This window comes from Zea mays, chromosome 7 (genome assembly GCF_902167145.1).
Source record: "Zea mays cultivar B73 chromosome 7, Zm-B73-REFERENCE-NAM-5.0, whole genome shotgun sequence".
Taxonomy (NCBI): domain Eukaryota; kingdom Viridiplantae; phylum Streptophyta; class Magnoliopsida; order Poales; family Poaceae; genus Zea; species Zea mays.
Window position 1 is genome coordinate 13,717,026 of NC_050102.1, and position 70,228 is coordinate 13,787,253.

General features: G+C 45.7%; 4 protein-coding genes across 9 annotated transcripts; 2 read left to right on the forward strand and 2 right to left on the reverse strand.

Annotated features, from left to right (window-relative positions):
* Positions 1-5,076: 5,076 nt before the first annotated feature.
* On the forward strand, positions 5,077-6,748 carry LOC103632064 (uncharacterized). The gene is made up of 2 exons (XM_008653920.3): positions 5,077-5,379; positions 5,457-6,748. Exons 1-2 carry the CDS (start codon positions 5,138-5,140, stop codon positions 6,520-6,522), a joined length of 1,308 nt encoding a protein of 435 aa, XP_008652142.1. The 5' UTR covers positions 5,077-5,137; the 3' UTR covers positions 6,523-6,748.
* Positions 6,749-6,786: 38 nt separating this feature from the next.
* LOC103632065 (uncharacterized) lies at positions 6,787-10,472 on the reverse strand. The gene is made up of 3 exons (XM_008653921.4): positions 10,014-10,472; positions 7,571-8,288; positions 6,787-7,473 (listed from the first exon to the last, which is right to left on the reverse strand). Exons 1-3 carry the CDS (start codon positions 10,394-10,396, stop codon positions 7,024-7,026), a joined length of 1,551 nt encoding a protein of 516 aa, XP_008652143.1. The 5' UTR covers positions 10,397-10,472; the 3' UTR covers positions 6,787-7,023.
* A 103-nt stretch (positions 10,473-10,575) lies between these two features.
* Positions 10,576-19,670, forward strand: LOC100273608 (uncharacterized). 4 transcript variants are annotated; one of them, XM_035960418.1, is made up of 16 exons: positions 10,576-10,888; positions 11,951-12,318; positions 12,643-12,744; positions 13,488-13,535; positions 13,690-13,760; positions 14,088-14,206; positions 14,314-14,409; positions 14,507-14,616; positions 14,737-14,817; positions 15,247-15,347; positions 16,980-17,088; positions 17,546-17,651; positions 17,717-17,802; positions 17,956-18,081; positions 19,016-19,109; positions 19,205-19,655. In XM_035960418.1, the coding sequence occupies exons 1-15, from the start codon at positions 10,819-10,821 to the stop codon at positions 19,100-19,102; spliced, it is 1,680 nt and encodes a 559-aa protein (XP_035816311.1). In that variant the 5' UTR covers positions 10,576-10,818; the 3' UTR covers positions 19,103-19,109; positions 19,205-19,655. The 4 variants fall into 4 exon arrangements, with proteins under 4 accessions (XP_035816311.1, XP_035816312.1, XP_008651099.1 ...); XM_035960419.1 differs by having other exon boundaries at positions 10,602-10,888; positions 19,202-19,655; XM_008652877.4 differs by having other exon boundaries at positions 10,613-10,888; positions 11,942-12,318; positions 19,202-19,655.
* A 765-nt stretch (positions 19,671-20,435) lies between these two features.
* LOC100285313 (uncharacterized) lies at positions 20,436-23,829 on the reverse strand. 3 transcript variants are annotated; one of them, XM_035960626.1, is made up of 3 exons: positions 23,604-23,829; positions 23,342-23,477; positions 20,436-22,583 (listed from the first exon to the last, which is right to left on the reverse strand). In XM_035960626.1, the coding sequence occupies exon 3, from the start codon at positions 21,414-21,416 to the stop codon at positions 20,736-20,738; it is 681 nt and encodes a 226-aa protein (XP_035816519.1). In that variant the 5' UTR covers positions 21,417-22,583; positions 23,342-23,477; positions 23,604-23,829; the 3' UTR covers positions 20,436-20,735. The 3 variants fall into 3 exon arrangements, with proteins under 3 accessions (XP_035816519.1, XP_023156304.1, NP_001151678.1); XM_023300536.2 differs by having other exon boundaries at positions 20,436-22,580; positions 23,604-23,738; NM_001158206.1 differs by having other exon boundaries at positions 20,445-21,506; positions 23,604-23,682.
* Positions 23,830-70,228: the final 46,399 nt, after the last annotated feature.

Sequence of the window (70,228 nt, forward strand, 5' to 3'; positions counted from 1 at the left end):
CAGATCGTCCCAGTCGGAGATCTGCGCAGGAGGCAGATGCTCCAGCCAGGCTCGGGCGGCTTCGGAGAGGAAAAGGGGTAGATTACGGATGATGAGGTTGTCATCATCCGCCCCTCCCAACTAGCATGCCAGTCGGTAGTCTGCGAGCCACAGCTCCGGCCTCGTCTCCCCTGAGTACTTGGTGATAGTAGTCGGGGCTCGGAAACGGGCAGGGAACGGCGCTCGTCGTATGGCCCGGCTGAAGACTCACGGACCGGGTGGTTCGGGCGAAGGATTGTGATCCTCCTCGCTGTTGCAGCGTCCCCCACGCCCGGGATGGTAGCCTCGGCGCACCTTCTCATCAAGGCGGGCTCGATGGTCGAGACAATGGTGCTCGTTGTCGAGGCGTTCCCAGACGGCGGGCGCCTCGTCCCGTGTATGCTCGGGATGGACCGAGGCTTCCCGAATGCGTCGGGAGGACACTGCGTGATGCTCCGAGGGGTCAGCTCGCCTGCGGGAGGCGGAGCTCTCGGCTCGTCGAACCGCAGCGCCTTCTAGGAGATTCTTGAGTTCGCCCTGGATACGCTGTCCCTCGGTGGTGGATGGCTCTGGCATGGCTCGAAGCAGCATCGCCGCTGCAGCTAGGTCCTGGCCGGACCCGCTGATGGCCGGGGGCAGCACTGCCCTGGCATTGTCGACGATGCGGCACCGGATGTCTTGGGCCCAATGACAGGCTTCTCCGACGAGTGATCGGCCTGCCCACTCTTGATCGATGTTCTGTCGGAGCTGTACAAGCCGGCCTGCTTCCCCGTTGACCCGGGCCTGCATCTCACGGATTTGCTCGAGCTGTATGTCCTGACCCCCCGTAGGGACTAGGACGACAGCTAGCTCCCGCAGGATGTCAACGCGAGATGCGGGCCCAGGGGGATCGTCAACCTCTGGCATACCGAGGTGGTTGCCTTCGTTGTGATCTCCCAGATCGACGTGGAAACATTCGCGACTTGGGCCGTAACCCTCCTCATCAAGGTCATGGCTACCGTCAGAACAACCGGAGAGGCAGTGGTCACATGCGGACATGAAGCCCCGCATGGCACCAGGGTCATTGAGGGTAGAGAAATCCCAACCGGAGTCAGGGTCGTCCTCTTCCTCAGAACCCGCCGGTCCAAAGGTTGAGACGGCTATCAGTCGGTCCCAGGTCAACCACATGTGGTACCCCAGAAGGTTTGGATACGCCTTTACGAAGGCGCTCACCATAGCGGGGTCGCTAGGTGGATCAAAGCTGAACCGAAAAGGTACGGGGTGGAAAACGGACGGTACCTCTTGGTTGTTGGACGATGGTGAAGTCGCGTTGGGGGCGGAGCACACCGTCATCTCAGGTACGAGGGCAACGCCCAGCAGGTCCTTTGCGAGGGTGCTGGCGTCATCAGTCTGCTTGGGGCTGACACATCGCGGGGAAGTGACACTCGTCGTCGCCACAGGTGCGAGGACAATGTTCGTCATGTCCCCCGGGGGAGTGCCGGCATCGTCGACTCGCTCTGGTGCGACAGCCGACAAGGTGCCACCTCCTGCGTGGCCATGGTTGCCTCGTCTCCGCCTCCTCCGACGGGGAGGGTGGCGGGGACGACCGGAGTGCTCCTCTTCTGCCGTGGGGAGATGCTGTCGTAGAGCTCACCGCCGCCAGGCGAGTCGGAGACCATCGTTGTCGTCACGCCACGGGGGGAGGAGTACCATGTCCTAGCTGCCGTCGAGGGACATGAACTCGAGACTCCCGAAGCGGAGCACCGTTCCGGGCTGGAGAGGTTGCTGAAGACTCCCCATCTGGAACTCAACGGGAAGGTGTTCGTTAACACGCAGCAGGCCCCTACCTGGCGCGCCAACTGTCGGCGTTTCGACCCCGGGGGGTCCCTGGACCGACGAGTGAATTGTCGCTGTGTGTCCCTGCCCAGATGGGTTAGCGCGGGATGGAACACAAGATGTGGGACAAGCCTTGTATTATCCTGCACCAGGGGTGCCACTCGCAGTAGGGGTTACAAGCGCGTCGCGTGAGGGAGAGAGAGAGAGGGACACAGAGCTCGTCCACCGCTTCCCTCGCGCGAACCCCCCTCAGGGTGGCCTTGGACCTCCCTTTTATAGAGGCAAGGAGAGAGTCCAGGCGTACAACGGGGGCGTAGCTATGCGCTAACGTGTCCGGCAGTGGAGTGCCTAAGCCCTGTGTAAATGCCAACGTGGTCGTTGGGGGAGAGCTTGGGCCCTGTACATGTGATGGCGTGGCCGCCGGAGGAGCGCCTGAGTCCTGTAGGAGCACAGCTGGCAGCGCGGCGAGGATCCTGCTGACGTCTCCTTGCTGTCGTAAGGGGCTGAGAGCCACCGGCGTCATGGCGCATGCGGGGCACCATCATTACCCGTCGCCGGGGTAAGCCAGATGGGACGCCGGTCTTGTTCCTTGTAGCCTGAGCAGGCTAGGAATAGGGAAATGATGCATCCCCTATTAGCGCGGTCAGTCCGAGCCTAGGGTCGGTCGAGGCGGAGACTTCTCTTGAGGCCGAGGCCGGGGTCGGGCGAGGACGCGATTCCTCCCGAGATCGGGGTCGAGGCCGAGTTTGGGGGTCGGGCGAGGCGGAGACCTCCTCCCGAGGCCGGAGCCTGAGGTCGGGCGAGGCGGAGGCCTCCTCCTGAGGCTGGAGCGTGAGGTCGGGCGAGGCGGAGCTTCCTGTTGCGCCCGAGGCTTGAACTTGGTGGTTGATCATGACTTGTTGTCAGTCGTTGCCGGGGTGGCTGACACGACAGTCGGAGCGGAGCGAGCGGCGTTGTTTTCCTATCATTCGGACAGTAAAGAAGAGGGGCGAAGTGACTGCGGTCACTTCGGCCTGGCCGACTGAGGCGCGTGTGTCAGGATACGGCGTCAGGCATCCCCTGCATTTAATGCGCCTGTGAAGCGGTCGGTTGGTGAGACGGTATGGCCAAGGTTGCTTCACAACGAAGCCTGCCCGAGCCGGGCCACGGGAGAGCTGAGGGGGCGCCCGCTGTCTGAGGAGGCCCTCGGGCGAGGCGTGAACTTGTCTGTGACTACTGTTCCAACCCGAGGCTAGGCTCGGGTGAGATCGCGTCCCTCGGGTAGACGAAGTCTTGGCTTGAACCGCACCCATCAGTTGGTCTGAGGGTGTTTACCAGCCATGATTAGGAGCGTTGGGGTACCCCTAATTATGGTACCCGACAGGAATAAAAAGACACTCATGCCCCTAATGCGGAAAGAATGTGGTTGGAGGGTATGGGTGGAAAATGGTGTTCCCTAGCCCACGTTTAGCTCGTTTTAGCATCCTTTGAGCAGCTTATGAGATAATAGGTGCTAAATTTTATCACACCATTATTAGCTTTTCTGTTTAGATCACCAAATGGCTAAAATTAGCTAAAAAAAGTTGCTAAAGTTTATCTCGTTAGATTAAAACAGGGCCTAATACGCGTGGGCTCAGTTGGTGTGAACATGCCGAATAGCACATGGGCATACATTTGTTTAGGGTAGTATAATCATTATATATAGTAATTAATGCTTTTTAGTCAAGTTTAGTCATTCAAACTAAGGGGGTGTTTGGTTTCTAGAGACTAATTTTTAGTCCCTACATTTTATTCCACTTTAGTTACAAAATTATCAAATATAGAAACTAAAACTCTATTTTAGTTTCTATATTTGTCAATTTATATACTAAAATGGAATAAAATGAAGGGACTAAATATTAGTCCCTACAAACCAAACACCCCCTAAATGGAGTATTTTAGTAACTATACTTTAGTCAGCTGACTAAAGAAACTAAAGAGGACCTCAAATTCTCTATCGGGCCAAAAGTTGCATCCCATGGCCGCCCAACGTGCAGGCCCGATTAGTCCAGGTCATATTTCGATCGCGTTGGGTCGATTTATTTGGCCCTTCAACTAGAGGTGGCAATGTCAATGGCTATTCGAAACCCGAATATCCGATGGGTTTTACCCAATATAAAGACGAGCATTGGATAGTTTTTTTACCCGCGGGTATGCTAATGAGTGAGAATCTCTACCCGTCGGGTAGATGGGTACAAGATATGGGTGAGCACCTATACCCGTATATCCATGGTTAAAATATACTCGCATGATATCACCATTTATCATATAATTAAAGCTATCTTACGTAATAGAAAATACTTCTTCGTTTATTGTTGGTTTACCTACCAAATTATGTAATATGGTTTGTTGTATTTTAAGTTAAACTATTTTTTATGTGTTTGTTTGATATTTTTAGATATTAACGTTTTAGAGCAACTTCAAGAGACTAGCTAAATGACTCACCAAGCTAAATTTTAGCTACTCAATTGTAAATTAAATCTCCAACAGACTAGTTATTTTACTCGCAAGCTATCTGACTCTGTAAATTGGTTCTCTCACTAGCTAAATTTGGCTAGCCACCTGACTAGCCAAACTAGATAGATAGTCTGTTGGACTGAGATGTTATATATAGAGTGTAATCTTTATGAAAACGTAAATAGATAGTTAAATAGAGAGTAAAAAATGAAAAGTCTTGGAGATGCTCTTAGACTTTTTAATACGATAGGTAAAATCACCCGTACGGGTACTACTCGCGACCCCCGGACGATCGCGACCTTAGACTGTCTTCAGCGGTTCCCCCTAAATTTGTCCCCCTATATCCCACTCACGTGCCACGTCAGCAATCTCTCTCCCCCTATATATCCACGCTCTACAGCGGTTCCCCCTATAACAATCCTCTATACCCCACCACACCAATATTATATATTTTCCTCATCAACTAACTCAACTACCATGAAATCTTTAAATTGTTATTATTTATTATTTGCTTAGTACACGGGCGAATTTTGGTCGACATGTAATTAGCGAACTTAATAATTACTATTCATACGTTAGTATAAATACGGTACGATTTTATGTTTTTAAGAAATACAAATTTTCATTCTTCTAGTACACGACACGACTGGCTTGCACGACACGACTGGCTTGTACCGGAAGCCACGACCGTCTGGCTTCCTTCACACACCTAGGGCACCTATAAATAAGGTACCCTGGGCACATGCTCCATTCATCTACACACTCACCTCTTCTATATCATCCGCCATTCCTTAACAAGTCCGTAGTACGACTCGTAGTTTAGGTCGTCATGGAGTCACTGAAAAGCCTTGTGTTCTCCTCGTCATCCGACGATTCCGACGATGAGATCGATACCTTCTTGCTAGCCCAACATGTTGAGCACCTTGTAGTAGGAGACACGAGCACGCGGCGTAGGCGCTCCTCATTGCCTCGCCGAGTTATCCATAGGAACCACGCTGCTGGAGAAAATCTCATCAAACATCACTACTTCGGACCTAATCCTGTGTATCCATCACATGTCTTTCGCCGAAGGTAAATTTCGTAAGTTATGATTTTACTTTCATTTCTACGTTTGTTTTGTTAATTTTTTGCTTTATTATCGTGTACAGGTTTCGGATGCATCGTCCTTTGTTCCTACGTATCCTTCGTGCCGTTCAGCGAGAAGACGAATACTTCACTATTCGTTGTGATGCAACCGGTTTAGCAGGGCTTGGTCCATTGCAAAAGGTTTGTGCTGCATTGCGTATCCTTGCGTATGGGTTACCAACCGATGCGGTAGATGAGTACATACAGATTGGACAGACTACCGCTAGGGACTGCCTTATCCGTTTTTGTCGCGCAATCATCTCTTGCTTTAGCGAACGATACCTTCGTATCCCTAACCACGACGACATTGCTCGCATACTACGTGTAAACGCCGACAGGGGGTTTCCGGGTATGCTAGGCTCTATCGATTGTATGCATTGGGAATGGCGCAACTGTCCTACTGCATGGCGCGGACAGTTTTGTGGGCGCAATTCGAGACCAACAATGATACTAGAGGCAGTCGCTGGGTACGATTTGTGGATTTGGCATGCCTTCTTTGGAATGCCTGGTACCAACAATGATCTGAACGTGCTTCATCGGTCACCTGTGTTTGATCCGTTACGTAATGGGACGATGCCACCAGTGCACTTCACTATTAATGGGACCACTTACAATTTCGGATACTACTTAGCAGATGGCATATATCCAAATTGGCCTACCTTTGTAAAAGCTATTCGCCACGCATTTGAGGAAAAAAAGGTTCACTTTACAACCAAGCAAGAGAGTTGTCGAAAAGACATTGAGCGAGCATTTGGAGTTTTGCAGGCAAGGTGGGCTGTTCTACGTGGACCCGCTTATGGTTGGGATCGTAATCACCTTGCAGACATGATGACTGCTTGCATTATTATGCACAACATGATTGTCGAGGACGAAGGAGATGGTGCAGCAAATGTGGACTTCATTGGCCCCTCTGGGCCACCAGAGCCGTGTAACAATACTCCTGAGGTCCGCAACGAGTGGCTTCACAATCATATCCGCTCAGAGTTACCAAACGATCCCGACCAGGACATCACATGTCAGGCAACTTACTTGTCTTTACAGCACAACCTCATAGAACACCTGTGGGCTCGTCGAGGCTCCATGGGTTGATGCCTTGTTTCCAAAGGATGTGCTACACCAATGTTGTTCACTTTCAATTATGAAGTCAACGTTGTGTACCAGGACTAGATGTCGTAGGTGGTATGTATGAACCTGGTAGAGAAGTGATAGTTCCTTCTAAGTGTAATGCCTCTGGTACAAATAAGTTGCATAAGTTTCCAAACTAGAAGTCATGTATCAGAATCCTTATTATGAATATCAATTATGTGAAAATAAACAATGTTCAAAAAACAAGCTGATGAACTCAAACAACTAAGGAATTGTTCAACCACTCTAAAATAGACATGTCCAAACTCATAGGAGCACGGTAAGCCGATACAAAGGTGACAAACACCTTATGAAACACAGTACTAGTCGTCACACAGGATTGTTGATGAAATATTCGATTAAAGCTTTTCTCCTTGCGATGTAAACAGCTCGCAATTCATCAGGTAACGCATCCATGTCCATAGCATAAAGTTTGTTGAGCTCTTCGTCTTTTTTATTCCAATCTTACATCATCAATTTTTTTTCCTGTACTAGTATTTCCTTGGATTGAACCTCCAACTTCTTCAGTTCAACTTCCTTCATGAACTCAATGTTCTGCTGCTTTAGGTCTGATTTTTCTGCACTTTGCTTGAACCTTGCTACTTGCATGTCATGGATTTTTGAAAGATAGTCAGTAGACTGAGATGAAGTGGACATTGACTTCTTCCTTGAAGCTTTCGCGGAGTCACGTCCTAATGGTCTCTTCCCTCTTGAACCACCTTCATCATATTCAACTTCATTAACAGAGCCTGTCGGTGTAAGACTACGGCCAGGCTCCGTCCCCGCAGTGCCTCTCCAGGGGCTTCCATGAACCATGGCATCCCATTTCGGTTCGTTTTTAAGTCGCGTCCAGCAATGCATGAAATGAAATGGCTTTTTCTGTGACGTTGCATAAAGAGTTGCAGCTTTCGATGTCTACACAAGATGTACATGCAGACATCAGTGAACGTAGAACAGTACGATTACAGAAACCTTCTCATACAAAATTTACTCAAAATGAATATCAGTGTACCTTGTCGTTATCTGTGAGGCCACTCTGGTTTTCCCTTAAGACTCTAGCATAGAATCCAGCAAATTTTCCTGTTTCTGCTCTTATTTTGTCCCACCTGCTGCTCAGAGCCCTATTCAACCTTAAAGGAAACTCACCTCTAAGTTCATTGTACCTTTTCTCAATTCTAGCCCACAAACCCTCCTTCCTCTGCCCTGTGCTAATAACTGGGTCACTACTAATCTCTAGCCAAGTTTTGCAAAGCAACAGGTCTTCATCAGGTTTGAAGTTCTGTTCCTTTGTCCTCCTATAAGTCCCAGGTGTATCAGAAGGTTTGGTAGGGCTGTTCACTTCCTGGACACTGTGTTCTGCTTCGGATTCCAAATTTATAGGGTCAGTCTGGATTGGAACATGGGTCGAAACCTGTGGACATGGAATGGGTGGTACAAACGTTGGTTGACCGAAGGATGTTTGTGTTGTAGGACCCCCTTGATTGGTCATACCAAAATATGGGTTCCATGGAGTACGAAAGGTATATGGAGATGGGTCATTCTGTCCCTGGGACCAGTTAGGATTGGTCATATGGGATGTAGGATTAGTAAACATATTAGGCTGTGTTGGGTCAAAACCTTGGGCCTGCCACATTTGAGGATCCCACAAGGGTGGGGGGAACATTTGGTTACCTGAATTGGGGCAGGCAGCAGGTGGTCGAAAAGGTGTGTTTGAGTTGTTCTCAGCCATTCTGGAATGAAATACATAAATACATTAAGTTGGACAACAGATAACAAACTTGGAGTACAAAATAGAAAATGAGCATAAGGATGCACACATTCGCATAAATTCATATAAAAGGGAGTACCATACGACATAAGGTTCTTACAAAAGGAACATTAGCTTGAAGCAGAACTACATCGGTTACGCATGCATCAAAGACAGAACACAGAAGTTCATAATTTATTTGGATGCATTTCTAGCACTACGACAAAGGTCGAGTTACCACAATTACAGGTTCCAAATGCTATACCTAGTGGACCTGTCAGAGTCGTAGGAGTCATTGTCACTGGCCTCATACAATTCTGGTGAGGAAGGGGGGGTGAAAGTAATTTGTCTAGGCACTGGCTGCACAGGCTCCGCAAGGTTAATTTGTTCCTCCATCCTCTCCTTTTCTGGGTCAGACCTTGCTTTGCTCTCTAATGCGTCCTGCTCCAGCAGGTCTACCTCCTTTCGAATTGCAAGTAGAGCATTCAGTAGGTAATGCTCGTCACCCAAATGACGGAATGCCTCTTCTAGAAAGCTTCTAATATTGAAAGCACCAGATTCCACAGAGGATGCAAGATTGACGACCAAGTGTTGCAACACTTTGGCATCATGGGTGCTCATCTTGATTCGTATCCTCAAACAGGACCTCCTTGGCTAGACAAGGTGCATACATGAAAAAATTAGGTTGCTGTCTTGTTCCTAAGTGGTCAAATTAAATTGTTAATGCCAGTTACGAAACATCAGTGGGTAGCAATAGAAAAAACTAATATTTCAATGTACTCAACTAATCTGCTGATGGCTGTTAGCAAACTAATGTTGCTTGAAATGTTATGCACTGGTAAAGTATTTGTACACATGTATCGTAGCTATGGGACGTATGTGGGTTGCATCTAATAAACCTAAACTTGCACAAAAAACATGAAAGCACAGACAGAACTCATGGAGACAGACTTATGCAATTGATAAAAAACTATGTACTATAGCGAAAAAGAATTTAGAACCTTAATTAGTTGAAGAGGACGTCAAACAATCAAATAATTTAATCAAGCTGCATAATAAGTAAAGGTTTCGTTAGTTGCATACAATGGTTGGTCATGTAATGAAAGACAAATAGAAATGAAAGGGTCACTGAGTCCAATTCGTAGACACACGAACTACGTCGAATTGAAAGTACTCGATATGGAACGAACAAGGTGTTTTGTTTGGGTCTTTAAACGCTAACGCTACCGAGTTCGTCGAATACCAACATAAACATGCAATTCTGTCCCACCAAAATTCATCAAACAACATACAATCGACAACTATCTTAAAGGAATTGAAATTGCACAAATGGGTGGGTACAAAGTCTTAAGTAAACCATGACGACGAAAACAATAATGACACTATAGTCTAAATATTGTTTCCTATGATGCGTAGTATAAATTTGTTAGTTAATTAGCACGGATCATTTACCAATACGTGATTCAGGTAAGGTTGCGATCTATGTGTACATAAACAATATGAAACTTGGTTGATGTGCATAAACAAAAGGCGAATCGGATGTCGGCCTTAACCACAACCCTAACTAGTTAAAGTAGGCGATGAACACATCAATCGTAGCGCACAAAGAAGTACAGTACATGTAAACCCTAATGGTAATCCAAGGTACGGTTTTAATGGAACTCGGATGAATCCGAGGTGTAGACCTTGGAGATCGGACGGAGCGTACCTTGGACCGTGAAGCTCGAACGACGCAGATCGGCTGAGCGTAGATCTATCGGAGAATGGATGACCTCCCTTCGACCTCGACCCCGCAGCTGACGTCCCGGCGGAAAGAGACGAGCGGCGCCGCCGTCTTCGCACGGATCGGCCGGGTCGCCGGTCCGGGAAGGATGAAGGCGGATTCGCGTGGACGAACCCGAGTTCTTGTCGCCGGCCGAACGCAGACAAACGATTCGGGGGCGACGGCGGATCGACGCGTACCTTGTCCGGCGGCGGTTGATTCGCCCGCGGATCGCCTCGACCTCCTTCGTCGGAGTCTTCCGAGCGCGCGCGCTTGTGTGCCAAGGAAGCCGAAGGGGGGACGGTCTCCGCCGTAGCGTTCCCATCCATTTAGCGGGAGAGAGAAGAAATCAGGAGGGGAGAGGAGGAGGAAGAGGAAGGCGGTGTAGGGGATAGAGGGCCACTGTAGCCCCTATCCTTGCTACAGTAATAGGGGAGGGGGACGCAAGCGTCCCCCGTTGAACACAGTCTTATCTAGGTGTACACGTTGTCATCCTCTATATGCAACTAATACACGCACGGTTGCACAAGGACAAGGCACGTGATCCCCTCGCCGATAACTCTGCCACGTCATACCATCAACTGCTGCGTCTCAGTACTCAGTAGTCAGAAAGACGCAAGCCGGCAAAGTTCATCTGCGGCTGCTTACTGTTCCCAAGCAGTTGGCATTGGCAATCCGCCAGACGCAAGCGTCCCCCTCCGCTCCTCTCAACCGGCACGGCGCCAGGTCCGCGGCGAAATCGGTGGACGGCATGCCGCGGCGCGAGGCGGCGAGGCTTCTCCGCCGCCTGGGCCCGATCGCTGTCCAGTCGCCGAAGCGAGGTGAATTGCTGATTTAGTGTTGAGGCTTGGTGCGCCCTGTTCCTTATTGGTGGAGGTGCTCGTGCCCGTGCCCGATCGGGTGGCTGCTGTGGCCTGTGGGCTCTAGGTTTTGTCCCCGAGCCGCCGTAGAGCGGGATTATGGTGTTCGGGTCTAGGATCACTTCAGTCTTCAGTGCTGGTGATCTGGCATAGTTCTGGTGCAACCGCGCGCTCGTTCTTCGTTGGTTCTAGCTTGAGTCCTGATCCTAGACTATAGTCAATGGTGATTTTTATCTGTTGGTGTTGGAGCACCAAGCTAAGCTGCAGATGCTTCATCACACTGGGCTCTGTTAATTATTACTAAGTTCCCAGAATAGTAAGACATATGTTGCAGCTGTTTGATTGGTGTAGCCTGTGCTGCCACGGTGGTTAGTGATTCGGCTAGCGATGTAGCATCAGAATGCAGCTTTGAATAGAAATTGGTTTTATTTTATCATTTGGGGAAAATTTACGCAGCGGAGTATCCCTAGATTTATTGAAGAGCTGGTAGTGCATGATGTAGGCCAATCTTTGATGTAGTTACTAAATTGTATTTGCATAAGTGCTTGTTTGGTTGGTTTATGAGATGAAGAATATGCCATGTTCACAAAATACTTTGGATTAGTTCAATAACCCAATAAATGTGCCATCAGCCATGTTGTCCGTGTAGTAGTACCCAGTGTTTTTAAGGCGTCGCCTAGGCGTCCAGGCGCTCGTATAATTCTAGGCGGCTTGCTCGCCTTGCCCGCCTAGGCGTTAAGGCGGTGGTCCAACTCCTCACCCCGTCTTACCGCCTTAAGAACACTGGTAGTACCAATCTTTAGGGCTTGGGCATTATTAGAAGTAAAGAATGACATCTCTTTCTCTTTCAGTGAGGATAGCGATAGCTTTAATAGTACATAATCAACGATTAAATTTTAGTGAGAATTTTAGCATATATAATCTTTACTGATCGAATACAGACACGTAACTAGATATCTTTGATGATCCCAGTAAAATTTGAGAAGTTTTGATTAAAATCTGATGATAAATTAGGCTTTTCAGGCATGCCTCATAATCAATATGAATCCACAAACCACGCTGTGAATTCTTATAGAAGATTCCACTGGATTCCCAGTGTACAGCACCCTCTGTGTGGACCTACAAGTAGTGGGGGAATATATGAAGGTCAACGCAGTGCTAACAAGGCTTGTGAAGTTCAGAAGCGCACATTTGGTTCTGCTGCAACACAGTTTCAGAGGAATCCAGCCTATTCAGTGCTGAACTCTGATGACATTGCTTACTTCAAGAGCATCTTGGGAGAAAATGGTGTAGTTCAGGATGAAGACAGAGTTGCAGTTGCAAATGTAGATTGGATGGGTAAATACAGAGGTGCAAGTCAGCTAGTACTTTTACCAAAAACTACTACTGAGGTATTTCATTAGCAATCTAGTGGAAGCTTAATTTCCTGAACATCATGTAGCTGCAATTCCATTTCCTGAAAGTCATGTACGGCTTCACAATGTAGGTACCATTATTTTAAAGAATAATTTACTGGTGTTGTTCAGTCTTTATATTGTACTTCTGCAAATACAAGGGTGTTGCAAAATCCATGCAAATGACATGCATGCTGATTCTTTCAGTAGCCCACACTTTTTCATGAAGATTTTTTAATAATTTATTTTTTTAGTCTTGCTACTCCTATCCACACACAAGAAAAAAGTGTGCACATTCTTTATTCAATGCTCTCTTTACAGGTATCTAAGATTCTTTCATATTGCAACACCAAACGATTGGCTGTGGTTCCACAAGGTGGCAACACAGGTCTTGTAGGTGGAAGTGTGCCTGTTTTCGATGAGGTAATTGTACTCCTATATCTTTTTAATCTCTGTGTCAGGAATGAAATGGTGGAATAGTACTTATTGTTTGCTAGGATTCGACCTATTGCTTATGCAAGTCATAAAAACATTTCTGTTCTATTAATTAGAAAAGGCTGAGCCATTTCATACGAAAAGGTGGGCTATATGTTTACATGGACTAGACCTGATTAATTGTGAATTATTGGAAAGATCACATAGACCTTGTAACTTGTTCATTTTCCACGTCATGCTTCTTTAGTAAATTTTACCTTTTTAAATAATATATGGCTCATATTTCCTATTATTATGCTTATCGATGTACTAAATTAATTTGTGTGTAGTGGTTCTGCAGCGAAAGGGCCTAGTGTTATGGTTAAGGCTTCCGAGTAGCACCTCCAGGTCCCGGGTTCAATCCCCTCGGGGGTGAATTTCGGGCTTGGTTAAAAAAATCCCCTTGTTGAGCCCCGCCTGCTCCTGAGTTACGTCCTGCGCGCCACCCTCCGGCTGGGCCGTTGCAGAGTGGGCGGTGATGGCCCGCTAGTGATGGGGGGCTAGGGTTCGAAGATTTTCTCGGGCGGGACCATGTTTTCAGTCTCTTCTTATATAATACCGGGAGGATGGTCTTTCCCTCCCCGGCCGAGTTTTTTTTTTTTGGGGGGGGTAGTGGTTCTGCATTTTCAGTTGTCAGCTGTTCCTAATGTTGAGCTGTAAGATCACTGATCAGTGTTTTACCTTGTATGCAGGTGATTGTTGGCCTTGCAGGCATGAATAAAATTATTTCCTTTGATAACGTAAGCTCTATTTCTTTTACATGGTTTCAGTAACTTGCATTTTGTTATGTGTGTTAGTTGCTTCTTCAAATGCATCCAAGGGCTATGGTAAATCCTTGAATAGTTTCACATAGAAGGTGCCGACTTCTAAGTGTGCTTGTTATAATGTTGTTAGGTAAATGGAATTCTTACTTGTGAAGCTGGTTGTGTGTTGGAGAATTTAAGTACCTTCGTGGAAAATGAAGGGTAAAGTTATCCTTAGCAGTTTGGTTCTGATATCAATTCCATAATCTTTTAGATATGCTATTATGCTATTATGCTTTATGACAGTGTGTTAGGGATTGAGTCATAAATCTATAAAGGTCACATACTCGTTTATTCTTGCTTGTGATGTCACTGATGATTTTGACAAGTTCCAGTACATTTACATTCGTTTTCTTACAGTTGTGAGATTGTTTTTTGCTACTCAATAGGCCAATATAAATTTTGTAAATTCATATGGTGGATGCCTACTGAAAACCATATATTTGATTTCCATGCCAGAGGCCTAGTTGACCTTGATTTGCTTCTCAGGTTTATTATGCCACTTGACTTGGGAGCGAAAGGTAGTTGCCACATCGGTGGAAACATTTCAACTAATGCTGGCGGCCTGCGTTTTATACGCTATGGTTCACTTCATGGAAATGTTCTTGGTACGTAGCAGTGTTGATCATATAGCTTTAATTTAACACAAATAATGCATGGATTTGAATTCTCATGGTGTCAGTTATTTCCCTTTTATATGTTTCCTCCCATGCAGGTCTTGAAGTTGTCCTGGCTGATGGGACTATCCTTGATATGCTTACTACTTTAAGGAAAGACAATACTGGGTATGATCTGAAGCACTTATTTATAGGTATGTACTGACCGTGCTAACTATTCCGTTACCACTGTGCAAGAACTGTTATTTTCACGGCACCAAACAGTTAGTAAATGCACAACTCATTGTTCAGGAAGTGAAGGCTCGCTAGGAGTAGTCACCAAAATATCAGTACTTACACCTGCAAAGCTATCTTCAACCAATGTTGCATTTCTTTCCTGCAATGATTACACAAGCTGCCAGGTTCTTTTTCTTGGGCACTCTCTCTCTCTCTCTCAATAAAAAATTTCCAGCCATTTTTTATGAAATTCATGTATAAAATCTTCAAGATAGTGATTACTGCTTACTGATTGTGCTTCCCAGAAATTACTACTGGCAGCTAGGAGGAGCTTGGGTGAGATCTTGTCTGCATTTGAATTCATGGATCATCACTGTATTGATCTGGTACTTGCATAAGAAATTCTGTTTGAAATAATTTTCACATTCTAGAGAGAATTAAGACACAAAATTGTTACTTGAGTTGATTAGGTGCTCTGAGTAGCGCTCCTCAGATCATGAGTTCGACTCCCTATGGTAACAAATTTCAGACTGAGTTAAAAAAATCCCCTCGGCTCTCTCATGATGTCTAAGTTCCGGTTGTGGTCACGGTCGCAGTCATTCTCACAAGGACTATGGTGCCGCTGTGTATGGGTGGAACAGGGGTTCAGGGGTTTTCTCGACTTGTGTGAGAAGAGCTTCTTAATACAATACCTGGTGGATTTGCTCAATAAGCCCTTAAAACAAACTTGACTAAGGGGTTCCTTATCCAAAGTTAATGGAATATTTCTTTTTTACTGTTAGATTGGTTTTTGATAGATTGCTTTTGTTTTGGAGGCTATGCAACATTTGGAAGGAGTTCAAAATCCTTTACCTGCATCACCGTACAAATTTTACGTTCTAGTTGAAACAACAGGAAGTGATGAATCATCTGACAAGTAAGTTACTATAGAAACAGAATATTGACAATGTATAGGGCAATTATTACTATTTATTTCCATTCTGATTTATCTATCCCTATTGTCAATTCTATCTTAGAGAGAATGTAGTAGTTATTTTACTTGGTTGTTTTATTCATGAGTCATTAGATAATAACAAAATTTCTGCTTGCATAAAGCTTTCATATTTGCAGGTTGTACCACTTTTCTCTATTTGAAACTAATTTGGTGCTAAATAGCAACTGAAAGAAATTGCTTTCCTTTATAGGATATGAGCTAGCTGATGATTTCTTTAGCATGTTCTGGTTTGGCCTATAGTTGAGTTGGTTAGATGGCTCCAGTAGCACTCCTCAGGTCATAGGTTCGACTTCCAGTGGGAGCGAGTTTCAGGCTGGGTTAAAAAAGGCCACTCGCTGGTTCCCTTGGTTGTGTACATACAAGAAAGACTGGCCTATAAGGGGGTTGATCCTCGTGTAGGGGCTAGGAAGCTCAAAACGCGGGTAAAGATCTGAACTGTAGGGGGCGAACCCTCATGATGCAAGGGGGGCCAACGTTCATGACATTTCTCGGTCGGGCTCAGTTTGAGCTTTTTAATATAATACCGTGGGAGCGATCTTTCCCCACCGATCCAGCTTTTTTTAGCGTACCAAGTACTATGACTTGACAATTTACATTGTTATTATATTATTATATTCACAAATACTTGAGAGGGTGCAGTATACAAGGGTGATTCAGGGGCGGGCCCATAGTAATTCATGGGTATTCAAATGAATACCCAAGAATTTTGTCAAAAAATAAGTATATATACTATACTATGTAATACATATGTATACTTAAAAATAAAAAATACAATAGTATTCAACTAAAACGGAAAATAGCCATGGACGTTTGGTGGGTTGGTGGCCCAACTGTATCCGGTGACCCAACAACCTACGCCTGCACGTCATCCTCCCATGCACGCCACACACCTGCACCCATCGTCCAGTTGCCCTAGCGCCACATGCCCACACATAGTTCAACCGAGAGCCGACCATGTATCGCCCATCCATGCCCAACGACCACCCGTCTCGGCATCACCCGACGCCCCGCCCGCCTAGTGGCTGCTCACCACCCGCCGCTCTCCATACGGCTCCGCAGGCCCATGGTGCCGCCCGTCACGGTGTCACTCGACGCCTACCTGTGGCCCGGTGCCGGTGTCGCCTGCCCCACCGCATGTTGCCCTCGCTTGGTTGTCTCTTGCCACTAGTATTTGAACAATTTTATTTTATGATCAATTATATGCTCAACTAATAACATATTACGGTGATATATATATATATATATATTTCATACAGTTAAATTTTTTTACTCGTCAATTTTGAATACCTATTCTTCAAATTCTGGGCCTGCCACTGGGGTGATTCCCTGTGATAAGCGGCTTAAGCCACATTCTTGTACATAAGCTGTCTTTTCTGCTTAATTGAAAAGCAGAACTCCTGCCAGTTTCTTTCAAAAAATGGCAATTACTTTGCGGAAGATCAAATATCATGCTAACTTGCATTTACTGATACTAGCCTTCGTGTTCATCTGCATATCTTGTCCTTATTTTTTTCTAGTTTCTCTTCTCTCTTGCTTATGGCTTTCTTATTGTAGGACAAAACTGGAAGCTTTTTTGTTGCGTTCAATGGAAGATGGTTTAGTAGCTGATGGAGTTATCGCACAGGATATCAGCCAAGCATCAAACTTTTGGAGGATCCGTGAGGTTGTCATCCTACAATCAATACTGTCTTTCATACCTTAATGATGACAGATGAATGTTATGACTGCTGAAACTTGACAACTATCAGTATCAAATTGTTCATGTGGTTAGTGATAGCTATGTAATGGCAGCGAAAGGGTCTCTAGCTAAGTTGGTTAGGTGGTCTGAGTAACACTCCTTAGATCCTGAGTATGGGCTACGATGCCACTGCGTATTGGTGGGGCTGGAGTTTGAGGGTTTTCTCGACCTACGTAAGGTCATCTTCTTAATATAGTACTCAGGGGTTGTCTTAGACGTATGGCTTGTTGACATTTAAAATAGATGCTCATCGTTTTCCAAACGACATCCTTCAAAACTAGAGATTCAAACGCGAACTACTTGCAATTTCACAAAATGACGAATAGTGTAAAGATGGGTCTTAAGGTTCTGATCCTGTTTTTACTTGTTATTGTTGTTGCAGGGTATATCAGAAGCATCCGTCAAAGTTGGAGCTGTGTACAAATATGACTTGTCCATAACTGTAGAGAAGCTCTATGATATTGTTGAAGAAATGCGCTGCCGTCTTGGTAATTGTCAGATTGGATCTGTCGATAATCTACAGCTTAATTAACTCAATATGTTGGTTCTCTAGGTGATAATGCAGAGGTATTGGGCTATGGCCACCTTGGAGATGGGAATCTGCATTTGAACATTGTATCAAGCAAATATGACGACAATGTATGTCTTTTGCATCAATTTGGATATAACTTTGAAGCAGATTGTTTACTTATGTTATGCTTCATTTTCTTGAGGTAGTCCGACTTCCTAAAAAAGGTATCCTGAGGTAGTTTACTGATAAGCTTATTATTTGTTTATCCAATGGAATTCTAGATTCTCGCACAAATTGAACCATTCGTCTATGAGTGGACATCAGCACAAAGAGGAAGCATCAGCGCAGAGCATGGTTTGGGGCTAATGAAAGCTGAGAAGATTCACTACAGTAAATCACCTGAAGCAGTGAGTGTTTCCATACTGCCCTGCCAACACTTGGAAGTATGTTGTACATAATGATTAAGAAAATGACCAATCATCCTGAGTTGTAGACTTGTTTTCTTTTGCATTTGAGCTGTCTGTTTCCTTAGCAAGCCTTAGTAGACAGGTCACATATGAAAAAGATTGAATATACCAAGACTTGCATACACCACCTTTTATGCATTGTTTTGAAATGACACAAAACAAGAACGATGCACTTTCATGAGATGCTTAGGTTATTTGGTAAAATCTAGAAGCTGAACCCTTCATTCTTAGATTGGCCTAGTTATCCTTTCACATTTTCAGGTCTGTTTTACCTGAATCGTTAGCCTAACATGCAAGGGAAAATATTCAGTGCAAACCAGATCTTTGTTAGAATCGTAAGCCCCCACTAGAAGAACATACTTAGGACTTATCAAAAAAATCAAAACCATGCACATCTAGAGTGTCTATAGATGTACATTGTCACAAAATAGGGATCCGAACACTATCTAGAAAAATTCATACGAAAATAACAAACCTCACGTGCATATGTGGTACTTAAAAAGACGATTTCCCAGAAATCGTCTTAGTGCATATGCACTTGGAAATTGTTATTTTGTATGAATTTTCACAAAAAAGAGTTTGAACCCTGAAATTTGGGGACAACGAACATCTATAGGTGCCTTATGGGTCTGCATGGTTTTAACTTTTTTTTTTTTAGAAATCCTAAGTATGTTCTTCTAGGAGGTTTTCACGATTCCGCCGAAGATGTGGTTTTGCATTGGACTTTGCAATGTGGTAATGCGAAATTGTGTTTCAAGAACAACGTAGATGTTTGTATCGTTTGGTCAACATTTCTAGTAGCAATCTGCAACTCCAGTTATGCAGGATCTTTCAGGTTGCCTTGCCCAAATAATGTTCTAATTTTTTTTATTAGGTACAACTAATGGCCTCCATCAAGAAGTTGCTGGACCCCAAGTCGATCCTTAATCCCTACAAGGTTCTGCCGCAGTCTGTACTGTAGCTAAAAGGTACTCTGTTATCCTGTAGCTCAAAGGAGTTATTTCCAAACTATTATAACTTCTAATCGGCTTATGTCAAATCACATTTCTCCTGTCATCAGCAGGTTAGGACCCTGTAAGTAAAGGAGTTTGTTAGGGCTGCTTGATGCTTGAATGGACTGTGAGCGGAGGCAACCGAATAATTGAGGCGAACATGCTTATCGGCGTTCCCAATGTAATGATTCAGTTGGTGGCGTCGTCAAACCACATCGGATGTCATCTGGAGAAAGAGTCATTTTACTTTGTCATTCAAACTTTCAGGATTAGCATTGAAATTCATAATTTGAATGCTAACAATTCAGGATACCATCTGCTAGCATATAAGATGTCCAGTCTAGAGGATAAACTGCAGCATATGAACCTTGCTCATTAGGCCGACATCTGCTAGCGCCAATTGGCAAGCACTGAAACTTGATGTTGCGCTGTAGGTACGGTTGGTGTGGGAACAAATGAACGGATAAATTCAGGGGGGAAATCGGTACTTTAGGGCTAGTTTGCCCCATTTTTATAAGAAAATTTCATTTTCTCAAGAAAAAATAAATTAGTTTTCCTTGAGAAAATAAAAATCCATAGAGAAAATGGGTTTGCCAAACTAGCTACAGAGAAATTCGTTACTTTCCTCAGTAGCTAGTTAGGCGTTTATTGCACTTTGTGCGTGACAAAACCAACAAAAGAGCGTATTTTACTTGCACTTCAATATTGAACTTCAATACTGTAACTTCTGGTCGTAGGGTACCATCGCTTGTTTGCTGAACACATATCTCTCTCTCGTGTCCAAAACATCCTCAACGAATAACCAGCTGAACCCAATTGAGTTTAACTGTGAAGATGACGCTATAATCTTCAACGAATAACCCTTCAACGAAAATTTAAAATAAAATGGAACAGGCAACAGAAATTTTTCCAGGGCAACTCGCAACTACATTGGATCCAGCATGAATTTGAGAACTTTTCACCACGAGCAGCAGCTGCAAGCCAGAAAACAAAGCAAACAAGCCGATACATCACATCTGCGGATCTGCCCTAGACATTGCTAGCAAACTTGAGTAGACCAAATGCATGTCTGCTGCAGGAAAATATCACAACAAACCATCACCTGCCTGCATAAATCAGAATCACGCCTTTCCGATTTTATATAGGCAAACCCAATAGCAACAACATCTGAACAGATTGGACACTGCCTGGCAAATAAATAAATATCAGAGCAGACTTTCATTTTCCGCAGATCTGCACATTGCCGCACATCACATCTCAGTATTGATGCCATGTTCAACTACGGTGCAAAACGTGGCACAGTTTTCTCGGTAAGCATAACAGAAGTCCAATTCAAAGACCACATACTGGAATTAGTTCATTATTTAGTGCAAACTCCAAAGTAGTTACACAAACATGACGAATCAACCAGGAGCACACTGCCTAAAGATTACGGTACCAGCATATTAATAACCCATGGACTGAACCATTGTCTTCATAGACTAATAAAACAAACTGCAACTGCTGGATAACACGGAATTGAAGGATCAAGCTGGCAAATGTAAATACTAGTGCATAGCTGAAATACACAGATATCTCTGTTCTGCCTCAGGGGAACATTCTTCAGTAACGATCATCATAAGCACGAGCTGCTCCTCCCCTGCTGGGACGATCGTATGGAGCAGGCCTATCTCGGTAACTCCCACCAAAGCGAGCAGGCCCACCGCCGCCGCCGCCACGTGAACCACCTCTGCCATAGCCACCAGTGCCCCTCGGTTCATCACGGTAGTAACCTCCATTGGACCTCCCTCCATCTCTCTCATAGCTCCTTTCTCTGGCAAAGCCGCTGGACGCATATCGATCTGCACCACTGTACCTGTCACCAGAATAGCGTTCTGCTGCCGGTGCATAGCGATCGCGCCCGGAACCATAATAAGTATCCCTGCTGTCCACATAGCGCCCACCATCATATCGATCATCATCATAGCGAGCAAAACGATCTGATCCTCCAAAGCGATCACCACGTCCACCAGTGCCACCACCATACCTTGAACCGGGAGAATACCTTCCAGTTCTACCACTTCCATCTGAATAAGGGCATTCACGAGCCCAATGTCCAGGACGGCCACATTTGAAACAATCATCACTGGCTGCTGGAACTACATCAGCTCCACTACGATATCCACCTCTACCACCGGACGAGTAACCACCACCACCACCACCACCATATCCATAGCCATCAGAGTTCCTAGGTTCAGCTTTGTTCACAGAAATATTGCGGCCATCCAGTTCTCCGTTATGCATTCCCCGAATGGCAGCATCCACAGCCCGAGGTTCTGAAAATGTGACAAATCCAAATCCCCTAGAGCGGCCTGTCTCCCTTTCCACTACAACCTATACATACAGTGAAAATGAACCAATGGGAAGACAGAAACTATATATAATAGTGAGCAACCAAAAATTCTATCAGTAGGAACAACATGCAAATTAGGGTATCAAATCAAACAGCTAATAAACATTGTGCAAAACGAGTGAAATCATCCCAACTGTACAAGAGTTTGGTCAATCCTTAATTCCTTATGCCACAACTCAAATTTGAATGCAAATCAAAATCTGCTTGACCATTCACTGGTTAAGAACATTAATGATTACTACAGCCAAAGGTCAGAAGTCAAAACTGAAGAATCAAGCACGTGATCACAGACGACAATGATGAGTCTGAACAGTTCCAGGTGAGGGCCACGTGCTGCAAGAACCAGTATCCAATCCAGAGAACTGAACTGAGACCAGTTACTTTTGGGCAATTGTATGGGCACAAAACTAGAGGTGAACTATACCATGACCAGGTAGATTTTAGTTACCCTGCCATATCCTTCAGTACCAGAAAAATATAATCCGGAAGTCTAAATGCATTTTTTAATCCTGGCTTTCCTTTGGCGCAAAGAACTAAGCATTTCCCATGGAAATGCACAATGGAGTGATGGACACTGGGAATAATGCTCTTTGAAGCAAGTGTAGGCAAAGATGAGCATACAACATTCTTCAGCATCACCATTGCTGCCTCGCTACTGAAAGGACAAATGGTTTCTCTGCCTTTCTTATCAAACTGATCCAGAATGACACAACCAAATTTTGCCACAAGTTCAGTCCAGTGCTGGCAACCATGTTTACTTGACTGGAGTTCATTAACCATGCCGGTGATGATTCTTTTGTGTTCTAAAGCTGGAAGCAGTTATCTTAAGTGCTAACAAGGCAAAAACAGGTATCTGGTTCTGTCCACAAAACAGATCACACCTAGCAAAACTGAATCTAACAGTGTATATGCCTCCAATTGATCTTTACTGAACCCATCATCGCAAAAAATGCTAACCAGTGAGCTCAAATGATTAGTGAATTTCTTTTCCTGCAACTTTGCTAACTTCCTAACATGCAGAAATTGAACTGACTGCAGTCTCTGTGAATCAGCAGCTGCTATTAGAATGAAATTGTAAGACTAAAGGGGGAAAAAGAAGCCATAACATACACAAATAAGAAACATCACTTGTTCCAGTTTATGATATATAATTTTTTTAGCTATAGCTGCGGTTATAAAAAAACCAACTTAAAACCATGAGGTTTTTCATAATAACAATAACTTTACTGAAGTCATGAGACACATTTCAGTTACCTATAACTAGGAATGGTGGAAACTGGAAACATAATCAAAATGGTGATAACATGCAACTGGTAAAAATTCAATGAAACTCTATAGTTCCTGGTAACCAAATTAAACATACCCAAGTTACAACAGTTAACAAACAGTTTAATCTTTAATCATCTGTTTCCCCCAGATCGAGCAGAAAATGTTTTTCAAGTGCAGTCTTTCTGTATCACAAAGAAAATTGATTCATTTGCTAAGGTATATGTAAAAACTATATTTGCAGCTAACTATCATTTATTTCTGCGCCTACTGCATCAGACTATCATGCAAGCAGATAGGACAAAAAAAACTATCCATATTTTATGAATCCCTTTGTTTGGAAGGAGCACATCCGTCAAACCACACCAAAACAGGGACCCCAACTAAGGCCTTGTTTGGATGCCCATGTATCCACCTCAATACATGTGCGTGGGGATTGAGGTGAACATGGACATCCAAACAAGCCCCAAACTCATAACGTTGCTAACACAAACTAACCCCAATTCCCTCAAATTACAAGCATCACGGCAGGCCAGAGCTGTCGCTGTACCTGAGCCTCGATGACCTTGCCGTACTGACCGAAGGTGCGCTCGAGCGTGCGCTCCGTGGTGTTCCACGACAGCCCGCCGACGAAGATCCGCCCCACTTTTTCCTCCGCCATCTAGGACCAAATCAACCAGAACTACCTGCACGGCAAAGCGGCGGGAAGATCCCATCAGGAAAACCGAAATTCCGCAGCGATCCGCGCAGCGCAACAGCGCGAATCGCGTCCCGACAAGACCGGACGGGAAGGGATGGCGACTCAGGCTCACCTCCGCGAGACAGGCTGCTCAGATCGAGGCGCTAGGCGGCTAGGGTTTAGAGGAGAATGGAACGATGCCAGCAGACGATGGAATGGTAAGGTATCTGGAGCGTCCTATATATCTCGGGAACTAGCACGTGCCGTCGGATTGGGATTTTTTTCTTTTTTATTTTTACCCTTTTATTAGTTCTCGTTTTCTAGTATTCGCTTGATTAGTCTCTTTTTCAGGAGCCTCTAAATCGAATCTCTAAGCATAAGATACGACTATAAGGGCTAGTTTGGCAGTCCATTTCCACACAGGGAATTTACCTTTTTCCCTGTGCCAGTGGCCCACGCGAGAATCTACCACGGGGTATGGCTCCGACATGTTTGGGAGTTAGCTCTGTGGGGGGATCGACCCGGTCTTAGCGTAGCTTCCGCGTGGAAACGCGCCCGACCTCCGAACGTCGGGCACCTATCCCCGACTCATGTCCTCTCTCGTGCGGTCGCCGGCGCTCTGAAGGAATGTCAGGGATCACAAGATATGGAGCCAGACAGCACCACCAGAGGAACGAAGATGACATGCCCAGACTTCAGCGGCAGCGACACAAGAATGATAGCGTCGGTAGTGGGAAGTTTCTAGAAGAGAGCATGAAGGGGTGAGGATTGGGGAAGAAGACTTGGAAACGAGGAAGCAGGGAGAAAGTAACATCGGTAGTGGGAAGTTTCTAGAAGAGAGCAGGAAGGGGTGAGGATTGGGGAAGAAGACTTGGAAACGAGGAAACAGGGAGAAATACGAGGCTGAGAACTAGTGTTTATGTTCTATGTTCTTGCATAACGTCCTCAGTTACAGAGTCACACATATAACCTTCCATATAGGCCCAGCCCTGCTAGTGTATTACACAGCCCATCAAGGCCCACTCCAATGCACATTCTTGTGTCACTGCCGCTGAAGCCTGGGCATGTCATCTTCGTTCCTCTGGTGGTGTTGTCTGGCTCCATATCTTGTGATCCCTGACATTCCTTCAGTCTGCTACTGCTAACATTCCCATGTCCTTTAAATGTCGTTTGTCCCCAAGCTGGCGGATAAGGAAACCAAAGTTTCAAAGCGTAAAGCAATCATCTCTCAGAATCCCTTCTGTTACGTGAATTCTGCAGCGAAACTTCATACTCGTCAAGCAAAACAAATGGTGGCATGAGAGCTTGATGAAATTTCTGCTAGTATTTTCACTAAGACAAATTCTGCACTCATGTAAGCTTTTCAAAAATATTTCATGAGGCCTGCTCTCATTGTAAATTTGCATCAGAGGAATATTATGATCAGCTAGAAGCCTTCTTGCAATAGCACGTTCATTTCCAACATCTAAAGTTGTCTCCGGGACTATTATTATGTTGTCATTCAATGAAATGCAAGCACATGAAGAGCTATTCAGCCTATCCAGCCATCTATACACTACATCTTGCCCTGGTAGCTCAGTCCATGTCTCATCAAATATGGTATAGAGGTGTGAAACTCTAGGTTCATCCAACCACTTGGCTGAGATAGTAAAATAAGGAGCACTTGTACTAGGATGTAAACATGACAGCAAACATATGTTAGCTTGCCCAATTAACTTGATCCAGGCACAATATCTATAGTTGGAATACATATCGCTGGCATAAGTGGCAAGGCAAAGTATCCTGCCGAATGCACCGTCTTGCAGTTGCATAGACTGAACCATCCTGCTCCCATCATCTTCATTGACAACAACTTGAAACCATAGTCCTTCCTCAAAGGGAAATGTACCCTTGGGACATTTCTATAAGATTTTGGTGATTAAGTGCTCCACACAAATGCTTTGAGTAATATTTGTGCCAAAGACTTAAGAAGTGCAAATCAAGAGTAAAGGTATGTTTCTAAGACTTAGTATATTGTTTTGGAGACTAATGTATTGTGTCTAAGTGCTAGAAACAGGAAAAGACCAATTTGGAAAAGACTTGGCTGAGCAGCCAAGACTCTGCGCAGTCTGGGTGCACCAGACTGTCCGATGGTGCACCGGACTGTCCGGTGCGCCAGGCTGGCTCTAGCGAACTGGCTGCTCTCGGGTTTCGTCGGCGGCGTACGACTATAAATCACCGGACTGTCCGGTGGTGCACCGGACTGTCCGGTGAGCCAACAGTCGGCCGGGCTAACGGTCGGCCGTGTAATCCGCGCGCGACGCGTGGCAGAGCCAACGGTCAGAAGGGGGCACCGGACTGTCCGGTGTGCACCGGACAGTGTCCGGTGCGCCAATGACTCTGGATCTTCAACGGTCAGCTGCGCCAAAACAGGAAAGAAATCTGCACTGGACTGTCCGGTGCGCCAGGCGTCAGAAGGCAAGAATTGCCTTCCTGGAATGCTCTCAACGGCTCCTAGCTGCCTTGGGGCTATAAAAGGGTCCCCTAGGCGCATGGAGGAGTACACCAAGCATTCTCTAAGCATTCCTAAGCACCAAGACTCCAATTCCGCGCATTCGATTCCTTGTGATAGCAACTAGAGCTCCATTTGAGTAGAGAACTCTTTGGGTTGTGTTGTGAGCTTGAGTTGTAACTTGTGTGCGTGTTTATGCTCTGATTTTGTGTCTTGTGTGCGTTGCTCATCCCAGCCTTACTTCCGTGCTTCTTTGTGAACATCAAATTGTAAGGGCGAGAGGCTCCAAGTTGTGGAGATTCCTCGCAAGCGGGATATAGTGAAACAAAGCAAAACACCATGGTATTCAAGTGGGTCTTTGGACCGCTTGAGAGGGGTTGATTGCAACCCTCGTCCGTTGGGATGCCACAACATGGAGTAGGCAAGTGTTGGACTTGGCCGAACCACGGGATAAACCACTGTGTCTATCTGTGTTGATCTTCTTGTGGTTATCGTGTCTTGCAAGAACTCCTCTCTAGCCACTTGGCTTTATTGTGCTAACTCCTAATCAAGTTTTGTGGCATTAAGTTTCAAGTTTTTATAGGATCACCTATTCACCCCCCCTCTAGGTGCTCTCAATTGGTATCAGAGCCAGGTTCTCTTCAAGAAAGGGACTAATCGTCCGAAGAGATGGATCCTAAGGGAAAGGGGATGGTGGTCAACGACAAGGAGAAGGAGACCATCTTCAACGAGCCGAGGGACGACAAAGCAAATGACTCCGGCTCGAGTCAAAAGAAGAAGGAAGGGAAGAAGAAGAGGCGGATCAAGAAGATCGTCTACTACGACGACAGCGACGAGTCCTCTTCTTCCCAAAAGGACGACGACGACTACGAGAAAAAGAAAACGGTCAATTCAAACTTTTCTTTTGATTATTCTTGTATTCCGCAAAGTACAAATGCTCATTTACTCTCCATTCCACTTGGTAAACTGAAAGTCGCCTAGAGGGGGGGGGTGAATAGGGTGAAACTGAAATTTGCAAAGTTAATCACAACTACAAGCCAGGTTAGCGTTAGAAATATAATTGAGTCCGCGAGAGAGGGTGCAAAACAAATCGCAAGCAAATAAAGAGTGTGACACGCGGATTTGTTTTACCGAGGTTCGGTTCTCGCAAACCTACTCCCCGTTGAGGTGGTCACAAAGACCGGGTCTCTTTCAACCCTTTCCCTCTCTCAAACGGTCCCTCGGACTGAGTGAGCTTTTCTTCTCAATCACTTGGAACACAAAGTTCCCACAAGGACCACCACAAGATTGGTGTCTCTTGCCTCAATTACAAGTGAGTTTGATCGCAAGAAAGAATGAGAAAGAAAGCAATCCAAGCGCAAGAGCTCAAAAGAACACAACAAATCACTCTCACTTATCACTAAAGCTTTTGTGGAATTGGGGGAGGATTTGATCACTTGAGTGTGTCTTGTATTGAATGCCTAGCTCTTGTAAGTAGTTGGAAGGTGGAAAACTTGGATAACTTGAATGTGGGGTGGTTGGGGGTATTTATAACCCCAACCACCAAACTAGCCGTTTGGTGGAGGCTGTCTGTCGCATGGTGCACCGGACAGTCCGGTGCACACCGGACAGTGTCCGGTGCGCCAGCCACGTCACCAGGCCGTTGGGTTCCTAAAAGGGAATTAGGCTTACACCTACTTTCCTAATTAATTTTGGTGGTGCGATCCTTTTGCTTTGGGCTAATACTTTCTCCCCCTTTGGCATGAATCGCCAAAAACGGAGTCATTAGAGCCCTTAGAAATACTCTCTCCCCCTTTGGTCATAAATAAATGTGTGAAGATTATACCAAAGACGAAGTCCTTTTCTCCCTCAAAGATGGAGAGTTGCTCGAAGTGATGGCGAAGGATGAGTTACGGAGTGGAAGCCTTTGTCTTCGCCGAAGACTCCAATTCCCTTTCAATGCACCTATGACTTGGTTTGAAGTAGACTTGAAAACACATTAGTCATAGCATATGAAAGAGACATGATCAAAGGTATATAAAGGAGCTATGTGTGCAAATCAACAAAAGAAGTTCCTAGAATCAAGAATATTTAGCTCATGCCTAAGTTTGTTAAAAGTTTGTTCATCAAGAGGCTTGGTAAAGATATCGGCTAATTGATCTTTAGTATTAATGTATGAAATCTTGATATCTCCCTTTTGTTGGTGATCCCTTAAAAAGTGATACCGAATGGCTATGTGCTTAGTGCGGCTATGCTCAACGGGATTATCCGCCATGCGGATTGCACTCTCATTATCACATAGAAGAGGAACTTTGGTTAATTTGTAACCATAGTCCCTAAGGGTTTGCCTCATCTAAAGTAGTTGCGCGCAACAATGGCCTGCGGCAATGTACTCGGCTTCGGCGGTTGAAAGAGCTACGGAATTTTGCTTCTTTGAAGCCCAAGACACCAAGGATCTTCCCAAGAACTGGCAAGTCCCCGATGTGCTCTTTCTATTAATTTTACAACCCGCCCAATCGGCATCCGAATAACCAATTAAATCAAATGTGGATCCCCTAGGATACCAAAGCCCAAACTTAGGAGTATAAACTAAATATCTCAAGATTCGTTTTACGGCCTTAAGGTGAGCTTCCTTAGGGTCGGCTTGGAATCCTGCACACATGCATACGGAAAGCATAATATCCGGTCGAGATGCACATAAATAGAGTAAAGAGCCTATCATCGACCGGTATACCTTTTGATCCACGGACTTACCTTCCGTGTCGAGGTCGAGATGCCCATTGGTTCCCATGGGTGTCTTGATGGGTTTGACATCCTTCATCCCAAACTTGTTTAGAATATCTTGAGTATACTTCGTTTGGCTTAAGAAAGTGCCCTCTTGGAGTTGCTTCACTTGAAATCCTAAGAAATACTTCAACTCCCCCATCATAGACATCTCGAATTTCTGTGTCATGATCCTACTAAATTCTTCACATGTAGACTCGTTAGTAGACCCAAATATAATATCATCAACATAAATTTGGCATACGAACAAGTCATTTTCAAGAGTTTTAGTAAAGAGTGTAGGATCGGCCTTTCCGACTTTGAATCCATTAGTGATAAGGAAATCCCTAAGGCATTCATACCATGCTCGTGGGGCTTGCTTAAGCCCATAAAGCGCCTTAGAGAGTTTATACACATGGTTAGGGTACTCACTATCTTCAAAGCCGGGAGGTTGCTCAACATAGACCTCTTCCTTGATTGGTCCATTGAGGAAGGCACTCTTCACGTCCATTTGGTAAAGCTTGAAGTCATGGTAAGTAGCATAGGCTAATAATATTCGAATTGACTCAAGCCTAGCTACGGGTGCATAGGTGATAGTCGCCTAGAGGGGGGTGAATAGGGCGAAACTGAAATTTACAAATATAAACACAACTACAAGCCGGGTTAGCGTTAGAAATATAAACGAGTCCGCGAGAGAGGGTGCAAAACAAATCGCAAGCAAATAAAGAGTGTGACACGCGGATTTGTTTTACCGAGGTTCGGTTCTCGCAAACCTACTCCCCGTTGAGGAGGCCACAAAGGCCGGGTCTCTTTCAACCCTTCCCTCTCTCAAACGGTCCCTCGGACCGAGTGAGTTTCTCTTCTCAAATCAAAGCCGGGAACAAAATTTCCCCGCAAGGGCCACCACACAATTGGTGCCTCTTGCCTTGATTACAATGGAGTTTTGATCACAAGAACAAGTGAGAAAGAAAAGAAGCAATCCAAGCGCAAGAGCTCAAAAGAACACGGCAAATCTCTCTCGCTAATCACTAAGGCCTTGAGTGGAATTGGAGAGGATTTGATCTCTTTGTATGTGTCTAGAATTGAATGCCTAGCTCTTGTAAGTGGTTGAGAAGTGGAAAACTTGGATGCCATGAATGGTGGGGTGGTTGGGGTATTTATAGCCCCAACCACCAACTTGACCGTTGGTGGAGGTTGTCTGTTCGATGGCGCACCGGACAGTCCGGTGCACACCGGACATGTCCGGTGCCCCAGCCACGTCACCAATGCCGTTGGATTCTGATCGTTGGAGCTTCTGACTTCTGGGCCCGCCTGGATGTCCGGTGCACACCGGACATGTCCTGTTCATTGTCCGGTGCGCCAGTATGGGCGCGCCTGACTTCTGCGCGCGCAGCGCGCGCATTTAATGCGTCGCAGGTAGCCGTTGGCGTCGATATAGCCGTTGCTCCGCTGTTACACCGGACAGTCTGGTGCACACCGGACAGTCCGGTGAATTATAGTGAAGCAGCTCAAGTGAATTCCCGAGGCTGGCGAGTTCCTGAGGCTGCTCTTCCTTGGAGCACCGGACATGTCCGGTGTACACCGGATAGTCCGGTGAATTATAGCGCGAGTGCCTCTGGAAATTCCCGAAGGTGATAAGTTTGAGTCGGAGTCCTCTGGTGCACCGGACACTGTCCGGTGGTGCACCGGACACTATCCGGTGGTGCACCGGACACAGTCCGGTGTACACCGGACAGTCCGGTGCCCCAGACCAGAGGTGCCTTCGGTTGTCTCTTTGCTCCTTTGTTGAATCCAAAACTTGATCTTTTTATTGGCTGAGTGTGAACCTTTTACACCTGTATAATCTATACACTTGGGCAAACTAGTTAGTCCAATTATTTGTGTTGGGCAATTCAACCACCAAAATTAATTATGGACTAGGTGTAAGCCTAATTCCCTTTCAATCTCCCCCTTTTTGGTGATTGATGCCAACACAAACCAAAGCAAGTATAGAAATGCATAATTGAACTAGTTTGCATAATGTAAGTGCAAAGGTTGCTTGGAATTGAGCCAATGTAAATACTTACAAGATATGCATGGATTGTTTCTTTCTTATTTAATATTTTGGACCACGCTTGCACCATAGGTTTTGTTTTTGCAAATTCTTTTGTAAATCTTTTTCAAAGTTCTTTTGCAAATAGTCAAAGGTAAATGAATAGGATTTTGTAAAGCCTTTTCATGGATGAAATTTTCTCCCCCTTTTTCAAATGCTCTTCCTTTGACTAAACAAAAAACTCCCCCTAAATGAGATCCACCTCTTAGTGTTCAAGAGGGTTTTGATATATCCTTTTTGAAACACTACTTTCTCCCCCTTTTGAACACAATAGGATACCAATTGTTAATATTCTTAGAAACACGAAGTTTTTGAAATTGGTGGTGGTGCGGTCCTTTTGCTTTGGGCTCATACTTTCTCCCCCTTTGGCATGAATCGCCAAAAGCGGAATCATTAGAGCCCTCGAAGTTACATTCTCCCTCTTTGGTCAAAACAAATGAGTGAAGATTATACCAAAGATGGAGTCCTTTTGCTTGGTGCTCATGCTTTCTCCCCCAAGAACGGAGAGTTGCTTGGAGCGACGGCGAAGGATGAGTTACGTAGTGGAAGCCTTTGTCTTCGCCGAAGACTCCAATTCCCTTTCAATACACCTATGACTTGGTTTGAAATAGACTTGAAAACACATTAGTCATAGCATATGAAAGAGACATGAACAAAGGTATATAAATGAGCTATGAGTGCAAGTTAACAAAAGAAATTCCTAGAATCAAGAATATTTAGCTCATGCCTAAGTTTGTTAAAAGTTTGTTCATCAAGAGGCTTGGTAAAGATATCGGCTAATTGATCTTTAGTGTTAATGTAAGAAATCTCGATATCTCCCTTTTGTTGGTGATCCCTAAGAAAATGATACCGAATGGCTATGTGCTTAGTGCGGCTATGCTCGACGGGATTATCGGCCATTTTGATTGCACTCTCATTATCACATAGCAAAGGGACTTTGGTTAATTTGTAACCGTAGTCCCGCAGGGTTTGCCTCATCCAAAGCAATTGCGCGCAACAATGACCTGCGGCAATGTACTCGGCTTCGGCGGTGGAAAGAGCGACCGAATTTTGCTTCTTTGAAGCCCAAGACACCAAGGATCTTCCCAAGAACTGGCAAGTCCCCGATGTGCTCTTCCTATTGATTTTACACCCTGCCCAATCGGCATCCGAATAACCAATCAAATCAAATGTGGATCCCCTAGGATACCAAAGCCCAAACTTAGGAGTATAAGCCAAATATCTCAAGATTCGTTTTACGGTCGTAAGGTGAGCTTCCTTAGGGTCGGCTTGGAATCTTGCACACATGCATACGGAAAGCATAATATCCGGTCGAGATGCACATAAATAGAGTAAAGAACCTATCATCGACCGGTATACCTTTTGATCCACGGACTTACCTCCCGTGTCGAGGTCGAGATGCCCATTAGTTCCCATGGGTGTCTTGATGGGTTTGGCATCCTTCATTCCAAACTTGCTTAGAATATCTTGAGTGTACTTCGTTTGGCTTAGGAAGGTGCCTTCTTGGAGTTGCTTCACTTGAAATCCTAAGAAATACTTCAACTCCCCCATCATAGACATCTCGAACTTTTGTGTCATGATCCTACTAAACTCTTCACATGTAGATTCGTTAGTAGACCCAAATATAATATCATCAACATAAATTTGGCATACAAACAAATCATTCTCAAGTGTTTTGGTAAAGAGCGTAGTATCGGCCTTTCCGACTTTGAAGCCATTAGCAATAAGAAAATCTCTAAGGCATTCATACCATGCTCTTGGGGCTTGCTTGAGCCCATAAAGCGCCTTAGAGAGCTTATAGACATGGTTAGGATACTCACTGTCTTCAAAGCCAGGAGGTTGCTCAACATAGACCTCTTCCTTGATCGGTCCATTGAGGAAGGCACTCTTCACGTCAATTTGATAAAGCTTGAAGCCATGGTAAGTAGCATAGGCTAATAATATACGAATTGACTCAAGCCTAGCTACGGGTGCATAGGTTTCACCGAAATCCAAACCTTCGACTTGGGAGTATCCCTTGGCCACAAGTCGAGCTTTGTTCCTTGTCACCACACCATGCTCGTCTTGCTTGTTGCGGAAGATCCATTTGGTTCCTACAACATTTTGGTTAGGACGTGGAACTAAATACCATACCTCATTCCTAGTGAAGTTGTTGAGCTCCTCTTGCATCGCCACCACCCAATCCGAATCTTGTAGTGCTTCCTCTACCCTGTGTGGCTCAATAGAGGAAACAAACGAGTAATGTTCACAAAAATGTGCAACACGAGATCTAGTGGTTACCCCCTTATGAATGTCGCCGAGGATGGTGTCGACGGGGTGATCTCGTTGGATTGCTTGGTGGACTCTTGGGTGTGGCGGCCTTGGTTCTTGCTCATCCTCCTTTTCTTGATTATTTGCATCTCCCCCTTGATCATTGCCGTCGTCTTGAGGTGGCTCATTTGCTTGATCTTCTACTTCATCAACTTGAGCTTCATCCTTATTTTGAGTCGGTGGAGATGCTTGTGTGGAGGAGGATGGTTGATCTTGTGTATTTGGAGGCTATTCGGATTCCTTAGGACACACATCCCCAATGGACATGTTCCTTAGCGCGATGCATGGATGCTCTTCATCACCTATCTCATCAAGATCAACTTGCTCTACTTGAGAGCCGTTAGTTTCATCAAACACAACGTCACATGAGACTTCAACTAGTCCAGTGGACTTGTTAAAGACCCTATATGCCCTTGTGTTTGAGTCATAACCAAGTAAAAAGCCTTCTACAGTCTTAGGAGCAAATTTAGATTTTCTACTTCTTTTAACAAGAATAAAGCATTTGCTACCAAAGACTCTAAAATATGAAATGTTGGGCTTTTTACCAGTTAGGAGTTCATAGGATGTCTTCTTGAGGATTCGGTGTAGATATAACCGGTTGATGGCGTAGCAGGCGGTGTTGACTGCCTCGGCCCAAAACCGATCCGAAGTCTTGTACTCATCAAGCATGGTCCTTGCCATGTCCAATAGAGTTCGATTCTTCCTCTCCACTACACCATTTTGTTGAGGTGTGTAGGGAGAAGAGAACTCATGCTTGATGCCCTCCTCCTCAAGGAAGCCTTTGATTTGAGAGTTCTTGAACTTCGTCCCGTTGTCGCTTCTTATTTTCTTGATCCTTAAGCCGAACTCATTTTGAGCCCGTCTCAAGAATCCCTTTAAGGTCTCTTGGGTTTGAGATTTTTCCTGTAAAAAGAATACCCAAGTGAAGCGAGAATAATCATCCACAATAACTAGACAATACTTACTCCCGCCTGATAGTCGCCTAGAGGGGGGGTGAATAGGGCGAAACTGAAATTTACAAATATAAACACAACTACAAGCCGGGTTAGCGTTAGAAAAATAAACGAGTCCGCGAGAGAGGGCGCAAAACAAATCGCAAGCAAATGAAGAGTGTGACACGCGGATTTGTTTTACCGAGGTCCGGTTCTCCCAGACCAGAGGGCCTTCGGTTGCCTCTTTGCTCCTTTGTTGAATCCATAACTTGATCTTTTTATTGACTGAGTGTGAACCTTTTACACCTGTGTAATCTATACACTTGGGCAAACTAGTTAGTCCAATTATTTGTGTTGGGCAATTCAACCACCAAAATTAATTAGGGACTAGGTGTAAGCCTAATTCCCTTTCAATCTCCCCCTTTTTGGTGATTGATGCCAACACAAACCAAAGCAAATATAGAAGTGCATAATTGAACTAGTTTGCATAATGTAAGTGTAAAGATTGCTTGGAATTTAGCCAATATAAATACTTACAAGATATGCATGGATTGATTCTTTCTTATTTAATATTTTGGACCACGCTTGCACCACATGTTTTGTTTTTGCAAACTTATTTTGTAAATCCTTTTCAAAGTTCTTTTGCAAATAGTCAAAGGTAAATGAATAAGATTTGGCAAAGCATTTTTCAAGATTTGAAATTTTCTCCCCCTGTTTCAAATGCTTCTCCTTTGACTAAACAAAACTCCCCCTAAATGAGATCCTCCTCTTAGTGTTCAAGAGGGTTTTGATATATCATTTTTTGAAATACTACTTTCTCCCCCTTTTGAACACAATAGGATACCGAATGATAAAATTCTTTGAAAACACGAAGTTTTTGAAATTGGTGGTGGTGCGGTCCTTTTGCTTTGGGCTCTTACTCTCTCCCCCTTTGGCATGAATCGCCAAAAACGGAATCATTAGAGCCCTCGAGGTGCTTTCTTCCCCTTTGGTCATAAATAAATGAGGTAAGATTATACCAAAGACGAAGTCCTTGTGCTTTGTGCTCATGCTTTCTCCCCCAAGAATGGAGAGAGGCTTGGAGTGACGGCGAAGGATGAGTTACGGAGTGGAAGCCTTTTGTCTTTGCCGAAGACTCCAATTCCCTTTCAATATACCTATGACTTGGTTTGAGATAGACTTGAAAACACATTAGTCATAGCACATGGAAGAGATATGATCAAAGGTATATAAATGAGCTATGTGTGCAATCTAGCAAAAGAAATTGCGGGAATCAAGAATATTGAGCTCATGCCTAAGTTTGGTAAAAGTTTGTTCATCAAGAGGCTTGGTAAAGATATCGGCTAATTGATCTTTAGTGTTAATGTAAGAAATCTCGATATCTCCCTTTTGTTGGTGATCCCTAAGAAAATGATACCGAATGGCTATGTGCTTAGTGCGGCTATGCTCGACGGGATTGTCGGCCATTTTGATTGCACTCTCATTATCACATAGCAAAGGGACTTTAGTTAATTTGTAACCGTAGTCCCGCAGGGTTTGCCTCATCCAAAGCAATTGCGCGCAACAATGGCCTGCGACAATGTACTCGGCTTCGGCGGTTGAAAGAGCGACCGAATTTTGCTTCTTTGAAGCCCAAGACACCAAGGATCTTCCCAAGAACTGACAAGTCCCCGATGTGCTCTTTCTATTGATTTTGCACCCCGCCCAATTGGCATCCGAATAACCAATCAAATCAAATGTGGATCCCCGAGGGTACCAAAGCCCAAACTTAGGAGTATAAGCCAAATATCTCAAGATTCGTTTTACGGCCGTAAGGTGGGATTCCTTAGGGTCGGATTGGAATCTTGCACACATGCAAACGAAAAGCATAATGTCCGGTCGAGATGCACATAGATAGAGTAATGAACCAATCATCGACCGGTATACCTTTTGATCCACGGACTTACCTCCCGTGTCGAGGTCGAGATGCCCATTAGTTCCCATGGGTGTCTTGATGGGTTTGGCATCCTTCATCCCAAACTTGTTTAGAATATCTTGAGTGTACTTCGTTTGGCTTAGGAAGGTGCCCTCTTGGAGTTGCTTGACTTGGAATCCTAGAAAATACTTCAACTCCCCCATCATAGACATCTCGAACTTTTGTGTCATGATCCTACTAAATTCTTCACATGTAGACTCGTTAGTAGACCCAAATATAATATCATCAACATAAATTTGGCATACAAACAAGTCATTTTCAAGAGTTTTAGTGAATAGGGTAGGATCGGCCTTTCCGACTTTGAAGCCATTGGCAATAAGGAAATCCCTAAGGCATTCATACCATGCTCTTGGGGCTTGCTTGAGCCCATAAAGCGCCTTAGAGAGCTTATAGACATGGTTAGGGTACTCACTGTCTTCAAAGCCGGGAGGTTGCTCAACATAGACCTCTTCCTTGATCGGTCCATTGAGGAAGGCACTTTTCACGTCCATTTGATAAAGCTTAAAGCCATGGTAAGTAGCATAGGCTAATAATATGCGAATTGACTCAAGCCTAGCCACAGGTGCATAGGTTTCACCGAAATCCAAACCTTCGACTTGAGAGTATCCTTTGGCCACAAGTCAAGCTTTGTTCCTTGTCACCACACCATGCTCATCTTGCTTGTTGCGGAAGACCCATTTGGTTCCTACAACATTTTGATTAGGACGTGGAACTAAATGCCATACCTCATTCCTAGTGAAGTTGTTGAGCTCCTCTTGCATCGCCACCACCCAATCCGAATCTTGAAGTGCTTCCTCTACCTTGTGTGGCTCAATAGAGGAAACAAACGAGTAATGCTCACAAAAATGTGCAACACGAGATCTAGTAGTTACCCCCTTATGAATGTCGCCGAGGATGGTGTCGACGGGGTGATCTCGTTGGATTGCTTGGTGGACTCTTGGGTGTGGCGGTCTTTGCTCTTCATCCTCCTTGTCTTGATCATTTGCATCTCCCCCTTGATCTATGCCGTCATCTTGAGGTGGCTCATTTGATTGATCTTCTTCTTCATCAACTTGAGCCTCTTCCTCATTTTGAGTTGGTGGAGATGCTTGCATGGAGGAGGACGGTTGATCTTGTGCATTTGGAGGCTCTTCGGATTCCTTAGGACACACATCCCCAATGGACATGTTCCTTAGCGCGATGCACGGAGCCTCTTCAATACCTATCTCATCAAGATCAACTTGCTCTACTTGAGAGCCGTTAGTCTCATCAAACACAACGTCACATGAGACTTCAACTAGTCCAGTGGACTTGTTAAAGACCCTATATGCCCTTGTGTTTGAGTCATAACCAAGTAAAAAGCCTTCTACAGTTTTAGGAGCAAATTTAGGTTTTCTACCTCTTTTAACAAGAATAAAGCATTTGCTACCAAAAATTCTAAAATATGAAATGTTGGGCTTTTTACCGGTTAGGAGTTCATATGATGTCTTCTTGAGGATTCGGTGTAGATATAACCGGTTGATGGCGTAGCAAGCGGTGTTGACCGCCTCGGCCCAGAACCGATCCGATGTCTTGTACTCATCAAGCATGGTTCTTGCCATGTCTAATAGAGTTCGATTCTTCCTCTCCACCACACCATTTTGTTGAGGGGTGTAGGGAGAAGAGAACTCATGCTTGATGCCCTCCTCCTCAAGGAAGCCTTCAATTTGAGAGTTCTTGAACTCCGTCCCGTTGTCGCTTCTAATTTTCTTGATCCTTAAGTCGAAACAATATTGAGCTTGTCTCAAGAATCCCTTTAAGGTCTCTTGGGTTTGAGATTTTTCCTGTAAAAAGAATACACAAGTGAAGCGAGAATAATCATCCACAATAACTAGACAGTACTTACTCCCGCCGATGCTTATGTAAGCGATCGGGCCGAATAGATCCATGTGTAGGAGCTCTAGTGGCCTGTCGGTCGTCATTATGTTCTTGTGTGGATGATGAGCTCCAACTTGCTTTCCTGCCTGGCATGCGCTACAAATCCTGTCTTTCTCAAAATGAACATTGGTTAGTCCTAAAATGTGTTCTCCCTTTAGAAGCTTATGAAGATTCTTCATTCCAACATGTGCTAGTCGGCGATGCCAGAGCCAACCCATGTTAGTCTTAGCAATTAAGCATGTGTCGAGTTCAGCTCTATCAAAATCTACTAAGTATAGCTGACCCTCTAACACACCCTTAAATGCTATTGAATCATCACTTCTTCTAAAGACAGTGACACTTACATCAGTGAAAAGACAGTTGTAACCCATTTTGCATAATTGAGATACAGAAAGCAAATTGTAATCTAATGAATCTACAAGAAAAACATTGGAAATAGAGTGGTCAGGAGATATAGCAATTTTACCAAGACCTTTGACCAAACCTTGATTTCCATCCCCGAATGTGATAGCTCGTTGGGGATCTTGGTTTTTCTCATATGAGGAGAACATCTTCTTCTCCCCTGTCATGTGGTTTGTGCACCCGCTGTCGAGTATCCAACTTGAGCCCCCGGATGCATAAACCTACAACACAAGTTTAGTTCTTGACTTTAGGTACCCAAATGGTTTTGGGTCCTTTGGCATTAGACACAAGAACTTTGGGTACCCAAACACAAGTCTTTGACCCCTTGTGCTTGCCCCCAACATATTTGGCAACTACTTTGCCGGATTTGTTAGTCAAAACATAAGAAGCATCAAAAGTTTTAAATGAGAGACTATGTTCATTTGATGCATTAGGAATTTTCTTCTTAGGCAACTTAGCACAGATTGGTTGCCTAGAGCTAGATGTCTCACTCTTATACATAAAAGCATGATTAGAACCAGAGTGAGACTTCCTAGAATGAGTTTTCCTAATTTTGTCCTCGGGATAACCGGCAGGGTATAAAATGTAACCCTCGTTATCCTGAGGCATAGGAGCCTTGCCCTTAACAAAGTTGGACAATCTTTTAGGAGGGGCACTAAGTTTGACATTGTCTCCCCTTTGGAAGCCAATGCCATCCTTGATACCAGGGCGTCTCCCATTATAGAGCATACTTCTAGCAAATTTAAATTTTTCATTCTCTAAGTTATGCTCGGAAATTTTAGCATCTAATTTTGCTATATGATCATTTTGTTGCTTAATTAAAGTCATGTGATCATGAATAGCATTAACATCAATATCTCTACATCTAGTGCAAATAGAAGTGTGCTCAACAATAGACGTAGAGGGTTTGCAAGATTTTAATTCTACAATCTTAGCTTGTAACATGTCATTCTTGGTTCTAAGGTCGGAAATAGTAACATTGCAAACATCAAAATCTTTAGCCTTAGCAATCAAATTTTCATTTTCTACTTTAAGGCTAGCAAGAGAAATGTTTAATTCTTCAATCCTAGCAAGCAAATCATCATTATTATCTCTAGGATTGGAAATTGAAATATTACAGATATGTGAATCAACCTTAGCATTTAAACTAGCATTTTCATTTCTAAGGTTGTCAATCATCTCACGGCAAGTGCTTAGCTCACTAGATAGTTTTTGACATTTTTCTACTTCTAGAGCATAAGCATTTTTAACCTTAACATGTTTCTTGTTTTCTTTAATTAGAAAATCCTCTTGGGAATCCAAAAGGTCATCCTTTTCATGAATAGCACTAATCAATTCATTTAATTTTTCTTTTTGCTCCATGTTAAGATTGGCAAAGAGAATACACAAATTATCCTCCTCATCACTAGCATTATCATCACTAGAAGACTCATATTTAGTGGAAGAGTTAGATTTAACCTTTTTCCGTTTGCCGTCCTTTGCCATGAGGCACTTGTGGCCGACGTTGGGGAAGAGGAGTCCCTTGGTGACGGCGATGTTGGCGGCGTCCTCGTCGTCGGAGGAGTCGCTTGAGCTTTCGTCGGAGTCCCACTCCCGACAAACATGGGCATCACCGCCCTTCTTCTTGTAGTACCTCTTCTTCTCCTTTCTTCTCCCCTTCTTGTCGTCGCCCCTGTCACTATCACTTGATAATGGACATTTAGCTATAAAGTGACCGGGCTTACCACACTTGTAGCAAACCTTTTTGGAGCGGGACTTGTAGTCTTTCCCTCTCCTTTGCTTGAGGATTTGGCGGAAGCTCTTGATGACGAGCGCCATTTCCTCATTGTCGAGCTTGGAGGCGTCTATTGGTTGTCGACTTGGTGTAGACTCCTCCTTCTTTTCCTCCGTCGCCTTGAATGCGACGGGTTGAGCTTCGGATGTGGAGGGATCATCAAGCTCGTTGATCTTCCTCGAGCCTTCGATCATGCACTCAAAACTTACAAAATTCCCGATAACTTCCTCGGGGGTCATTTTAGTATATCTAGGATTACCACGAATTAATTGAACCTGAGTGGGGTTAAGGAAAATGAGAGATCTTAGAATAACCTTAACCACTTCGTGGTCGTCCCACTTCTTGCTCCCGAGGTTGCGCACTTGGTTCACCAAGGTCTTGAGCCGGTTGTACATGTTTTGTGGCTCCTCCCCTTTGCGAAGCCGGAACCGACCGAGCTCCCCCTCGATCGTTTCCCGCTTGGTGATCTTTGTGAGCTCATCTCCCTCGTGCGCGGTTTTGAGCACATCCCAAACCTCCTTGGCACTCTTCAACCCTTGAACTTTGTTATACTCCTCTCTACTTAAAGACGCGAGGAGTATTGTTGTTGCTTGAGAGTTGAAGTGCTCGATTTGGGCCACCTCATCCTCATCATAGTCTTTATCCCCTACGGATGGTACATGTGCACCAAACTCAACAACATCCCATATACTTTTGTGGAGTGAGGTTAGATGAAATCGCATTAAATCACTCCACCTAGCATAATCTTCACCATCAAAAGTTGGTGGTTTGCCTAATGGGACGGAAAGTAAAGGTGCATGTTTAGAAATGCGAGGGTAGTGTAGGGGGATCTTACTATACTTCTTGCGCTCTTGGCGCTTGGAAGTAACGGATGCCGCGTCGGAGCCGGAGGTGGATGTTGATGAAGTGTCGGTCTCGTAATAGACCACTATCCTCATCCTCTTTTTCTTGTCCCCACTTCGACGCGTCTTGTGAGAAGAGGATTTCTCCTTCTTCTCCTTTTGGTCTGAAGAAGACTTCTTCTCCTTCCCTTTGTTGGAGGAGCTCTTCTTCTTTTCCTTCCTCTTGGTGCGGGACTCTTCCGATGAAGTGCTCCCGTGGCTTGTAGTGGGCTTTTCGCCGGTCTCCATCTCCTTCTTGGCGTGATCTCCCAACATCACTTCGAGCGGTTAGGCTCCAATGAAGTACCGGGCTCCGATACCAATTGATAGTCGCCTAGAGGGGGGGTGAATAGGGCGAAACTGAAATTTACAAATATAAACACAACTACAAGCCGGGTTAGCGTTAGAAATATAAACGAGTCCGCGAGAGAGGGCGCAAAACAAATCGCAAGCAAATGAAGAGTGTGACACGCGGATTTGTTTTACCGAGGTTCGGTTCTTGCAAACCTACTCCCCGTTGAGGAGGCCACAAAGGCCGGGTCTCTTTCAACCCTTCCCTCTCTCAAACGGTCCCTCGGACCGAGTGAGCTTCTCTTCTCAAATCAAAGCCGGGAACAAAACTTCTCCGCAAGGGCCACCACACAATTGGTGCCTCTTGCCTTGTTTACAATTGAGTGTTGATCACAAGAGCCAGTGAGAAAGAAAAGAAGCAATCCAAGCGCAAGAGCTCAAAAGAACACGTCAAATCTTTCTCGCTAATCACTAAAGCCTTTTGTGGAATTGGAGAGGATTTGATCTCTTTGGTGTGTCTAGAATTGAATGCCTAGCTCTTGTAAGTGGTTGAGAAGTGGAAAACTTGGATGTAATGAATGGTGGGGTGGTTGGGGTATTTATAGCCCCAACCACCAAACTTGACCGTTGGTGGAGCTGTCTGTTCGATGGCGCACCAGACAGTCCGGTGCACACCGGACATGTCCGGTGCCCCAGCCACGTCACCAGTTCCGTTGGATTCCGACCGTTGGAGCTTCTGACTTGTGGGCCCGCCTGGATGTCCGGTGCACACCGGACATGTACTGTTTACTGTCCGGTGTGCCAGTATGGGCACGCCTGACTTCTGCGCGCGCTGCGCGCGCATTTAATGCACCGCAGGTAGCCGTTGGCGCGGAGATAGCCGTTGCTCCGGAGTTGCACCGGACAGTCGGGTGCAAACCGGACATGTCCGGTGAATTATAGCGGACTAGCCGTTGGAGATTCCCGAAGCTGGCGAGTTCCTGAGGCCGCTTCTCCTTGGCGCACCGGACACTGTCCGGTGAATTATAGCGCGAGTGCCTCTGGAAATTCCCGAAGGTGGCAAGTTCGAGTTGGAGTCCTCTGGTGCACCGGACATTGTCCGGTGGTGCACCGGACACTGTCCGGTGTACACCGGACAGTCCGGTGCTCCCAGACCAGAGGGCCTTCGGTTGCTTCTTTGCTCCTTTGTTGAATCCATAACTTGATCTTTTTATTGATTGAGTGTGAACCTTTTACACCTGTGTAATCTATACACTTGGGCAAACTAGTTAGTCCAATTATTTGTGTTGGGCAATTCAACCACCAAAATTAATTAGGGACTAGGTGTAAGCCTAATTCCCTTTCACCGCCGATGCTTATGTGAGCAATCAGGCCGAATAGATCCATGTGGAGTAGCTCAAGCGGTCTGTCGGTCGTCATGATGTTCTTGTGTGGATGATGGGCTCCAACTTGCTTTCCTGCCTGGCATGCACTACAAATCCTGTCTTTCTCAAAATGAACATTAGTTAGTCCTAAAATGTGCTCTCCCTTTAGAAGCTTATGAAGATTCTTCATCCCAACATGGGCTAGTCGGCGGTGCCAGAGCCAACCCATGTTAGTCTTAGCAATTAAGCATGTGTCGAGTTCAGCTCTATCAAAATCTACTAAGTATAGCTGACCCTTTAACACACCCTTAAATGCTATTGAATCATCACTTCTTCTAAAGACAGTGACACCTATATCAATGAAAAGACAGTCGTAGCCTATTTTGCATAATTGAGATACAGAAAGCAGATTGTAATCTAATGAATCTACAAGAAAAACATTGGAAATAGAATGGTCAGGAGATATAGCAATTTTACCAAGACCTTTGACCAAACCTTGATTTCCATCCCCGAATGTGATAGCTCGTTGGGGATCTTGGTTTTTCTCGTAGGAGGAGAACATCTTCTTCTCCCCTGTCATGTGGTTTGTGCATCCGCTGTCGAGTATCCAACTTGAGCCCCCGGATGCATAAACCTAAAAACAATTTTAGTTCTTGACTTTAGGTACCCAAACAGTTTTGGGTCCTTTGGCATTAGAAACAAGAACTTTGGGTACCCAAACACAAGTCTTGGAGCCCTTGTGTTTGCCCCCAACAAACTTGGCAACGACCTTGCCGGATTTGTTAGTCAAAACATAAGATGCATCAAAAGTTTTAAATGAAATGTTATGCTCATTTGATGCATTAGGAGTTTTCCTTTTAGGCAACTTAGCACGGGTTGGTTGCCTAGAGCTAGATGCCTCACCCTTATACATAAAAGCATGGTTAGGGCCAGAGTGAGACTTCCTAGAATGAATTCTCCTAATTTTGTTCTCAGGATAACCGGCAGGGTATAAAATGTAACCCTCGTTATCCTGAGGCATGGGAGCCTTACCCTTAACAAAATTGGACAATCTTTTAGGAGGAGCACTAAGTTTGACATGGTCTCCCCTTTGGTAGCCAATGTCATCCTTAATGCCAGGGTGTCTCCCATTATAGAGCATACTTCTAGCAAATTTAAACTTTTCATTTTCTAAGTTATGCTCGGCAATTTTTGCATCTAATATTGCTATATGATCATTTTGTTGTTTAATTAAAGTCATGTGATCATGAATAGCATTAATATCAACATCTCTACATCTAGTACAAATGGAAACATGCTCAACACTAGATGTAGAGGGTTTTCATGAATTAAGTTCAACGATCTTAGCACGCAAGATATCATTATTATCTCTAAGATCGGAAATTGTAACATTGCAAACATCTAGTTCTTTAGCCTTAGCAATTAAATTTTCATTTTCTACTCTAAGGCTAGCAAGAGAAATGTTCAATTCTTCAATCTTAGTAAGCAAATCATCATTATCATTTCTAGGATTGGGAATTGAAACATTACAAACATGTGAATCAACCTTAGCATTTAAACTAGCATTTTCATTTCTAAGGTTGGTAATAGTGTCATGGCAAGTACTTAGCTCACTAGATAATTTCTCACATTTTTCTACCTCTAGAGCATAAGCATTTTTAACCTTAACATGCTTTTTATTTTCCTTGATTAGGAAGTCCTCTTGGGAGTCCAAGAGGTCATACTTTTCATGGATGGCACTAATTAGCTCATTTAGTTTTTCCTTTTGTTCCATGTTAAGGTTGGCAAAAAGAACGTGCAAATTATCCTCCTCATTGCTAGCATCATCCTCATCACTAGAGGTTTCATATTTAGTGGAGGATCTTGATTTTACCTTCTTCCTTTTGCCGTCCTTTGCCATGAGGCACTTGTGGCCGACGTTGGGGAAGAGGAGTCCCTTGGTGATGGCGATGTTGGCGGCGTCCTCGTCGTCGGAGGAGTCGGTGGAGCTTTCGTCGGAATCCCACTCGCGGCACACGTGGGCATCGCCGCCCCTTTTCTTGTGGTACCTCTTCTTTTCTCTCCTCTTGCCCTTCTTGTCGTTATCCCTGTCACTGTCACTTGATAATGGACATTTAGCAATGAAGTGACCGGGCTTACCACACTTGTAGCAAACCTTCTTGGAGTGGGACTTGTAGTCTTTCCCTCTCCTTTGCTTGAGGATTTGGCGGAAGCTCTTGATGACAAGCGCCATTTCCTCATTGTCGAGCTTGGAGGCGTCGATTGGTTGTCTACTTGGTGTAGACTCCTCCTTCTTTTCCTCCGTCGCCTTGAATGCGACGGGTTGAGCTTCGGATGTGGAGGGATCATCAAGCTCGTTGATCTTCCTTGAGCCTTCGATCATGCACTCAAAACTTACAAAATTCCCGATTACTTCCTCGGGGGTCATTAGTGTATATCTTGGGTTGCCACAGATTAATTGAACTTGAGTAGGGTTAAGGAAAATAAGAGATCTTAGAATAACCTTAACCACCCCGTGGTCATCCCATTTTTTACTCCCGAGGTTGCGCACTTGATTCACCAAGGTCTTGAGCCGGTTGTACATATTTTTTGGCTCCTCCCCTTTGCGAAGCCGGAATCGACCGAGCTCCCCCTCGATCGTCTCCCGCTTGGTGATCTTTGTAAGCTCATCGCCTTCGTGTGCGGTTTTGAGTACATCCCAAACCTCCTTGGCGCTCTTCAACCCTTGCACTTTGTTATACTCCTCTCTACTTAGAGAAGCGAGGAGTATTGTTGTTGCTTGAGAGTTGAAGTGCTCGATTTGGGCCACCTCATCCTCATCATAGTCTTCATCCCCTACGGATGGTACCTGTGCACCAAACTCAACAACATCCCATATACTTTTGTGGAGTGAGGTTAGATGAAATCGCATTAAATCACTCCACCTAGCATAATCTTCACCATCAAAAGTTGGTGGTTTGCCTAATGGGACGGAAAGTAAAGGTGTATGTTTAGAAATGCGAGGGTAGCGTAGGGGAATCTTACTATACTTCTTGCGCTCTTGGCGCTTAGAAGTGACGGATGCCGCGTCGGAGCCGGAGGTGGATGGCGATGAAGAATCGGTCTCGTAGTAGACCACTTTCCTCATCCTCTTTTTCTTGTCCCCACTCCGACGCGTCTTGTGAGAAGAGGATTTCTCCTTCTTCTCCTTTTGGTGTGAAGAAGACTTCTTCTCCTTCCCTTTGGAGGAGTTCTTCTTCTCCTTTCTCTTGGTGTGGGACTCTTCCGATGAAGTGCTCCCATGGCTTGTAGTGGGCTTTTCACCGGTCTCCATCTCCTTCTTGGCGTGATCTCCCGACATCACTTCGAGCGGTTAGGCTCTAATGAAGCACCGGGCTCTGATACCAATTGATAGTCGCCTAGAGGGGGGGGGGGTGAATAGGGTGAAACTGAAATTTACAAATATAAACACAACTACAAGCCGGGTTAGCGTTAGAAATATAAACGAGTCCGCGAGAGAGGGTGCAAAACAAATCGCAAGCAAATAAAGAGTGTGACACGCGGATTTGTTTTACCGAGGTTCGGTTCTCGCAAACCTACTCCCCGTTGAGGAGGCCACAAAGGCCAGGTCTCTTTCAACCCTTCCCTCTCTCAAACGGTCCCTTGGACCGAGTGAGTTTCTCTTCTCAAATCAAAGCCGGGAACAAAATTTCCCCGCAAGGGCCACCACACAATTGGTGCCTCTTGCCTTGATTACAATGGAGTTTTGATCACAAGAACAAGTAAGAAAGAAAAGAAGCAATCCAAGTGCAAGAGCTCAAAAGAACACGACAAATCTCTCTCGCTAATCACTAAGGCCTTGAGTGGAATTGGAGAGGATTTGATCTCTTTGTATGTGTCTAGAATTGAATGCCTAGCTCTTGTAAGTGGTTGAGAAGTGGAAAACTTGGATGCCATGAATGGTGGGGTGGTTGGGGTATTTATAGCCCCAACCACCAACTTGACCGTTGGTGGAGGCTGTCTGTTCGATGGCGCACCGGACAGTTGGAGCTATAAATACCCGCCTGGATGTCCGGTGCACACCGGATATGTCCTGTTCATTGTCCGGTGCGCCAGTATGGGCGCGCCTGACTTCTGCGCGCGCAGCGCGCGCATTTAATGCGTCGCAGGTAGCCGTTGGCGCCGATATAGCCGTTGCTCCGCTGTTACACCGGACAGTCCGGTGAATTATAGCGAAGCAGCTCAAGTGAATTCCCGAGGCTGGCGAGTTCCTGAGGCCGCTCTTCCTTGGAGCACCGGACATGTCCGGTGTACACCGGACAGTCCGGTGAATTATAGCGCGAGTGCCTCTGGAAATTCCCGAAGGTGACAAGTTTGAGTCGGAGTCCTCTGGTGCACCGGACATTGTCCGGTGGTGCACCGGACACTGTCCGGTGTACACCGGACAGTCCGGTGCCCCAGACCAGAGGTGCCTTCAGTTGTCTCTTTGCTCCTTTGTTGAATCCAAAACTTGATCTTTTTATTGGCTGAGTGTGAACCTTTTACACCTGTATAATCTATACACTTGGGCAAACTAGTTAGTCCAATTATTTGTGTTGGGCAATTCAACCACCAAAATTAATTATGGACTAGGTGTAAGCCTAATTCCCTTTCAATAGGTTTCACCGAAATCCAAACCTTCAACTTGGGAATATCCCTTGGCCACAAGTCGAGCTTTGTTCCTTGTCACCACACCATGCTCATCTTGCTTGTTGCGGAAGACCCACTTGGTTCCTACAACATTTTGATTAGGACGTGGAACTAAATGCCATACCTCATTCCTAGTGAAGTTGTTAAGCTCCTCTTGCATCGCCACCACCCAATCCGAATCTTGAAGTGCTTCCTCTACCCTGTGTGGCTCAATAGAGGAAACAAAAGAGTAATGCTCACAAAAATGTGCAACACGAGATCTAGTGGTTACCCCCTTATGAATGTCGCCGAGGATGGTGTCGACGGGGTGATCTCGTTGGATTTCTTGGTGGACTCTTGGGTGTGGCGGCCTTTGTTCTTCATCCTCCTTGTCTTGATCATTTGCATCTCCCCCTTGATCATTGCCGTCATCTTGAGGTGGCTCATTTGATTGATCTTCTCCTTCATCAACTTGAGTCTCATCCTCATTTTGAGTTGGTGGGGATGCTTGCGTGGAGGAGGATGGTTGATCTTGTGCATTTGGAGGCTCTTCGGATTCCTTAGGACACACATCCCTAATGGACATGTTCCTTAGCGCGATGCACGGAGCCTCTTCAATACCTATCTCATCAAGATCAACTTGCTCTACTTGAGAGCCGTTAGTCTCATCAAACACAACGTCACAAGAAACTTCAACTTGTCCGGAGGACTTGTTAAAGACTCTATATGCCCTTGTGTTTGAATCATATCCTAGTAAAAAGCCTTCTACAGTCTTAGGAGCAAATTTAGATTTTCTACCCTTTTTAACAAGTATAAAGCATTTGCTACCAAAGACTCTAAAATATGAAATGTTGGGCTTTTTACCGGTTAGGAGTTCATATGATGTCTTCTTGAGGATTCAGTGTAGATATAACCGGTTGATGGCGTAGCAGGCGGTGTTGACCGCCTCGGCCCAAAACTGATCCGATGTCTTGTACTCATCAAGCATGGTTCTTGCCATGTCCAGTAGAGTTCTATTCTTCCTCTCCACTACACCATTTTGTTGTGGGGTGTAGGGAGAAGAGAACTCATGCTTGATGCCCTCCTCCTCAAGGAATCCTTCAATTTGAGAGTTCTTGAACTCCGTCCCATTGTCGCTTCTAATTTTCTTGATCCTCAAGCCGAACTCATTTTGAGCCCGTCTCAAGAATCCCTTTAAGGTCTCTTGGGTGTGAGATTTTTCCTGCAAAAAGAACACCCAAGTGAAGCGAGAATAATCATCCACAATAACAAGACAATACTTACTCCCGCCGATGCTTATGTAAGCGATCGGGCCGAATAGGTCCATGTGTAGGAGCTCCAGTGGCCTGTCGGTCGTCATGATGTTCTTGTGTGGATGATGGGCACCAACTTGCTTTCCTGCTTGGCATGCGCTACAAACCCTGTCTTTCTCAAAATGAACATTGGTTAGTCCTAAAATGTGCTCTCCCTTTAGAAGCTTATGAAGATTCTTCATCCCAACATGTGCTAGTCGGCGATGCTAGAGCCAGCCCATGTTAGTCTTAGCAATTAAGCAAGTGTCGAGTTCAGCTCCATCAAAATTTACTAAGTATAGCTGACCCTCTAACACTCCCTTAAATGCTATTGAATCATCACTTCTTCTAAAGACAGTGACACCTACATCAGTGAATAGACAGTTGTAGCCCATTTTGCATAATTGAGATACAGAAAGCAAATTGTAATCTAAAGAATCTACAAGAAAAACATTGGAAATAGAATGGTCAGGGGATATAGCGATTTTACCCAACCCTTTGACCAAACCTTGATTTCCATCCCCGAATGTGATAGCTCGTTGGGGATCTTGGTTTTTCTCGTAGGAGGAGAACATCTTCTTCTCCCCTGTCATGTGGTTTGTGCACCCGCTGTCGATTACCCAGCTTGAGCCCCCGGATGCATAAACCTACAAAACAAGTTTAGTTCTTCACTTTAGGTACCCAAATGGTTTTGGGTCCTTTGGCATTAGATACAAGAACTTTGGGTACCCAAACACAAGTCTTTGACCCCTTGTGCTTGCCCCCAACATATTTGGCAACTACTTTGCCGGATTTGTTAGTTAAAACATAAGATGCATCAAAAGTTTTAAATGAAAAGTTATGTTCATTTGATGCACTAGGAGTTTTCTTCTTAGGCAACTTAGCACGGGTTGGTTGCCTAGAGCTAGATGTCTCACCCTTATACATGAAAGCATGGTTAGGGCCAGAGTGAGACTTCCTAGAATGAATTCTCCTAATTTTGCTCTCAGGGTAGCCGGCAGGGTACAAAATGTAACCCTCGTTATCCTGAGGCATGGGAGCCTTGCCCTTAACAAAATTAGATAACTTCTTAGGAGGGGCATTAATTTTGACATTGCCTTCCTGTTGGAAGCCAATGCCATCCTTAATGCTAGGGCGTCTCCCTCTATAGAGCATGCTTCTAGCAAATTTAATTTTTTCATTTTCTAAGTCATGCTCGGCAATCTTAGCATCTAGTTTTGCTATATGATCATTTTGTTGTTTAATTAAAGCCATGTGATCATGAATAGCATTAACATCAACGTCTCTACATCTAGTACAAATAGAAGTGTGCTCAACGGTAGATGTAGAGGGTTTGCAAGATTTTAATTCTACAACCTTAGCATGCAATATATCATTTTTAGTTCTAAGGTCGGAAATAGTAGCATTGCAAACATCAAAATCCTTAGCCTTAGCAAGCAATTTTTCATTCTCGATCCTAAGGCTAGCAAGAGATATGTTCAATTCTTTAATCTTAGCAAGCAAATCATCATTATCATTCTTAAGATTGGGAATTGAATTATCACAAACATTTGAATCAACCTTAGCTAATAAATTAGCATTTTCATTTCTAAGGTTGTCGATTGTCTCATGGCAAGTGCTTAGCTCACTAGATAAATTTTCACATTTTCAACTTCTAGAGCATAAGCATTTTTAACTTTAACATGCTTTTTGTTTTCCTTGATTAGGAAGTCCTCTTGGGAGTCCAAGAGATCATCCTTCTCATGGATGGCACTAATTAATTCATTTAACTTCTCCTTTTGTTGCATGTTCAAGTTGGCAAAGAGAGTACGCAAATTGTCTTCCTCATCACTAGCATTATCATCGCTAGAAGACTCATATCTAGTGGAGGATTTGGATTTAACCTTCTTCTTTTTGCCGTCCTTTGCCATGAGGCACTTGTGGCCGACGTTGGGGAAGAGAAGTCCCTTGGTGACGGCGATGTTGGCGGCGTCCTCGTCCTCGGAGGAGTCGCTAGAGCTTTCGTCGGAGTCCCACTCCCGACAAACATGGGCATCGCCGCCCTTCTTCTTGTAGTATCTCTTCTTCTCCTTTCTTCTTCCCTTCTTGTTATCGCCCCTGTCACTGTCACTAGAAATAGTACATTTTGCAATAAAGTGACTCGGCTTACCACACTTGTAGCAAACCTTCTTGGAGCGGGGCTTGTAATCTTTCCCCCTCCTTTGCTTGAGGATTTGGCGAAAGCTTTTGATGACAAGCGCCATTTCCTCATTGTCGAGTTTGGAGGCGTCGATTGGTTGTCTACTTGGCGTAGATTCCTCCTTCTTCTCCTCCGTCGCCTTGAATGCAACTGGTTGAGCTTTGGACGTGGAGGGACCATCAAGCTCGTTGATCTTCCGTGAGCCCTTGATCATAAATTCAAAGCTCACAAAATTCCCGATTACTTCCTCGGGAGTCATTAGTGTATATCTTGGATTACCACGAATTAATTGTACTTGAGTAGGGTTAAGGAATATAAGTGATCTTAAAATAACCTTAACCACCTCGTGGTCATCCCATTTCTTGCTCTCGAGGTTGCGCACTTGATTTACCAAGGTCTTGAGCCGGTTGTACATATCTTGTGGCTCCTCCCCTTGGCGAAGACGGAAGCGACCGAGCTCCCCCTCGATCGTTTCCCGCTTGGTGATCTTGGTGAGTTCATCACCCTCGTGCGCCGTCTTGAGCACGTCCCAAACTTCCTTGGCGCTTTTTAGTCCTTGCACCTTGTTGTACTCCTCCCTACTTAGAGAGGCGAGGAGTATGGTTGTGGCTTGGGAGTTGAAGTGCTCGATTTGGGCCACCTCGTCCTCATCATAATCTTCATCCCCTACGGATGGTACCTGTGCTCCAAACTCAACAACATTCCATATACTTTTGTGGAGTGAGGTTAGATGAAATTTCATTAAATCACTCCACCTAGCATAATCTTCACCGTCAAAGGTTGGCGGTTTGCCTAATGGAACGGAAAGTAATGGAGTATGTCTAGAAGTACGAGGATAATGTAAGGGGATCTTACTAAACTTCTTGCGCTCATGGCGCTTAGAAGTTATGGAGGGTGCGTCGGAGCCGGAGGTAGAAGGTGATGAAGTGTCGGTCTCGTAGTAGACCACCTTCCTCATCTTCTTTATTTTGTCGCCACTCCGATGCGATTTGTGAGAAGAAGTCTTCTTCTCCTTCTTCTTCTCCTTGTTGCGGGACTCTCCCGATAGAGCTTTCTCGTTGCTTGCAGTGGGCTTTTCGCCGGTCTCCATCTCTTTCTTGGCGTGATCTCCTGACATCACTTCGAGCGGTTAGGCTCTAATGAAGCACCAGGCTCTGATACCAATTGAAAGTCGCCTAGAGGGGGGCGAATAGGGCAAAACTGAAATTCTCAAAATAATCACAACTACAAGCCGGGTTAACGTTAGAAATATAATCAAGTCCGCGAGAGAGGGTGCAAAACAAATCGCAAGCGAATAAGGAGTGAGACACGTGGATTTGTTTTACCGAGGTTCGGTTCTCACAAACCTACTCCCCGTTGAGGTGGTCACAAAGACCGGGTCTCTTTCAATCCTTTCCCTCTCTCAAACGGTCCGTCGGACCGAGTGAGCTTTTCTTCTCAATCACTTGGAACACAAAGTTCCCACAAGGACCACCACAAGATTGGTGTCTCTTGCCTCAATTACAAGTGAGTTTGATCGCAATAAAGAATCAAAGAAAGAAGAAAGCAATCCAAGCGCAAGAGCTCGAAAGAACACAAGCAAATCTCTCTCACTAATCACTAGGGCGTTGTGTGGAGTTTGGAGAGGATTTGATCACTTGGGTGTGTCTAGAATTGAATGCTAGAGCTCTTGTAAGTAGTTGAAGTGGAAAAACTTGGATGACTTGAATGTGGGGTGGTTGGGGGTATTTATAGCCCCAACCACCAAACTAGCCGTTTGGTGGTGGCTGACTGTCGTATGGTGCACCGGACAGTCCGGCGCACACCGGACATGTCCGGTGCGCCAGCCACGTCACTAGGCCGTTGGGATTCGACCGTTGGAGCTTCTGACTTCTGGGCCCGCCTGGCTGTCCGGTGTACACCGGACAAGTACTGTAGATTGTCCGGTGCACCGTCTCGCGCGTGCCTGACTTCTGCGCGCTTCTGGCGCGCATTAAATGCGCCTGCAGGTGACCGTTGGCGCGAAGTAGCCGTTGCTCTGCTGGTTCACCCGACAGTCCGGTGTACACCGGACAGTCCGGTGAATTATAGCGGAGCAATTTCCCGAGGCTGGCGAGTTCCAGAGCCGCTCTTCCCTGGGGCACCGGACACTGTCCGGTGTACACCGGACAGTCCAGTGAATTATAGCGGAGCGCCTCTGGATTTTCCCGAAGGTGAAGAGTTCAGCGTGAAGTCCCCTGGTGCACCGGACATTGTCCGGTGGTGCATCGGACACTGTCCGGTGGCACACCGGACAGTCCGGTGCGCCAGACCAGGGCACACTTCGGTTATCCCTTTGCTCCTTTGTTGAACCCAATTCTTGGTCTTTTTATTGGCTAAGTTGTGAACCTTTGGCACCTGTATATCTTATATACTGGAGCAAACTAGTTAGTCCAATTATTTGTGTTGGACAATTCAACCACCTAATTTTAAAAAAGAGTTTTTTTTCAAATGGTATGATTCTCAATTGATAAATTTAAAATTGGTATCTTATTGTGTTCAAAAGGGGGAGAACGTAGCATTTCAAAATTGATATATCAAAACCCTCTTGAACACTAAGAGGAGAATTTTATTTATGGGGAGTTTTGTTTAGTCAAAGGAAAAGCATTTGAAACAGGGGGAGAAGATTTCAAATCTTGAAAATGCTTCGCAAAATCTTATTCATTTACCTTTGACTATTTGCAAAAGAACTTTTGTAAAGGATTTACAAAAGAATTTGCAAAAACAAAACATGTGGTGCAAGAGTGGTCAAAAATGTTAAAAATGAAGAAACAATCCATGCATATCTTATAAGTATTTATATTGGCTCAATTCCAAGCAACCTTTGCACTTACATTATGCAACTAGTTCAAATATGCACTTCTATATTTGCTTTGGTTTGTGTTGGCATCAATCACCAAAAAGGGGGAGATTGAAAGGGAATTAGGCTTACACCTACTTTCCTAATTAATTTTGGTGGTTGAATTGTCCAACACAAATAATTGGACTAACTAGTTTGCTCCAGTATATAAGATATACAGGTGCCAAAGGTTCACAACTTAGCCAATAAAAAGACCAAGAATTGGGTTCAACAAAGGAGCAAAGGGATAACCGAAGTGTGCCCTGGTCTGGCGCACCGGACTGTCCGGTGTGCCACCGGACAGTGTCCGGTGCACCAGGGGACTTCACGCTGAACTCTTCACCTTCGGGAAAATCCAGAGGCGCTCCGCTATAATTCACCGGACTGTCCGGTGTACACCGGACAATGTCCGGTGCCCCAGGGAAGAGCGGCTCTGGAACTCGCCAGCCTCGGGAAATTGCTCCGCTATAATTCACCGGACTGTCCGGTGAACCAGCAGAGCAACGACTACTTCGCGCCAACGGTCACCTGCAGGCGCATTTAATGCGCGCCAGAAGCGCGCAGAAGTCAGGCACGCGCGAGACGGTGCATCGGACAATCTACAGTACTTGTCCGGTGTACACCGGACAGCCAGGCGGGCCCAGAAGTCAGAAGCTCCAACGGTCGAATCCCAACGGCCTGGTGACGTGGCTGGCGCACCGGACATGTCCGGTGTGCACCGGACTGTCCGGTGCACCATACGACAGTCAGCCACCACCAAACGGCTAGTTTGGTGGTTGGGGCTATAAATACCCCCAACCACCCCACATTCAAGTCATCCAAGTTTTTCCACTTCAACTACTTACAAGAGCTCTAGCATTCAATTCTAGACACACCCAAGTGATCAAATCCTCTCCAAACTCCACACAACGCCCTAGTGACTAGTGAGAGAGATTTGCTTGTGTTCTTTCGAGCTCTTGCGCTTGGATTGCTTTCTTCTTTCTTTGATTCTTTATTGCGATCAAACTCACTTGTAATTGAGGCAAGAGACACCAATCTTGTGGTGGTCCTTGTGGGAACTTTGTGTTCCAAGTGATTGAGAAGAAAAGCTCACTCGGTCCGAGGGATCGTTTGAGAGAGGGAAAGGGTTGAAAGAGACCCGGTCTTTGTGACCACCTCAACGGGGAGTAGGTTTGCGAGAACCGAACCTCGGTAAAACAAATCCACGTGTCTCACTCCTTATTCGCTTGCGATTTGTTTTGCACCCTCTCTCGTGGACTTGATTATATTTCTAACGCTAACCCGGCTTGTAGTTGTGATTATTTTGAGAATTTCAGTTTCGCCCTATTCACCCCCCTCTAGGCGACTTTCAGTTCCGACTGTTGGAGCTCTGACTGCTGGGCCCGCCTGGATGTCCGGTGGCGCACCGGACATGTACTGTAGAGTGTCCGGTGCGCCACCTCGCACGTGCCTGACTTCTGCGCACTCTGGCACGCATTAATTGCTTCTGCAGGTGACTGTTGGCGCGAAGTAGCCGTTGCTCCGCTGGCTCACCGGACAGTCCGGTGAATTATAGCGGAGCGAATTCCCGAAGCTGGCGAGTTTAGAGTCGCTTCATTCCTGGAGCACTGGACACTGTCCGGTGTACACCGGACAGTCCGGTGAATTATAGCGGAGCGCCTCTGAGTTTTCCTGAAGGTGAAGAGTTTGGCTTGAAGTCCCCTGGTGCACCGGACACTGTCCGGTGGCACACCGGACAGTCCGGTGCGCCAGACCAAGGCAGCCTTCGGTTATCCCTTGCTCTCTTTGTTGAACCCAATTCTTGGTCTTTTTATTGGCTAAGTGTGAACCTTTGGCACCTGTATAACTTATACACTAGAGCAAAACTAGTTAGTCCAATTATTTGTGTTGGGCAATTCAACCACCAAAATTAATTAGGAACTATGTGTAAGCCTAATTCCCTTTCATAAACCTCCTCATTTTGATGGAGAAGACTACAGATTTTGGAGTCACAAAATGCGTAGTCACTTGTTCTCTCTCCATCCAAGCATATGGGAGATAGTAGAGAGTGGAATGCAATTTGCTAGTACTGATAGTCCCATATTTATCAATGAGCAAATTCACAAAAATGCACAAGCTACTACTGTTCTTCTAGCATCATTGTGTAGGGATGAATACCATAAGGTGAGCGGCTTGGATAACGCCAAGCAGATCTGGGACACCCTCAAGATCTCACATGAGGGGAACGACGTCACCATGCTCACCAAGATGGAGTTGGTGGAAGGCGAACTAGGAAGATTCACAATGATCAGGGGAGAGGAGCCAACCCAAACGTACAACCGGCTCAAGACCCTCGTCAACAAAATAAGGAGCTATGGAAGCACGCGATGGACGGACCACGACGTCGTCCACCTAATGCTAAGGTCCTTCACTGTCCTTGATCCACATCTTGTAAACAATATTCGTGAGAATCCTAGGTACACCAAGATGACGCCCAAGGAAATACTTGGGAAGTTTGTAAGTGGGCGGATGATGATCAAGGCAGCAAGATACGTTGAATGGCCCAATCCACGAGCCTCAAACCGTTGCTCTCAAAGCAACAAGGAGCAAGGAAGTGCTACCTAGCAAGGTGGCACAAGTTGAGGCGGCGGGGCTCAATGAGGAAGAGATGGCCCTCATCATAAAGCGTTTCAAGACGGCGCTAAGGGGTCGCAAGGAGCATCCCAACAAGAACAAGACGAAGGGGAAGCGCTCATGCTTCAAATGTGGTAAGATTGGTCATTTTATCGCTAATTGTCCCGATAATGATAGCGACCAGGAACAAGAGAAGAAGAGGGAAAAGAAGAAGGCCTACAAGAAGGCCAAGGGCGAGGCACACCTTGGCAAGGAGTGGGACTCGGATTGTTCGTCGTCCGACTCTGACAACAAAGGACTCGCCGCCTCGGCCTTCAACAAGTCGTCCCTCTTCCCCAACGAGCATCACACATGCCTAATGGCAAAGGAGAAGAAGGTAAACACTCGAAAGTCTACTTATGCTTCTAGTGATGATGAATCTAGCGATGATGAAATAGACTACGCTAGTTTGTTCAAGGGCTTAGATAGAACTAAGATTGATAAGATCAATGAGTTGATTGATGCCTTGAATGATAAGAATAGATTATTAGAAAAGCAAGAGGATCTTTTGTATGAAGAACATGATAAGTTTGTAGAAGCACAAAATTCTCTTGCTTTAGAAATTAAAAGAAATGAAATGCTTTCATGTGAATTGTCTACATGCCATGAATCTATCTCTAGCCTAAAAAGTGTTAATGATGATTTGAGTGCTAAGTTAGAAATAACTAGTAAAACAACCTCTCGTGAAGAACATGTTACGATTTGCAATAGGTGCAAAGATTTTAATGTTGATGCTTGTAGTGAACACCTAGTTTGCATTTCTAAACTAAATGATGAAGTGGCTAGTCTTAATGCTCAACTTAAGACTAGCAAAAATGATTTTGATAAACTAAAATTTGCAAGGGATGCCTACACGGTTGGTAGACACCCCTCAATTAAGGATGGGCTTGGCTTCAAGAGGGAAGCCAAGAACTTGACAAGTCATAAGGCTCCCATCTCCACCAAGGAGAAAGGGAAGGCCCCTATGGCAAATAGTATTCAAAAGAACCATGCTTTCTTATACCATGATAGGAGATATTCTAGGAATGTTCATCATGATAGAAGTTGCAATGATGTTGTTTCACATGCTTATGATTCAAATGCAATGTTTGCTTCAAGTTCTTCTATTATGCATGATAGAAGTTTGGCTAGGAAAAATGTCATTCATCATGTGCCTAGGAGAAATGCTCACGTACCTAGGAAAACAAGTAATGAACCTTCTACAATTTATCATGCTTTAAATGCTTCCTTTGTTATTTGTAGAAAGGATAAGAAGGTGATTGCTAGGAAATTAGGGGCAAAATGCAAAGGAGATAAACCTTGCATTTGGGTCCCTAAGGCTATTGTTACTAACCTTGTAGGACCCAACAAGAGTTGGGTACCTAAGACCCAAGCCTAGTTTGCCTTGCAGGTTTATGCATCCGGGGGATCAAGCTGGATTATCGACAGCGGATGCACAAACCACATGACGGGGGAGAAGAAGATGTTCACCTCCTACGTCAAGAACAGGGATTCCCAAGACTCAATCATATTCGGTGACGGGAATCAAGGCAAGGTCAAAGGACTAGGGAAGATTGTCATTTCATCCGAGCACTCTATTTCTAATGTGTTTTTAGTTGAGTCTCTTGGATATAACTTATTGTCTGTGAGTCAGCTTTGTAATATGGGATATAATTGCTTATTCACAAATGTAGATGTGTCCGTCCTTAGAAGGAGTGATGGTTCATTAGCTTTTAAGGGTGTATTAGACGACAAACTCTACTTAATTGATTTTGCAAAAGAGGAGGCCGGTCTAGATGCATGCTTAATTGCTAAGACTAGCATGGGCTGGCTGTGGCATCGCCGCTTAGCACATGTGGGGATGAAGAACCTTCACAAACTTCTAAAGGGAGAACACGTGATAGGTCTAACAAATGTTACTTTCGAAAAAGATAGACCTTGTGTAGCTTGTCAAGCAGGTAAACAGGTGGGAAGCTCTCATCATACCAAAAATGTGATGACCACATCAAGACCTTTGGAGTTGCTTCATATGGACCTCTTCGGACCCGTCGCCTATCTAAGCATAGGAGGAAGTAAGTATGGTCTTGTTATAGTTGATGATTTTTCCCGCTTCACTTGGGTATTCTTTTTGCAGGATAAATCTGAAACCCAAGGGACCCTCAAGCGCTTCCTAAGGAGAGCTCAAAATGAGTTTGAGCTCAAGGTGAAGAAGATAAGGAGCGACAACGGGTCCGAGTTCAAGAACCTTCAAGTGGAGGAGTACCTTGAGGAGGAAGGGATCAAGCACGAGTTCTCGGCTCCCTACACACCACAGCAAAACGGTGTGGTAGAGAGGAAGAACAGGACACTCATAGACATGACGAGGACAATGCTTGGAGAATTCAAGACACCCGAGCGGTTTTGGTCGGAAGCCGTGAACACGGCTTGCCACGCCATAAACCGGGTGTACCTTCATCGCCTCCTCAAGAAGACTTCGTATGAGCTCCTAACCGGTAACAAACCCAATGTTTCGTACTTTCGTGTATTTGGGAGCAAATGTTATATTCTAGTAAAGAAAGGTAGAAATTCTAAGTTTGCTCCCAAAGCTGTAGAAGGGTTTTTGTTAGGTTATGACTCAAATACAAAGGCGTATAGGGTCTTCAACAAATCATCGGGTTTGGTTGAAGTCTCTAGCGACGTTGTATTTGATGAGACTAATGGCTCTCCAAGAGAGCAAGTTGTTGATCTTGATGATGTAGATGAAGAAGACGTTCCAACGGCCACAATACGCACCATGGCGATTGGAGATGTGCGGCCACATGAACAAAAGGAGCAAGATCAACCTTCTTCCTCAACAATGGTGCATCCCCCAACTCTAGACGATGAACAAGTTCATCAAGAGGAGGCATGTGATCAAGGGGGAGCACAAGATGATCATATAATGGAGGAAGAAGCACAACCGGCACCTCCAACTCAAGTTCGAGCGACGATTCAAAGGAATCATCCCGTCGACCAAATTTTGGGTGATATTAGCAAGGGAGTAACTACTCGCTCTAGATTAGTTAATTTTTGTGAGCATTACTCTTTTGTCTCTTCTATTGAGCCTTTCAGGGTAGAAGAGGCCTTGCTAGATCCAGACTGGGTGTTAGCCATGCAGGAATAGCTCAACAACTTCAAGAGAAATGAAGTTTGGACACTGGTGCCTCGTCCCAAGCAAAACGTTGTGGGAACCAAGTGGGTGTTTCGCAACAAACAAGACGAGCACGGAGTGGTGACAAGGAACAAGGCTAGACTTGTGGCAAAAGGTTATGCCCAAGTCGCAGGTTTGGACTTTGAGGAGACTTTTGCTCCTGTGGCTAGGCTAGAGTCAATTCGCATACTGTTAGCCTATGCCGCTCACCATTCTTTCAGGTTGTTCCAAATGGATGTGAAGAGCGCTTTCCTCAACGGACCAATCAAGGAGGAGGTGTACGTGGAGCAACCCCCTGGCTTCGAGGATGAACGGTACCCCGACCACGTGTGTAAGCTCTCTAAGGCGCTCTATGGACTTAAGCAAGCCCCAAGAGCATGGTATGAATGCTTTAGAGACTTTCTAATTGCTAATTCTTTCAAGGTTGGGAAAACCAATCCAACTTTATTCACTAAGACTTGTGATGGTGATCTTTTTGTGTGCCAAATTTATGTCGATGACATAATATTTGGTTCTACTAACCAAAAGTCTTGTGAAGAGTTTAGCAGGGTGATGACTCAGAAATTCAAGATGTCAATGATGGGCGAGTTGAACTACTTCCTTGGGTTCCAAGTGAAGCAACTCAAGGATGGCACCTTCATCTCACAAACAAAGTATACACAAGGCTTGCTCAAGAGGTTTGGGATGAAGGACGCCAAGCCCGCAAAGACTCCAATGGGAACCGACGGACATGTCGACCTCAACAAAGGAGGTAAGTCCGTTGATCAAAAGGCATACCGGTCTATGATAGGGTCTTTACTTTATTTATGTGCTAGTAGACCGGATATTATGCTAAGCGTATGCATGTGTGCTAGATTTCAATCTGATCCAAGGGAGTGTCACTTAGTGGTTGTGAAGCGAATTCTTAGATATTTAGTTGCTACGACTTGCTTTGGGGTCTGGTATCCAAAGGGGTCTACCTTTGACTTGATTGGATATTCAGACTCCGATTATGCTGGATGTAAGGTCGATAGGAAAAGTACATCAGGGACGTGCCAATTCTTAGGAAGGTCCCTGGTGTCATGGAGTTCTAAGAAACAAACTTCTGTTGCCCTATCCACCGCTGAGGCCGAGTATGTTGCCACAGGTCAGTGTTGCGCGCAACTACTTTTGATGAGGCAAACCCTCAGGGACTTTGGCTACAATCTGAGCAAAGTCCCACTACTATGTGATAATGAGAGTGCTATCTGCATGGCAGATAATCCTGTTGAACACAGCCGCACAAAGCACATAGACATCCGGCATCACTTTTTGAGAGACCACCAGCAAAAGGGGGATATCGAAGTGTTTTATGTTAGCACCGAGAACCAGCTAGCCGATATCTTTACCAAGCCTTTAGATGAGAAGACCTTTTGCAGGCTGCGTAGTGAGCTAAATGTCTTAGATTCACGGAACTTGGATTGATTTATAGCATACATGTGTTTTATGCCTTGATCATGTTCCTTATGCATTTTGTTGTTTATGTATGGTGCTCAAGTTGTACAAGCACTCCCCGGACTTCATAAGTCCATTTGCAAGTGATGCACATATTTAGGGGGAGATGTGCTACAACTTGACCCTTTGAGACTAACCATGTGCTTGAGTGTTCTTCATTTAGTCTCAAAGGAGGATTGAAAGGGAAAAGGTGGACTTGGACCATGCAAGACTTCCACTGCACTCCGATGAAAGAGTAACTAACTCCAAGTTCATCTCCATGCTCTTATTGCCTTTTTAACTCATAATTGAAGATTTTGGTGAGGCAATGGGGTTCGAGGGCCAAGATTGATCCCGTTTTGGTGCTTGATGCCAAAGGGGGAGAAAATAAGGCCAAAGCAATAAATGGATCAGCTACCACTTGAGAATTTTGAAAATAGTAGAATAGAGCTTTTGGTTTGTCAAAAATCTTTTATTGTCTCTTTTGTCAAAAGTTGGCCTCTTGTGGGGAGAATGGTTGATTATGGGAAAAAGGGGGAGTTTTTGAAATCTTCTGAAATCTTTGATCAATTTCTCTTGGAACAACTCTCTTTATGTCTTAACAAGTGTGGTTGACTTAGAGATAGGAAATTGAGGTTAATTTGCAAAAACAAAACCAAGTGGTGGCAAAGAATGATCCAAATAGGCCAAATTTGAATCAAAACAAATCTGTGTTCTTATTTGCATTGATGTTGCACTTCTTTTAGTTGCTTTTTGTTGTGTTGGCATAAATCACCAAAAAGGGGGAGACTGAAAGGGAAATGTACCCTTGGGACATTTCTATAAGATTTTGGTGATTAAGTGCTCCACACAAATGCTTTGAGTAATATTTGTGCCAAAGACTTAAGAAGTGCAAATCAAGAGTAAAGGTATGTTTCTAAGACTTAGTACATTATTTTGTAGACTAATGTATTGTGTCTAAGTGCTAGAAATAGGAAAAGACCAATTTGGAAAAAGACTTGGCTGAGCAGCCAAGACTCTGCGCAGTCTGGGTGCACCGGACTGTCCGGTGGTGCACCGGACAGTGTCCGGTGCGCCAGACTAGCTGCTCTCGGGTTTCCTCGGCGGCATGCGGCTATAAATCACCGGACTGTCCGGTGGTGCACCGGACTGTCCGGTGAGCCAACAGTCGGTCGGGCCAACGGTCGGCCGCGTAATCCGCGCGCGACGCGTGGCAGAGCCAACGGTCAGAAGGGGGCACCGGACTGTCCGGTGTGCACCGGACAGTGTCCGGTGCACCAACGACTCTGGATCTTCAACGGTCGGCTGCGCCAAAACAGGAAAGAAATCCGCACCGGACAGTGTCCGGTGGTGCACCGGACTGTCCGGTGCGCCAGGCGACAGAAGGCAAGAATTGCCTTCCTGGAATGCTCTCAACGGCTCCTAGCTGCCTTGGGGCTATAAAAGGGTCCCCTAGGCGCATGGAGGAGTACACCAAGCATTCTCTAATCATTCCTAAGCACCAAGACTCCAATTCCGCGCATTCGATTCCTTGTGATAGCAACTAGAGCTCCATTTGAGTAGAGAACTCTTTGGGTTGTGTTGTGAGCTTGAGTTGTGACTTGTGTGCGTGTTTGTGCTCTGATTTTGTGTCTTGTGTGCGTTGCTCATCCCAGCCTTACTTCCGTGCTTCTTTGTGAACATCAAATTGTAAGGGCGAGAGGCTCCAAGTTGTGGAGATTCCTCGCAAGCGGGATATAGTGAAACAAAGAAAAACACCGTGGTATTCAAGTGGGTCTTTGGACCGCTTGAGAGGGGTTGATTGCAACCCTCGTCCGTTGGGACGCCACAACGTGGAGTAGGCAAGTGTTGGACTTGGCCGAACCACGGGATAAACCACTGTGTCTATCTGTGTTGATCTTCTTGTGGTTATCGTGTCTTGCAAGAACTCCTCTCTAGCCACTTGGCTTTATTGTGCTAACTCCTAATCAAGTTTTGTGGCATTAAGTTTCAAGTTTTTATAGGATCACCTATTCACCCCCCTCTAGGTGCTCTCACTTCCACTCGCCATATGTATCCCTGCTCAATCCCACCATGGATCACAAATTGCACAGGTGGTGGCCATGGAGGCTGTCTGGACAAAATGCAATACTTCTTAATAGCAATATCTTGGAGGATATGTGCAGCTAACTTGCCACCATTTATGGGACCATCATAGCATGGTTGATGTGTGATAGCACGTTGAAGACAAGTTTTCCAATTGATAAGCCAACTAACAAAACAACTATTCTTCACAGTGGAAGAAATACAAAATTGAACTGAGTCTTGTTGAATTGACAATATGACCTTTATACTGCTACCACATCCATTGTGATTCTTCTGCATTTGTGAATTGAAGCCAATAATAGACTTGTGCAGACCACTATAGTTTCTTTGCATGAACACCATAGCTTCTTTAGATATGTTGTGCTGACCACCGGATAAAAATTGCAATAAAACCAGCCACTCTTTCTTCTTGACAAAAGACAAATTAGCATGTTGCCTTAGCAAGGCCCCCAAGCCATTAATATAATGAAATTTAGTAAGCAAACATTGATCACCACCTGGATCCCACCATAAACGTTGCCCAACTGAACGAGAGCCATAAGATGGCCAGGGTATTGGCCTGAGTTGAGCACCCACAATATGCATAACCCACTGTGTAGGTGGAGGCCATGGTGGTCTTTGCTTCAGAGCTTCCTGACCGTAACAGAATGACAGATCAAAACTGAAATATGGTGTCATGGTGTCACTGAGCCATGTGTACTTGTTCTCAAGAGGGGGTGGCCAAGGTCCTATGTCCACCTCAGTAGCAGAGAATAGGCGTGGTATTACTAAACACTGAGTAGTCATTTCCACCAGCACCTTAGGAGCCTCATGACCTTCAATGGCATAGCGTGATAGAACAACACCACTCGAGGCCAATGAATCGATGGGGATGTACCTTGTGAACGAGTTGTCAGCAACCTTGACTATTGCCCTTGGTGTAGCAGGCACGAGCGTGGACGTTGGCGCATCATTGCTAGGCTTCAACAAGACGATTTCCTGGCTGAAGCATTTTGTCGAGCACTTGGCGACCGAGGTGTGGAAAACCTCATCCTCCTCCTCGGTCACCACCAACTGCAGTATCAAGGAAGCTGGAGATGGGGCCGTCTTGATGTAGGGGCCGAGCGGAAGCTTGTCCTCGGGTGGGAGCGTGAAGGAGTCACGCGCGAGGCGCACCATGTCGGGCACTATCGCGGTGTCTTCCACCTGGGAGATGGCCCAGCCCGTGCACGTCGCGGTGTCTTCGAGAAGTGGCCGGACCACCGTGTTACGACCAGACGGAGCAAGCGCACAAGGATTCCTAACTCTCGTTTCCACAATGGAAACTGGGTTCTGTAATGGCACCAGGTGTGTGTGGGGTCGGCTGAGTGCTGTCCGGTGTGGGTTATAAGGAATGTAATGACTGGGGGTATGACTATCAAGGAATACAACGAACTGGCTCCTTCTCGCTATCTTCTTTCTCTCCAAGTCTTCCTCTCTCTGTTTCTCTTTCCCTCCTAGCCTCTGCTAACAATTGGTATCAGACAGTCGATCCAAGGCCGCGCTGGAGCCTTCTTCCGCCACCCACCACTACGACACTCGCCTGCGCCGCCAACAAGCCGCCATGGCTTCCGACGCTCAACGCCTACTCGACGAAATGTCGAAACGCTTCGACAACATCGACTCCAAGCTTTCCCAACGGCTCGACGACTACGACGCCAAGTTAGATCAGCGTCTCCTCGCCCGCGACGTGCTGATTGACAACCGCCTCGCAGATCTGGACGCCAAGTTGGATTTCCGCCTCGCCTTGCTCTCTTCCGCCAACGAGGCGCGGATGTCGCGGCTGGAAACAGCTACGATGTCGCTAGATGGATGGCGCCCAGATATGGAGGGTACTGTGGACGATCTCCGTCTCCAAGTATCCAAGCTCTCGAAGATCTGTGAACGCTCTGTCGTATCCCAACCGACGGACATGACTGGGGTGCTCGCGCCTACTCCATCTTCGGCCGCTGCGCGCCCACCGGCTGCGGGCACACTGGCCACCCGGCCCAATGGGAACCGCGAGGAACTTCAATTCCGGGATGATGGTTGCGGAGTTGTCACAACTCTGAATCATCACCCGGTCAAGGGTGCGTTATCCCCTTCCTGTGCACTTTTAAATTCTTCAGTTCCTCAGTTTCATGGTTCGAGTAGTATCGTTCAGGAGCATTGGGGTAACTCAGGCAACATAGGACACATACCTAAAATCCCATTTCCTCTATTTTCTGGAGATCAACCCAAACTGTGGATCACTCGCTGTGAGGATTACTTTGAGCTATATAGTGTCGCTCCTGTGGTGTGGGTGAAGATATCTACCATGCACTTCACGGCCACAGCTTCTCGCTGGTTGCAGACCGTCGAAACACGTCTCAAATCCTGTTCATGGCATGAATTCTGTGCTTTGATCCTTGCCCGTTTCGGTCGAGATCAGCACGAGTTACTCATTCGTAACCTCTTCCACATCAAACAAACTTCCTCAGTAGCAGAGTACGTTGAGCGCTTTGCCACACTCATGGATCAGTTAGTTGCCTATGGGTCACACACTGATCCCCTTTACTTCACCATGCGCTTTGTGGATGGTCTCCGGGACGACATTAAATCTGTTGTAATGGTTCAACGTCCTTCGAATTGGGATTCTGCTTGTGTTCTGGCGCAATTGCAGGAGGAGGCGTGCGACTTGGTGAGGCGCCCGTACCCTCGTCGTCCGGACCATTATGCGACGCTCCGTCCGAGTGCACCGGTCCCTATGCCTCTTCCTCCACCACCGTTGAAGTTGGACAAGGTGCCGGTCACTCAAGCTGAAGATCGTCGTGGGCTGGACAGCGCCCGAGTTAAATCTACTGATGATAAGTGGGCCACCATCAAAGCTTATCATCGGGCTCGTGGATTATGTATTAAGTGTGCTGAAAAATGGTCAAAGGATCATCGTTGTGCAGAATCCATCCATCTGAATGCTGTGCAAGAGTTGTTTGAAATCCTTCAGTGGGAAGATGAAAGCCATTCAGTGGCTGACACTGTTGACACACCTCAGGACCAGTTATTTCTGATGGTATCTTCGGCTGCAGCGTCTGGGAAGAGGAGTTCTCATACTTTGTGTCTGACTGGGCTTGTTCAGGGTCATTCAGTCCGTATTCTGTTGGACTCCGGCAGTTCACACTCCTTCATCAACACTAATTTGGCTGCTCAATTGCAGGGTGCTGTTTCACTGCCGTTGCCTTTATCAGTGCAAGTAGCAGATGGTGCTCGTCTGAACTGTGACACACATTTTCCAGATCTTGTTTGGTCAGTCCAGGGGTTCAGTTTCTCTTCGGACTTCAAAATTTTACCTATTTCTTCTTATGATGCTATTGTGGGGATGGATTGGTTAACTAGTTTCAGTCCTATGTATATTAATTGGCAACAACAATGGTTGGTGATTCCTTATCAGGGTGTTTCAGTTTTGCTCCAAGGGGCAAACAATGCTGTTCCTGATGGCACAGTCATAAAATTATGCACAGTGACCGATACTGAACTTACTTTGTCCCAATCTGTAGAGATTCATCCGGAGATTCAGCCAGTGTTGGACGAGTTTTCAGCTCTGTTCTCTATACCTGTTGACCTACCTCCTCCACGGGCATGTGACCACACGATTCCTCTCATTGCAGGAGCATCTCCAGTGGTTATGAGACCTTACCGTTATGCACCGGCCCTAAAAGATGAGATTGAGCGACAACTCAGCGAAATGCTGTCGAATGGAATTATTCAACCCAGTGCTAGTCCATTCTCTTCGTCGGTGTTGTTGGTCAAAAAGAAGGACGGTTCTTGGCGCTTTTGTGTGGATTATCGTCATCTGAATGCTATTACTGTCAAGGGGAAATACCCAGTTCCAGTGATCGAGGAATTGCTTGATGAGTTAGCATCTGCTTCATGGTTTTCCAAACTGGATTTGCGCGCAGGTTTCCATCAGATACGCCTTCGCCCAGGAGAAGAATTTAAGACTACATTTCAAACTCATTGTGGTCAATATGAATTCAAAGTGATGGCCTTCGGATTGACAGGTGCACCGGGAACTTTCCAAGCAGCTATGAACACCACTCTGGCACCTTGTCTGCGACAGTTCGCTCTTGTATTCTTCGACGATATTTTAGTGTACAGCTCCTCCTTTTCAGACCACATACAACACCTCCGGATAGTGCTTCAGTTACTTGCAACTGATCAGTGGCGTGTCAAGCTGTCTAAATGTTCCTTTGCTCAACAAGAAATTAGTTATTTGGGCCACGTTATCAGCTCACAGGGAGTGGCTACTGACCCCTCCAAAGTGTCTGCTATTGCCTCTTGGCCGTGCCCTCGGTCAGCAAAGGAGTTACGTAGTTTCTTGGGGTTAGCAGGCTATTACCGTAAATTTGTTCGCCATTTCGGTGTTCTGTCCAAGCCCCTCACTGTTCTCCTCAAGAAACACTCGGTTTTTATTTGGACCAGCACACATGATCAAGCCTTCCAAGCTCTCAAAGAGGCTTTGTGTACAGCCCCAGTGTTGCGGGTCCCAGATTTTTCTCGTCCTTTTGCAATCGAAACTGACGCATGTGCTACAGGTATCGGGGCTGTGTTAATTCAAGATGGTCACCCAGTGGCTTTCATTAGCAAGGCTCTCGGTCCAAAATCACAAGGTCTCTCCACGTATGAGAAAGAGTATATGGCCATTCTTATGGCGGTTACGCAGTGGCGTTCTTATCTTCAGATAAGGGAGTTTACTATTTTCACTGATCAACGCAGTTTGGTTCAACTTTCAGCTCAACGCCTTCACACATATTGGCAGCAAAGAGTGTTTTCCAAGCTGTTGGGTCTTCAATACAGTATTGTTTACAAACGGGGTGCTGATAATCGAGTGGCTGATGCCCTCTCTCGCAAGCCTGCCCATGACGGCTCTTGTGCTGCATTGTCATCAGCAACTCCACAATGGCTGTTGGAAGTGGTATCTAGTTACGATGATGATACCTATGCTTCTCAATTGAAGGCTCAGTTGGCTATTGACCCTTCGTCAGTTCCAAAATTTTCTTTCACTGAGGGGATTCTCCGTTATAAAAACAGAATTTGGATTGGGTCCAATACTTCGCTTCAGAACAAACTTCTGTCTGCTTGCCATGACAGCGCTATCGGGGGGCATTCTGGATTTCCGGTGACATATATGAGGATGAAGAAATTGTTTGCCTGGACTGGAATGAAAACTGCAGTTAAGAATTTTGTGCATTCGTGCACTGTCTGTCAACAGGCGAAGCCGGACCGTTCTCGTCTCCCTGGCCTGTTGCAGCCTCTTCCGGTTCCTGATTCAGCTTGGCAGATTGTGTCCATGGACTTTGTAGAGGGCCTGCCATCTTCTTCATCTTACAATTGCGTGCTTGTGGTAGTGGATTATTTTACAAAGTATGGTCACTTCATTCCCCTTCGCCACCCCTTCACCGCAAAGGATGTAGCCAAGAATTTCATGCTCCATGTCTACCGCCTGCATGGTATGCCTTCATCGATCGTGTCTGATAGGGATTGTATATTCACCAGCCATCTTTGGAAGGAACTCTTTCGTCTTGCCGATGTGCAACTGCATATGTCGTCTTCCTATCACCCTCAGTCCGATGGCCAGACTGAGCGCCTGAACCAAACTATGGAGACCTTTCTTCGCTGCTTCGTGAACGCCTGTCCGTCGAAGTGGGTTTCTTGGCTACATCTCGCAGAGTTCTGGTATAATTCTTCGCCTCACTCTGCTATTGGACGGTCTCCGTTTGTCGCCCTCTATGGCTATGAGCCCCGACATTTCGGTATCCAGCCAGACACTGCTGTGGCGTCTTCGGATCTGGACACCTGGCTACGTGATCGAGAAGCTATGACAGCACTGATCAAACAACATTTAGCTCGTTCTCGTGCACGTATGCGACGTCAAGCTGATAAGCATCGTTCAGAACGCAGCTTCCAGGAGGGTGATATGGTGTTTGTCAAATTGCAGCCGTATATTCAGTCTTCACTAGCGCCAAGGGCCAACCAGAAACTTGCTCACAGGTTCTTTGGTCCCTACAAAGTCATTGCTCGAATCGGTTCTGTGGCCTACAAGTTGGACTTGCCAGCGTCTTCTTCCGTCCACCCAGTTTTTCATGTCTCACAGCTCAAGAAGTCGGCGCCCAGGGATGTTCAGGTCATTGCAGCTGTTCCATCCGACATCACTCATCTGCGGGTTCTAGAGTCTTTTCTTCGTCGACGGCTCTTGTCTCACGGACTTCGCCCTCGCCATCAGGTACTGGTGAAGTGGTCGCAGTGGCCTGAATCTCTGGCTACATGGGAAGATGAAGACCTCCTTCGTCGCCAGTTTCCTTCGGCGCCGGCTTGGGGTCAAGCTTCGGCGCAACAAGGGGGGAATGTTACGACCAGACGGAGCAAGCGCACAAGGATTCCTAACTCTCGTTTCCACAATGGAAACTGGGTTCTGTAATGGCACCAGGTGTGTGTGGGGTCGGCTGAGTGCTGTCCGGTGTGGGTTATAAGGAATGTAATGACTGGGGGTATGACTATCAAGGAATACAACGAACTGGCTCCTTCTCGCTATCTTCTTTCTCTCCAAGTCTTCCTCTCTCTGTTTCTCTTTCCCTCCTAGCCTCTGCTAACACACCGCCCCTTCGAGCAGATCCGTCGGTTCGACATGGAGAAGTTCGTCGTCGGGGTGGCCACCGAGGGTGACACGAGGCGGAAACTCCGGTTCGCCAGCCGCGTCCACGTGCGCGCCTGCCTCGAGGGCGCTGGTGCCGGAGGCGGCTGATGCTATGACGAAGGTAGAGGCGGTGATGAACTCCCTGTCCAGCTCAGTGCTGGGAGGCCCTAGGAACGCTTGACTTGACGCGAGTAGCTGACTCGACCCGTCGCGGGGGCTGGACAAGTTCTCTGTCCTCCTGCGGGTGCCCGCTCGCGACGTAGCTGCTCGGCACGACACGAATGCCCGGTGGAGGAAGCAAATCCCGGGAGCTCGGGGCCACTGCACGGACGACCGAGAGCAGATCGACCCAGTCGCAGGGAGAGCTCGGATCTGAATCGAGGAGGCGGCGGTGGAAACAGGGCTCCTCGTCGAAGATGGGACCCTTGTCGAAGCTAGGCGTCTCGTCACAGGGCTCTTCACAGCGCTCGTCCAGGTGGCGCTCGACGTCGTTGCAGCGTCCGCTGATGCGCTCGGACAGATGCACCTCCATGAGTTGCATTTCGTCGAGCAGCCTGCGGATGGCGGCGTCTTGGTGCTCCATCGCGGAAGATCGGGGTCGTCGCGTCACTGCAGCAAGTGGATCCAGG

Excerpts from the sequence above, each read along its gene's own strand:
- LOC100285313 (NM_001158206.1), bottom strand. The coding sequence starts at position 23,452 with ATGGCGGAGGAAAAAGTGGGGCGGATCTTCGTCGGCGGGCTGTCGTGG. Across the intron at positions 21,507-23,341 it reads GCAAGGTCATCGAGGCTCAG|GTTGTAGTGGAAAGGGAGAC; the intron begins GTACAGCGACAG and ends CTGTATGTATAG.
- LOC100273608 (XM_008652877.4), top strand. The coding sequence starts at position 10,819 with ATGCCGCGGCGCGAGGCGGCGAGGCTTCTCCGCCGCCTGGGCCCGATC. Across the intron at positions 12,319-12,642 it reads TACCAAAAACTACTACTGAG|GTATCTAAGATTCTTTCATA; the intron begins GTATTTCATTAG and ends CTCTCTTTACAG. Across the intron at positions 17,803-17,955 it reads CAAGCAAATATGACGACAAT|ATTCTCGCACAAATTGAACC; the intron begins GTATGTCTTTTG and ends ATGGAATTCTAG.
- LOC103632065 (XM_008653921.4), bottom strand. The coding sequence starts at position 10,396 with ATGGATGGGAACGCTACGGCGGAGACCGTCCCCCCTTCGGCTTCCTTG. Across the intron at positions 8,289-10,013 it reads TTCGAGCTTCACGGTCCAAG|AATGGCTGAGAACAACTCAA; the intron begins GTACGCTCCGTC and ends ATTTCATTCCAG. Across the intron at positions 7,474-7,570 it reads GCCTCACAGATAACGACAAG|ACATCGAAAGCTGCAACTCT; the intron begins GTACACTGATAT and ends CATCTTGTGTAG.
- LOC103632064 (XM_008653920.3), top strand. The coding sequence starts at position 5,138 with ATGGAGTCACTGAAAAGCCTTGTGTTCTCCTCGTCATCCGACGATTCC. Across the intron at positions 5,380-5,456 it reads TCACATGTCTTTCGCCGAAG|GTTTCGGATGCATCGTCCTT; the intron begins GTAAATTTCGTA and ends TATCGTGTACAG.